General features: G+C 46.9%; 3 protein-coding genes across 3 annotated transcripts in view; all 3 read right to left on the bottom strand.

The window, feature by feature from the left end:
* Window positions 1-2,324, bottom strand: part of LOC119381525 (neither inactivation nor afterpotential protein G) — a 54,421-nt gene extending 52,097 nt beyond the window's left edge. Inside the window, exon 1 of the mRNA XM_049412445.1 lies at window positions 1,915-2,324. Within this exon, the coding sequence (XP_049268402.1) occupies window positions 1,915-1,933 (19 nt within the window). The 5' untranslated portion in view covers window positions 1,934-2,324. The remainder of the gene's footprint in view (window positions 1-1,914) is intronic.
* Window positions 2,325-16,139: 13,815 nt separating this feature from the next.
* Window positions 16,140-51,841, bottom strand: LOC119371954 (uncharacterized). The gene is made up of 2 exons (XM_037642404.2): window positions 51,546-51,841; window positions 16,140-16,859 (listed from the first exon to the last, which is right to left on the bottom strand). The coding sequence occupies exon 2, from the start codon at window positions 16,848-16,850 to the stop codon at window positions 16,581-16,583; it is 270 nt and encodes an 89-aa protein (XP_037498332.1). The 5' UTR covers window positions 16,851-16,859; window positions 51,546-51,841; the 3' UTR covers window positions 16,140-16,580.
* Window positions 51,842-69,520: 17,679 nt separating this feature from the next.
* The window catches only part of LOC119371946 (uncharacterized), a 231,328-nt gene continuing 228,759 nt past the window's right edge, over window positions 69,521-72,089 (bottom strand). The window contains exon 9 of the mRNA XM_037642396.2: window positions 69,521-72,089. This exon is cut by the window's right edge and continues 701 nt beyond it. The gene's annotated coding sequence lies outside the window, so the exon portion shown is untranslated.

Below are 72,089 nucleotides of genomic sequence, written 5' to 3'. Positions count from 1 at the left end.
TTAAACTGTTCCACTCTCTAATCAGAGTGAAATCAATCGATTTAGGAAAACATGAGTAGTAAAAAGTGTTGGTTCTGCAGTTAAATGTGGAAAGTTTTTTGTTGTTATCACAGCGAGTGGATACAGTGAAACCTCGGTGATACGATCACAGCTCATACGAATTTCCAATTTCAGGGTGATACGAATTTTTCGTTGGTCCCGGCCAAGGCCCATTGGCCTGCAATATAATGGAATACGGTTGTTGCGAACCGATTTTCACTCAGCGACATTTGATACGAACGTAAGCTACCGCCCAGGTATGAAGAGTAGCTGTCAGCGCTGTCGCGGAAGACGCGCTAAGCACGTGCGAGCGCGGGAACGCAAGCGTGGGCATGCGCCGCACCACCAAATCGTCAGAATCACGGTGTAAAAAAAAAAAACTTTTTTTGCGGTCAGAATAAACCTTCAGAGACGCGTCACTGCCTCCGAGATTGTGTGCGCGAATCTTTGAGGCTCTTATGTGCCTCCGTGTGTCTTCGTGTTTGAATTACAGAGGACATTAGCGCCATGCTTTTTTTTTTCTAACGCGTCGACGCGGGCTGCTGTCATTGTACTGTGTTAACACGTGCTTGCCTCGTGCATCAGACATCCTATGAAAGGCGGACGAGGACCGAAAGAAGGCGAGGATGGTCTTGGCGAAGGAGTCAGGCCTCACAACGTCAACATGCGCGACCGTTGAGGTCGCATTTGTGCGGGCACAGCCGTAAATCTCCCAACATCCCCAACGCTTCCGCAATAACAAAATAATAACACAGGACCGTGGTTCTGTATTTTGTGGCCTTTATCCATCGCGTCAAAGCTCTACTTTCGTTACTTTCGCTGCAGTATTCCGGTGTCATGGAAACAAGCATACTAAAATTTGGAAGGGGCTACTGCTGTCACGGGTCACAATGCACCTGGTTCATTAATTAAATACGCGCGCACGGGCCGTATATTTACGAGTGCTGGTATCATTGCCGACATCTAAAAACTTGACTGACAGTAATTCAGGGATCTTCCTGACATTGCTGCGGCCCTGAAAAACAATAAATGAAAATGTACGCCAGCTTTCTTTTCTCGCATGCTACTTTTCCATGCTTTCTGGTGATACGAATTTCGGATGATACAAATATTTTCCTTGGTCCCGTGAGATTCGTATCACCGAGTTTTCACTGTATGTAGTCTGGTTCTAGAAGGTATTTATAGAGATTGGTACCTGTGTTACAGTTGTAGTATATGTGGTCCAATAGTTCAGGCCTTATTTTCTGCCTACGCACACGTAGCAGATCTCATCATAAAGTGGCGTTAATTCCTCAAACGCTTTTCATTTCTTTTTTCTTTTTTTGCTGGCGTGGGACCACTGTGATTACATTTGTATATATTCGTTAGTGGTTCAAAAGAAACCTGATTGGAAGTTCAGTGCTGGTCCCGTCTTGATCATCATCCTTTGCCCACTTCTTCCTAGCTTCCCGCCCGCACTTGTCAGGCTGAATTTGAATTCTCAATTAAATATTTTTTTTTTGAAAAAACAGCATCACGTACCAACAGATCCCACAAACATGACAACAAAACAATAACACGTGTCATCGGGCAGATCATCTTAATTGGAAGGTTCACACCAGGAGTTCTTAGCCAAGTATATCGGAACGCCGAGCTCAAGTTGCTCGTTATCCGATATCCGATACCACACCAAATTAAATTGGGATTGCTACACACAATATGACTCAAGACCTTGCGACAAAAGGTTTACGAATTTCAACTACGCTTCAGAGCTTCACGTGCTTAGAGATTACAATGAAGATCGCATTCACAAAATGAAAGTAAAGAAGTCGGCTCTGAAACAAACCTCAGTGAACAAGTATACGGCAATTTTCCACGATCCAGTGAATCACTCACCTTTTTTACCGAACCTCATACTTTGCAGTAAATTGAAAGCCCTTTTTCCCGCAGTCCTGAGATTTGCGCTGGACACTCGGTAGCCCCTGGCCAAGCGAGCGAGGGAAGAAGTATTACACCACTGCAGACTCCTCCATCTATACACCGCTCATTGGTTTCCTGGCCGCGAAGCACGTGTGTGGTAGAGAAGACCCATGCGGAGACGGCCGGCAGCACTTGCTGACTCACGAGTGCAGCCAAACGCGATTAAGAGATCTGCGAGCAGGGCTTCCTTCGGTCAATGTACGTGCACTTTCGCTGCAACAAAGCCGCGACCACGTCCGAAGCAAAACCAGTTTCCGTCCCCGCGGTAGCGCCGTACGATGCATAACTGACGTAACGCCGTCGTCTCCTCTCACGGTGTTTACAACTTTTTTCATAGCCTCCCGTCGAGTGCAATGACGCGATTAATAAAAGGCTACAGGACGGATATTTCCCTCTCCAAGGTCGTTCGGACTCCATGGCACTCTAGAAGCAAGGGGGTGTCGTCAACTGACGGCGACGTAGCGCGGAGCGGCTTCCTACGCAACGGGCTTCTGCCTAGATAAGATGAAGAAACTGCGTGTCACTGGCGCACTTTACGCCATCCGAACGTTTCATTCTTTGTTCAAGTCTTGAGACTAACTTTTTTCAAAGTAACAATAAGGAAACTGGTATTCAGACCCTGCAATGTGCACGTCTACGTGGTTTGACTTTTCGTCGGTGATCGTTTCTTGTCGGATTATCACTGTCATCAAGTCGTAGCTCGTTACAAGACACGACTCTACTACATCCGAAGCTTCTTGGACATAGTCGTTAATTTTATAGTTTTTATAATAAGGCTGCGTGCGGCGACGAGAAACACACAGCACATTGTCGAGTTTACGCCTTACGCCAGCACAAACGATTTTCCTGGAAAGTACAAAAAGAACTTATGCTAAAAGTCTAAATGCAGCTTTAAATATTAAAATAAAACTGATACAGGTATAAATAACGGTGGAAATATAAATACGGTACAAATGCAATGTGGACCAGTCGGTCCACGTCGTACGACCGTTCTATGCGCAACTCTTCTGATTCAAGTTTCCGTCGTCTTTCTGGGGCACCGGTTGGCTATAATAAAAAGATAGATTTTGAGCCCGTTGTTCTTTTTTTTCCATGTTGGCGCAAGCATAACAAGTTACGTGCCTGCAAGAGCTCATTGCTTGAGAGAAGCTTTACAGGAGGAAACCTGCGTTCTTGCCTTTCTTACGGACGTATACCGGTTCCTTTCATTGAGGACAGCTGTAAGAAATGAAGCTATGAGTGCAAGTATAATATAGCCTCCTACATGGAGAGAATTATAGCCGTACCGCAACGAAGCACAATTTAAGGTTGAATGATTTGTGCGAATAAGTTAACAACAGAATGCTAAAAGTTACTGTAGAATGACACGAAACTGATATAACGATGCAAAAGTCATAAATGTGAGGGTATGATCAAACTTGTTAATTTCCTCGTTCGCCCTCACTGCCGCCTTGTTGGGTCATTATAGATTGATGGAAGGGAACATCATTTGCGTATCAAAAAAAAAATCCCCCGCATCTCCCCGAAGGGGATCGTGAGGAAATGCGAATGCATTTGGGTGCACCCGATGAATGTGCGATTAATTAATGAAGAGAGACGAGAATGTGCATGTAGAGGTGTAATGCTCGAGTTGCATTGTGTTACACTTCGTCCTAGTGGTATCGTTGCCGCGAGAGATTCGACTTCACCGACTTCTATCGCTATCAAGACACCAAAGCGCGCGCTCCCTGCATGATATATATAGGTCCGAGCGCGGAGAGGAGGAGCGCCCGAGCTCTCTCTCCGCCGAGCGAGCTGCGCGATGCGAGCGCCCTCACCGGGTACACTCCTCCTCCCCCTTACCATCCGCTGCTCCGTGATGCGAGCGCCATCACACGCCCGCGCGCTCCTCCTCTCCCTTACCCTCCGCCGCTCACCACCTCCTCCGGTTGCTAGGCGCGGCGCAGCCGTTGCTAGGGGCGAGGAGGAACGCACGCGGAAAGATCTGTGCGCACGCCGGCCAGAGACGCAGGACAACCCCCGACTAAGAAATGCATTCGCATTTAAAAAGCAAGCGATAACCGCAGAGGCTTGCTCTTTTGTCATACAGCTCCCACACAAAATGCAAGTCTCAGGATAAATAGCACACGAATACTGCTGTACAGTTTTTTTCTGTGTAGTGAATGCTTGCTCAACGAATTTTTATAGTTACGTTTAATGCCAAAAGCAGAGGTTATTCGTTTTCTGCAGTCGTTCCCATCTACGTACCTCGTCACGCTTACGGCTTTCCTCTAGCCTCTGTCTGTTTGTTTGGTGTTTCTAAGAGGCATAGTCGACAGTAGCCGCAACAACGCGAAACTATTGGGACTAGATTTGTACTTGAAGAGACCACCTTTCCCATTCTCCTTCTCGCGTAAGATCACCAGACCTTTCCATGGAAAAAAATCATTGAAACTCTCTCAAGTGGTGCTCACTACGACATTCGAACTAAGGGAGGAGGTGTACCTTGTTCACGTTTGCTTGGGTTACACACGCTGCACCTTGATGCGTGTTAAAGTATGGGGATTCGCGTGCCAAAACTTCATACAATTACGACTCACGCCGTAGCGAGGGCTGCGGTTTATTTGTGACCAGCTGGGATTCCCTAACACGTGCCTTAAACATAAGGACACAGGTGCATTGCATTGCGCCTCCGCCAAAATGGGCTCGCTGAGGCTGGGATTGAAACCTGTTTCCTCGCGCTTAACATCGCAGTATCTCAGCCGCTAAGCTATGTACCACGGCTGGTTTGACATACTTTCGTAGTGCCAAATAGTGTTCTTGTTATCTATTAGAAGTTCAGTATTCCGATGTTCAGAAGCGTCATACGGATCCCGTTATTTTATCCGGCGTCATACGGTGACAAAAGTAACGTACCAGCGTGCACAGTCTTTTGAACGCCTATACATCTTCTCGCTGAGATGGTTAGTGCTTTTCACGTAGCACTATGTTAAATCACGTGAATTCAAGATCATTCGTGGTGACAAAAGTACATAACTCGTGAACACATATGCCTCAAAAGCTGCTAGGAAATGATACAGGCATTACTGCTGTTCCTTAAAGGGGTCATGAAGCACCCCTTGGGCTTGTTGAAAAAACACATCCTGCGGAAAGCTGACACGGCTATGAACTGCTCTGGAAAATATTACAGTCGTGCGCGCCGCGTAAAGGCCACAAGCGGAGCGCGAAGTTGCCGTTTCCTCAGGCACCCTCTTTTCAAACAGAGGCCGGTTCTCACTCTCGTCGGTGGGCGGGGCGTCTGCACGTTGACGTCGCGGATCTGCCAGTTTACGTCGTAAGAGATATAGCATGCTTATTGGCCGATAGCCGAATGAGATGCGCTTCTTGCCACGGGGTGCCGCCACTTGCCCGCGTCGCACTCCTCAGTCTGCTAAATTTACACGGTAGCCGCACTCGCGCATGTGAATCACAGCGGGAGAGCGATCGCGTTTCATGACGCGAGCTGACGTAACTTCTTACCCCCGTGTCATCCCTCCCTATGTAGCTTCCAGTGCGCTCGTCGGCACGAGAAAAGAGAGAAAGCGCTGAGAGCGTGCGCCAAACCCCCGTAACTCCGCTCATTCTTGACGGATTCGAGAAATTTTTGCGGCAATCGATTCGGGAGGCAGTAAACTCCGATACTGAGGTCATTAGATCATTACTTGGAAAAGTGGTTCATGACCCCTTTAAGTCAAAGACAACTACGGGTGATGTCACTTCTGGATGGACCAATGAATTTTATCCCTTCTTTCTTTCTTTTTTACTTTTGCTTTCTTTTTGCAACGTAGGGTGCCAAAGTGAACGAGGATGTGATAAACTTCCTTAAATTTCATCTCAATTTCTCTGTTTATCGCTTACTCTCGCTCGATCTGAGAGAAATAAGAAAAATAGTAAGAATGAACCAGTTAACTATTTCGGATTTTGCTTCTGCATCTTCCATTTTGGAAGAGTCTTATCGTGCACATAAATCGAAGTAGTCGGTGAAGAAACGTTAGAAACCATGTTACGTACGGAAAGGCGCTCGCACAACTCGTCCAGTCGCACAAAACGCAGCAGTGCCTTCAAAGTACTGTAGCGCGATGCGCGATGAACATCAAAGTGAGCGTACACAGCATGTTCCATTTTTTCCATCTAGAAATGTGACGTGTTGTCAGTCCGCCCTGCATCGAAAGAGGACAGACATCCCTGTAAAATAACAGGAAACACTGGCACGGGAATGTGTCGGCGACCTTTTTGAAATTACCACGACACGAAAACACGAAAATAACCTCGGGCGTGAGCGTGTGGGCATCGAGAAAAAAAAAAAACGCAAAGTGGCCGTTTCTTTCTTTCTTTCTTTCTTTCTTCTTTCTTTCACCAAAGTAAATCGTATTTGTGTATAAAGTGCGCTCTACGTTGGACTAGTCGGTTGCAGATGTTCATAAGGTAGATAACAGCGCTAAAACAGTCCCTCACAACCGAGGAAAAACACATCGCAGCGCTTTTGGTGTGTCTTTTCTTGGCTCTGTTTCGTCGTTCTAGCGCTCATTTCCCCCTTATGATTATGAATACTCGTGCATATAATATCTTGTTTTTCTGGATTCACACACATTCGCGTTCTTGTGTTACGTACTGTTACCGCGTGTTCCCCAGTCTCATGCGTATGTACGTGTGTGTGAGGACACGAAATTTACAAGAGACATGACTGAATTGCGCTATTCAGTCATGTCTGCAGTTAATACGCAGCAACTAGCCCAACTCACGTCTCGCATTAGAAGAGACGATGCTCTCACATCCGCATAGACGTCGTGAACATGTGTATTTTGCGTATTCACGTTTTTGTTCGTGAATATGCAAACTTCGCAACTGTTGTCAGCGGCGTGGCTGTGCCATTTTACCGGGGGTGAGAAACGAGATTAATGTGTCAGCCAATCAGCTCTGCGGCTGTGATTGGGATAGCTTATGTTTGTTGTCAGTGTGGTCACTGTGTAATTTGCCTTTGTTTGACAAAACTGCCCCGCTGTGCACACAAGTGCAGGCGGCGTTAACTAACGCGCCATGCAGGATCTCCTTGAACACTCATAATCAGAAAGGACCATAGGCGCGCGCAGGGGGGTTGGGGGTGGGGGAAGCGGGGCGGCCGGCCCCCCTAGCCACCTAAGAGGAGGGGGGGGGGGCGAAGTCCATACATTGACCTAATAGGGGGGGGGGGCGCTGCGATGAACCTTCGCCCCCCGAAGAGGAACCCTGCGCACGCCTATGGAAAGGACCATCGCGAATTCGACATAACTGACGCGTGCAGTAGTAGACTAGGTTAACGCTTCATGAAACGTCTAATTTCGGTAAATAAAACACTATTTACTTGTCAAGAGTCGAGATATGCTGTTTTTGATCGACTCCATCGTTCCCGCCAGAAATTCAGCAAGCTTCTAAACCTGTCTAAGAGAGGGCACTAGAAGTCCTACAGTTGCTGAGACTTGGCAAGTTGCACACGAAGGAGGGAGCTGCGAAAAATGACTGTGGCATCCACATGGACTTGTTGTTCATATACCTTCTGAGCTGGTTTTTGCGACATCTATACAGAAACGCAAGGCACGCGGCGTTATGTAGACGCATGGGCCACTCCGTCCCTTTATGCCACTGCCTTGCGAAATGTTAAAAAAAATGGCTTAGTCCTTGCGCGGAGCCGGCTTGACGGGCATGTTTTAAGCTTGTCCTTGTTTTACTTCTTTTGCTCATGATTGCGAAGGCTGAGAGTTCGCATTCCCCCAGGACTTCGCCGAGGTGACGTTACCCTTCTGTGTAGCTTATGGTTGGGTGTCGCATTTCCCTACGCGTACGCGTTCCGCATAGGAATGGCCGACACCGCAGCTTGTGACCACTGCGGAAGTGATGAAACGATTCAGCATATTCTGTGCGACTGTCCACATAACTGTTCGCAGAGAGCGTCGCTTTGCAACGGGCTTGATAAATTGGAACACTGAACTCCTTCGGAAGAAAGAATCCTGCGCCACCGACAGGACTTAACGTCACAGAAGAAGGCTGTGCAGGCGCTAATGCGCTTTCTGCGTTTAACCGGTCTATCAGAACGGCTTTGATAGCATGTGTGTGCATTTTTTGTTTTGTTTTTATTTTATCTCACTCTCTCTCTCTGTCCTCTCTTCGACCCCTATCCCCCCCCCCCCCTGTGCAGGGTAGCAAACCGGTCACTCGCACCAGGTTAACATCCCTGCCTCTTCCTTTTAATCTATTTCTCTCTCTCTCTCTTGCTCATGATCTCCAGCATTGCCCCGAGCCACTGCGTAGTTAACTGACTGATGCATGTCACTGAGGCTTACTTTCTCGCTCCTTTGGGCCGCACTTTTGATGCTTCGCTTTGAATAAATAAAAAGCCAAAGTACACAAGCACAACCTTAGCACAGGCGCGATTTGTTCCTTCTCGCATCTGTAAAGAGCGGACAGCACAAATTCGCCTCTGTAACCTTCCTTTGTATCCACGAAAAATTAGTCACGACGCTGTCAAGGTCACATATAATTTTTTTAACCTCAAAAAGATTGCGTGGTGCTGAAATCTTAAAGTATGCAACCATGCTCTAACACGATCCTCTTGCGAGGATCGTGTTAGAGCATGGTTGCATACTGGCTTAATGCGTTTTCTTTTGTTTGTTTGTTTGTTTGTTTTCTTTTTCTTTTCTTTATTTCTTTTTTTAAGTGCGCGTTTCAGTACTCAAAAAATTTATTGCTGTGCCTGTTATTACACCGCTGCTGTCGTCTTGTGGGTTCCTCCAGCTGCGGTGGTCTAAAGATATGCAGGTTTGAAAACAACATCTTTGCATTATTTAGGGCACGCTGTGAAACCGGGAAATAATTCGCAAATAACGGCTTTTTGGACACCGTACTGTGACATCGCTCTGGCCGAAAAGCCATCAGAATCGCGCAACTCTGACCGTTAAGCCGACGTTATCCCGTTTTAGCGTTCCTACTACATTTGAAGCCACTGAATTTCCGAGTTTGTTAGCAGAATGTAATCGTTGCAATATATGCAACACACGTGCAGTGCCAACAACAATGTTGGCAATAAGAATATTCCTGTGAGGTCAGCAATGTGCCTTTTTTCGTTTCTTTGTCTTGTTTTTTACGAAATTCTAGTTAAAACTGAAACCCAATCCCCGAAATTCACGGGACGTTTTGTCGTTAGCATGGTCCTCGACAGCTTAGTATGTGCACGAGTCGATAGCTTTTCAAGCTCATTACTGACAAAGTGCTTACACACCCCATGAAAAGAAAATGAGAGAGCCCAACCTTGGGGCCAACTTCCCCAGTGCAATGACTTGTACCGAGCCGCGTCGTCTTATAACACCATAAATTTTAGCAGAACCACTATCATTGCGGGTGTTTGCTAGCACAGTGAATAAACAGCCTTTGGTTCAGATCTGTCCGGATGTCGAATAGCCCGTCTTTCTTTCTGTTTTTTTTATTGCAATGAACCCTTGAGATTTTTGCCAATATTTCTCGCACAATTCATTTCAACATCACAGCCATACGATACGTACGTTTTGTATCGACAGATTTTGTGGCAGTCGTCAGTGGTATAGAGACCTTTAGATACTGCATTTCGGATTGCCGTAAATAGCTGGATTTGCAAGTAATCTGTGCATAATGGCGTGTAAAGACTTTCCTGGGAGAAACGAAAATTAAAATATTTTCCTAGGTGGGGCAATGTATTCTAGCTACAGGAAGAAGTAGCCCCCATAAGTTAGTGCGCACTGTGCAGCCGGTTTATGAAGCGAAGTCCTACGCCCACTGCGTGCTTCCCTCCGAGATAAAGTTTCGGTTGACACTCGGTGGCCTTCGACTTTGTAAACGGCGTAGATGCTGGCACGAAACAATTACAAGCCCATTTAGAGAGCCTAGCCTTACTCGACGCAGCAAAGGCAGTACCTATTACCATATCCGCCAATTCGCCATCAAAGTACCTTACGCCTATAAACAGCCTTATTTATATGGCTCGCCACTACTGTTTTTTTTTTAAATTGCTTTCTATTTGCTCCTACCGTGGCCACAAATTAAAATATGTTTTACTGAGAACGAATTACTATCCTAGAACGCCAAGAAGCTTAGAATAACAGAGAGCTGAGCTAGTTGGTAAGTATTCATTCTAAAAAGACAGGGCGTGCAAACACGGACACAAGAAAGAAGTCAGGACACTTCTTTAGTGTGTCCGTGTTTGCACGCCCTGTCTCTTTAGAACGCCAAGAAGGGAGCCGTCAGATGGATACGCTCCCTCTCACTCTCTTCTAACACTTGTCCCTTTTTTGTTTGTTTCTTTGCATGTTTTCACTGATATGCAGAAACACCAATTTCGTCGTCCCGTTATTATGCCGATGTAATACGCCGATGCATGGTGACAAAGTTGCAGAAAAAGAAAGATAGGGTGATGCATCCAACAATTGACCTGACAATTTTAATCTCTTCAGTGTTCTCATCTCAGTGTGATCTCCATGTCACAGGTCCCACAACGTCAGCGTTTGACAACCCTTGTCAAACAATAAAAGAAAGTGGCAGTTTCGACGCAATGAATGCGATAGCAGCAAATTAGAATGTTATACGAATTAAGGTTAGCAGCTCGCTCCTTTAGCATAAGACCTGGTGTAACTAAAAAAAACAACACTCTGGCATAAGGAAATGCGCCTACTGCAGCGAGCGAAACGACCTTCGTGCTGACTATGGCTTCAACGCGAACTTTGCGATGAGAACACAACACGTACAAAGATATGAGCCGTCTGCTGATCCCTGAAAAAAAAATAAAATGGCTGATCTCTCTGTCATAGGAATCGGTATAACAGGAAAGTGAAACGTGTCTTCGCAGTAGTGCTTATTGTTTAGTGATATATGAGAGCTTGTACAATGTCAACTGGCATTTGGCAGCTATAGCACCGTTTTACGTGGATGCACAAACGTTGACGCCTAGTGGCACAACTCCATCGCGAGGACTAACGCCCATGATCATGATTTAACCGTTGTGGTAGGTGAAGTTGTTAACATATACCTGGAAACAGCATATCATGAATCCCGCGAGAAGACGGCATCAAGCAGCACATAATAAACACTGGTACTCGATATGCACTTCTTCAAAGCGTCGCTAATTGAGGACAGACACGGCACGATGTGCGCTCCCGAGTAATAGGGTGAGGTACGCCTGTGGTCATGCGTGCACTCCCAAACTGCGCTTCAGCAACACGGGAGGCAGATATTCGTAGCTTGAGCCGCGAACACGCTAAGGCGTTCCACGTCCCGCTGGCCTCTGTCTCGCTCTATGAAGGCACAACATGCGCACGTCGACATCGTTGCCTTTCTGCGGCGCTTATTGCAGCAGTTTCATTAGTCAGTGCTATCACACTACAAGCAGTAGGCGGCGGAGAAACATCGTTGGTGCTGCATATTGAAGCTGCGCTACATCGACAACGAGCCGTCATACGCTAACACGAAGTGAAAGTCAAAGAACATAACTGCGTCTAGGGCGACTCTGCGATGCTAGCGCGACCAGCGCTCCTCGATGGCATCGAGACGCTCTAACTGCGTCGTCGCCAAATCGCTCTCTATCGGCGCCCGTTAGTGTCATGACGCAATACTTCAGTTCACCGCACACAAACGGCGGCAGCGCCCCGCCCCGCCTGGTCGCGCCAACAGAGAGCACCATGCGAGGCAGCATATGTGAGGAAGACGCGTCTGTAGAGCCTCGTGCATGAATGTCCCTGGCATGGTTGGTGCAGCGCCGGACGCCTACCGTCACGGACCGAGACGTCATGGGTGCGACATCCCGCGGCAGAACTTTTTTTTCCAACAAGACGGCGAGACGGGCTAGTTAGTGAACATTCATGTTTAAAGCAAAAGCTGTTTAAGCGCACATACAACGAGAACAGAAGAACTAAGAATTTGACAGGACAGCGCTGTCCTGTCAAATTCTTAGTTCTTTTGTCCTCGTTTTATGTGCGCTTAAAATATTTTGCTTTAAACATGTACTTTTTTCTTCCTCATCTGTTAGTGTGTCTTTTACTAACGTCATATCCGTGACGGAAATACGTCAGTGAAGTCTTGGTGGACCCCGGCATAAATCACTTTCGTGTTAATACGGCTCGCGGGTGACCAAGCCCGGCCGGTCAAAGTACGAAGTTCCTGGCGGAGCCACGCGCCCCCCTCATGCGGGACCCCTCCATGCGCCTTTCGCGCAACGGAGACGGCCGGCGCGTTTCCTCCACGCTTGATCCGCGATCGTAGGCAAGTCCTCGCACGCTTTCACTCGCACATAGACATACAACGCGCGGGGCGATGTTATCGATTTGGAATTTTTACGGGAACTCACTGCGACGGCAACAATGCGCCTGGAGTGTCCACATAATTGCAAAAATCGTCGATTTTTGTCGATGCATGCAAACAGACATACTGTTCAAGAAACCTATTTGCTAAAGAATGTTTGGCGCGCATGATGGTGCGTACGTGTTGCAGATAGGACACTGAAATCACTATCGTTTGCTTCATCGCGCAATTTTGCGGACTATAGAGTCGCTAACCAGCGCATCTGTAGCATTAGTGCAGGCAAACTGCACGTGCGCCTCGCGAGCACTTGTAAACGTTTGCGGTCGGTGGCGAATACGCCCTGAAACATGCGCTAGCTTGTGAAACTACCGGATAAACAACTTTCATACTGTCCGCGCAATAGTCTTCGTGCTATGGTATTGGCTGCAGGGTCGGTGCACTGATTGAGTGGGCCAATCCTCGCGATAGCGTAATACTGAACCGGCACATAAGCGGTGAGGCTGAACAAGCAAGCGCAAAAAAACCAGAAATGCTGGGAAAGGAGGTATGGAGAGGTTTGGTTTATTAAAGAAATTGTGCTGTTGACGACACATATTTCTTACACTCATTTTATTGAGGTACCCTTTCTTTTTTTTTACTGTGTAGTTGTGCAGAGTACAGAGTCAGCAGCTAGTGCATCTTTGGGCAGTTCAGAGTGAGATGCACGTGAACATGAGAACAGGGCGGCAGATCAGGCTAGTTGGAGCTCCATGATCAGAATCTTAATAGCGCAAAAGCAACACAAAGGACCAGAAGGTGCGTTTGTCTGCGTCCCTTCTTGTCCTTTGTGTTGCTTCCACGCTATTACGATTCTGATCATGAGAACATGAGCATTCAATGCTGGGCGAGGTACCTCTGCACTATGCGCATAACGCCAAGAAATAGACGACGTAAAGCACTTCGTTTAGTCCTTCTGGAGCTTTAATGTAAAAATGAAGACTCTATAATCTACACTTTGCGAGCGAGATGATATTCAAACGCGTGTATACAGCGGATAATCTGCGCCGAGGGTCCGCTAGTTCGTAAGAAAGCTTCACGCCTTTTATTCTGACATATACTAGGCGTGCCAGTTATAAACATGCGGTTGCAGACTACCGACCAGTTAAAGAGGCCCACAGTCCAAGCGATTGCCGGCCCAGGACAAGAGCGCAGACGGCACTGCTTCACACAGTCGCACAATAATCACAGAAAATCACGACATGCCTCGAAGCTCGGATAATGTCAGAAAATCCAAGAGCATTCACTGCACTGTAGCGCGCCCGTTAAAATCATGTAGCAAACCTTTGGTTTGAGCTAGTTGGTCATACATACTTAAGGAAACATCGAGGCGCGAAGCAGGCGAGGACATGTCGACAGTGTTCTTTGTCCTCGTCTGCTTCGCGCCTACAGATGTTTGCATAAGTCCATTAAGATTGCCTGGCGGCAACAGAGACAGGATAGGAAAGAGAAGGAGGAAACCGTGTCTTCCCTATCACCGTGGGGTGCCTCCCAGTACAACAAAAAAAAACTGAAAAGAGAGTGACAACGTGCGCAGGCCACATGGACGACGAGGTTTCGGTTAGGCGAGGTAGTGCGTCGCCGGATCAGAAAGATGCTGCTAGCTTGAGGAGTCCTTCGTGATCACACAATGCCTCGGGGAGAGTACATTGCGTGGGGTCATCCTGGGATACCGGCAGAAAAATGCCTAAAAATAAAATAGTTAACGCTCTAGACACTGTTTCAAAAAATAAACGTTTATCTCTCGCTCTCCCTAACGTGCCGCATGCTCACAATAGGGTATGGTGACAGCGCGGCTTTCTGTACGTTGATTTGTGTTCAGAAGCAGAGTACATTTAGTAGAATGTGGTGAAGTCAAATAAGTTAATATTCACGAAGGCGGGACAAGATTAAACAAAAACACGGAATAAGAAATGTCGGTTTGCGCACATTCGCGTTCGGTATCTTTCTGTTGTAGTCGCAATGTCACTTCTAACCAAATATATTCTTCCCCTGAAAATATTGCCCCAGAAACCGCTCCCTATTTTGACCTTATACAGCGCCGCATGCATTCTATATGCAAAGAAAGATGACTTCGTGGTGAGCAGCACATGGTTTAATTCGTTTTGCAGAGATCAGAACCAAGACGGCCAACGCAACACTTGACATGCCACACTCATACGGTAGTAATCTGTGTACGTTCAACAAAGCGTATACACTAAAACAAGCTGCTTAACTAATCGCAAATCCAAGTTACACGGCTCTACCGATAGGGTTCTTCATCAGTCATTGTGGCTCGTCACTCAAATTATCATCAAATAGTTATCAGACATGTAGAGTTGAAGGTACAATGGTATTTCAGTAGCGCCAATATTCCTGCCTTAAATCTCGCGATGGGTGGACTGCGTTGGGCTTTCCTTTTATAACGTGATCCGTCAACAGAAAAAAGTGCTATCGAGTTGTTCAGGTTAAGGTCTGTCACGAGCGACGTGGCACGTAGTCAAGCATAGAAAACAAGCTCTTCTACCCTGTCCTCCGTCTATATTATCAAAGGCAACAAAGACTTTTAAGTACGCGAAGCCAGAGCTCTGCCGCAAAGGCTCCATGAAAGTAAGGCTTTTTTTAAAGCTTTTTTTTCTGCAGTTTTAGTGAAACGGATAATTGCACCCTAATACGTATTGTCTTCGAAAGAAATGAATATGCTACTGCAGTGTGTCTTTATGGGCCCAAATTATCGTTTTCTTCGCGACTTTGACGAAACTGCTGTGGACTGAAGTTAATAGCACAGCTATTTAGTGGCGTTCACGGCTGGAGCAGAGCAGTGTGTACACTTTCAACCGTACAAAGAGAAAGAAGGAGAGAATTAACAGGGTGACGACGTGGACGAGCGCGAATGTGTTACAGTACTTATGGCTATGGAGAGTTAGTTACTAAATTTTCTTGAAAAAAATGTCTTAAAAAATTGTCTTAAAGAGTGAATTTAAAGGATCCATTGAAGTGAGTCTCAATGTCATGCGGCGGCTTATTTGTCGCTAACCTCTTAATAACAATACACAGTGGTCAATGAGCCTTTGTATTTTTAATGGTGTAACAACGATAGGCACACATGGTTGACGCACGGACACATACACAACATAGTCGCCACTGGTAGTCCCAAACCACCACGAACTCAACACAAACTCAACCAGAACACCTGCACTGCAATCTACACCAGCATTACCAGTAGTCATAAGTTCAATAGTAACTTCAGACAAGAAAATATCTGCCATATATGCACGTTCCCGACACAAATAAACAGCGCATTCACGACCACTCTCATTTGCAATCAAATGCATTAGAACGATACTAGTATACTGTCTGACACTCGTCCTTCAGCAAAAGAAAAAAAAAGAGTAAAAAGTTTCAGTTATGAGATGTACGTAGATATTATTTATACTCGCCAAGAAACTTATTTAAAAACCAAAGGATGAGTTATTGCTCAGAATGAGTTGGCCTCATAATTAGAAGTCCTAGCAGCGTTGCTGTATACCGAAAATCGCTCAGGCCAATATGTACCGTAAAAGCTTTTCTTCCATAACCCCTAGTTTCCTTGCTTGTGTATTAGCTTCAAAACGAAACAAACCGTCCGCCGCCAACAAAAATAACATACATTAATGAAAATGACGATGGCACTCTCCAAACTTAGAGTGGTTACACTTGTTAAATGGCGATAAAAAAACACTCTTTGTTTGCTTCATATTCCCCCCATCCTCTTCTTCGGTGAAACAGCTTATAAAAAAGCCTTTGTGCAACCCAATAAATATACGATGTACTAAACATTTCGTCGCACTTTATTTGACTAGGACACGAGCTGCCCTCAAATTTCCGGCTCCGGACAATTTAATCCCGAAACAGTCATCGCCGAGACGCCGCCACTATATAGTCTCTAATTAACTGGGTGAAGAGATATTTTGAAGCAGTGCCTTTTCGCTTTCACAATTTCGCGACCCCCTTGTTTGCACTCCAGGCAGTTGTCACGGTTGAGCGCCCTTGAATCTCGCCGGTGAGAAAGCGCCGCATTGGAAGACTGCATTATAAATAGCCGCACGAAGTGAACGTGCCCTTTCCGTTTTCCTTTTTCTGGATGCGCGGCCGGCGCTGTGGAGCGAGACTCCCCGTCAGAATCTGGAGGTTGATGAAGACACACACACACACACACGACGTGCCGCTGGCGTTCTGTACGTGGCCAATGGTAGGAGCGTCAAGCGAACAGCTCAGGTGGGCACGGTGCCTCCAGAGCATATGAACTGGACGCCGCTGTTGATGTCCCTGCCGTTGACCAGGTTGTCGGAGCAGAAGTACGGCAGCAGCACGCCGCGGTGCAGCAGCGCGGCCACGTCCTTGGCGGCCGGTACGCAGGGCACCAGCACATACACTAGGATGTACCAGAAGGCAGCGAATGAGGCAACCCAAAAGGCGACGAAGATGAGCAGCAGCAACCAGATCAGCATCCAGCACACCTTGGCACCACCGGAGCTGGCCATCACGTATGTCTGCAGCGAGGAAAGTCCAAGAACATGTGTCAGGAGGTTTGGCACGGAGCTGTCGCACGAAACTATGCAATGTCTAAGTAGGCAAGTGCGGTACCAACGTGTGATTTAGCCCTTTCAAGACAGATCGAGAAATTTCTGTAGCACGTAACAGTGTGCGACGAATCCACGGGGTGATTGTTATTTAAGCAATTGTCTCAAGCACGGACCAACATGGAAGTGTCTATAGCATTATTGGTTGGACACCATCGTGATAAGATGGTGTGCTGCCATCTGGCATAAGTGACATCATGTGTCGTAGAGTTGTACCTCTGTCACCGAGTTGAACGTGCGTTGAAGGATGCATAAATGAAGCAGCTCAGCTTACGATATAGCATTCGTGTGCACCTGGTCACCGTAATTGGCTGGAGAGGTGAACAGCTTGCTCCGGGCGGTCATTGCTAAACATTTTATGCTACTGGCATTTATCTTCGCCTAATTTATTTGAGCCATATTATTATTTCTGTTTTTGTTTTCGATAACTTTTCCATTGTCCGGCAACGAGTCGCTGGTTTTCATCATATCCGAAACATTGCGTCACTTGGCTTTGTTTTTCCCCTCGGTGGAGCACGGAAAAAAAGTTCTTCTACAAAACATGAAAAAAAAAGCGGTAGTTCAAGTTTTCGTCGCACTTATCTAGTGGCTAAAAAGATACGTGTTTTTATCACGCATAAAGCGAAATGTTATACACGTACAGCAATGTAGTGCTTTCTTGCATATATTCACACCTCGCAGAGTCGTAGACGAAAGTTTTGTGTGATTCAGTGGCGTGAGAGCTTTTACTACACTCGTTCCATGGGAACGAGAGAAAAATGATGATGGTTGATGTCGTACAGGAAACAAAAGGATGTCTTGTTATGCGGCAGCCAACTCATTTCGGCAGGGCTTATGCAGGTTAACGACTAAACTCGCGTTTTATCTGCAGATTTTTCCGAAGCGGGTTCACAGAATCTGCAGAATTGGTGGGCACGCCAGTTAACATTTCAGCCAAATCGAGCAGCGCAGCGTATGTAAACACACGGACGCTAACCCAGGAGGGCAATTCAAGCGGCGCAGACTGAACGACCTATTTCCGCATTGGCAGTCAAGCACCTACCGCGCTTATATATGCAACAGTCGTCGTTACTATGTTAGGTTGCGACACAGCCGTTTTCGAGTGCTCCCAGGTAAGTCTTTAATGTAGCCGGACGTTATGTAGAGGCGCACATGTTCGCATCACCTGACGCATGCTGTGTAAAACGCACTGGAACGCTAGGTAGAAACGTATACGCTGCAGGCGGTCATCAAATGCACGCCCAACCTCTGACATGAGACTACTACAGCTTTCAAAAATGCATTTACGAGCGAACTTATAACGCCTGCATCAATTGTTGAGGAGGCGCAGATCGCACATAAAAATATATATGCTGAATTCTCATGACGCGATAATTACCAGAAAGTACTCAGTTTCGCTAATTTCATTCAAACATAGCTACATCAAAATGCAATATACCTGCATTTTCATGCACCGGTATAGTATACACATTGCAAACAGCGCTGAAACGTTTGTTTCTTCACTATGTCGTGTAGTGTCCACAAGCAGTTGGATTCATAACCAGAAGTAACCCCATCCATAAAGGATCTCATTGGACAAGGATGACTGCACTTAAGCATAGAAAAGGTCAGCGCGGTTTCCTTAAAAAAAAAAAAAAAAAAACACCGGACAGTTTTTGCAACCTCCCTCTAAAGAAGCGAAGTCCTGGCAGGCCACTTCTCGAGAGGCGCGGTGCTTTACTGGAAGCACCGTGCTCTAAGAGGAAATATTTATAAACTCTGCGAAGCCACGGCTAACCGCCATCAGCTCTCTCGCCACTTGTATCGCAATGTTAGCCGTGAACAAAAAGAAAAATGGATAAAAATAAACCGCAGTGACAAGAATGCGGCGAACGTCAGCGTTTTGTATTTACTTGGTGGCCACTTAGGTCTGAGCCGCGCGGTTTTTCTCGCTTGCCGGGCCCGCCCGGCGCAGTGCCAGCTCTGGGGTTTGCGGCTCAAGGCGCGTTTTAGCAACGGCGGCAAGGGTACCTTGGCGACCCGGAAGCGTTAACAGGGTCGCACTATTTTAGCGCTTCCAGCTTCACGTTGTGGGGAAATCATTGTTCTCCCCCGCGGGGGCCGTGAGAATACAGTTCAGAATGAAACAGCCTTATGTAGGTCGATACTGCTGCAATTTAATTTATACATTGTCGCGTTATTATGAGAGTTACCAGTCGATGCCACAACTCCGGGCCACGAAGCTAATGCTGGTGTCACACGTCCTACTTTTGAAGGCGATTGTGCCCCAGTGGTATCAAATTTCTCGACCACGATCGGATTCAATCCGCAGTTGGCACAAATGAGCCAGTCCGGATCAAGAAATTCAACCCCCCCGTTCAGGCTCGATAGTGACCGAATGGGCCCTGTGTGGCTTCCTTTGTAACTCTTGATACGGTGTATATAATAAGAGCCATATAAAGAACGCATGTAATACGCACGCAAAAAGGCGAGAAATACAAATTATTTCTCGGCACTTATAATCTGCCTGTATTCTTCAAGTCAGGCTTGTATGTGTTTTAACTTATCCTTTATGTTCAGTGACTTTGTCAGCGCATATTGCATGGCCAAAAAAAAAAACTGCTGCGCTTGTTCTTAGTCATTTAAAGAACCCATTGCGAATAATTGGAAGGTTTCTCGAAAAGAACTCTGAGCACTTAAGATCTTCGCTCCTGCAGCTGAAGCCGTATGCAGTCGCATGTCCTACAGACCCCCGATAATTTATCCCGTAATGCTACAGGAGCTTCTCCAACTCGTTCTCGAGCTTCGATAAAATATTCCTTCGGGAAATGCCTGCAAGTGTCTTGACGCGCTGGTATGTACGATGAAAATTTCTGAGGAAAGCACCAGCGCTGTCGAAAACGCACAGGCATCTGGGCGAGCTTCCTTGCATGCGGGACATTATCAAAGGCGTTCTATCCCGCCTGATAAAGCATGCGCCTGCGGCGCTGCACTTAAAGCCTCGGGCTTCGGTACTTTAAAAGATGGGCCCATATTCGCACTAGAAATTTGCGCCAGAATTGTTCGTGAGAGAAAAAATGTGGCCGATCTTGATGCCAGGCATATCATTAGAAAAGGCGACCGCGGGCAATGGCATAGAACACTTACGAAAGAAAAGTTTTTCAAATTCAGAGCAAGATGATATGTTAGTAAAGTGCTCACGAATTTGCTGTAACCTTCTTAAATCCCAGTGTTCGCCGTATTTGCAATGTGGGCCCGTATTGACAAGAACCACTTACGTTTGAATCGTTCATAACAAACACATTTAGCCAATCCTAGTGCCGAACATATCATTAGCAAAGAGGGCCAGACAATGCAAAGAGCATTTAAGAACGGAAAGCTTTGTAAATACGGTCCCTGTTTCAGAACTGAGACAACGCTTTTAAGGCTACTTTTTTGTTGAAAGAGAGAATAGACAAGAGCTTGTCTCCCTCGGCTTTTCAACGGTGTCTTTATTTAAAACAGGATTCCTGCGCTATAGCTGCTTCGATGACCAGATGCCAGCCAATCGTAATATAGGCACTTAAGCAAAGGTGGTCTGCTAACAGCAGAAAGCACTTATTAATGAAAACCTTTGTGAGTTAGGTCCCAGAGTCCGCATAAACAAACAAAATTAGCGTAGATTGCACAAGGTCGCGCAAGGCTGGGTCACTGCAGAGCTCGTGGGCACCTAGCTGGTCCTGGCTTGGCTAGGCTTTTACCCTCTCACCTGTTTCTTTCCCACCGCTTGCTATACTATACTGTACATGACTATGCTTGCTCTATTTTTTAGTCTCTTTTTTTGTGTGAGTCTGTGTCTTTCTATCTCTTTCTCTCTATTTCTATTTCTTTCTCTGTCGTTCTACCTTTTTCTGCCTTTCTTCCCTTTCTTTCTCTTTTTTTCTGTGTATTTATTCTCTCTCTCCCCCCTCTCTCCCTCTGTAGTCGTTCTCTCGCCTTCTATCTTTTTCACTCTTTCTTCCCTTTCTTTCTATCTCTTTCTCTCTCTCTTTCTCTCCTCTCTCTCTCTCTCTGTACTCTTTGTCCACTCCTCCTTCCCTCCTCACCCTTACATCCCTTTCCCACCCCCTTTCTACACTATGCTATCCAAGGCTATGCTACCAAGGCTGCTAGCGTGCCTGGATAGCCGAATGGTTACGACGTTCGCATTCGGATCGTGGGGACGCGGGTTCGAATCTCGCCTCGCCAAGAACTTTTGTTCGCCAAGAATTTCTCTCTTTCTCTATCATTCTTTCTCTTTCTGTCTCTCTCTCTCTCTGTACTCGTTCGCTCGCACATCAGAGTTATTGCATCCCACGCCGGACAAATCGGCGCACATTCTGGAAGTGAAGCGGAAGAGGAAGTAGAGGAAGGTGATGCAGAAGAGGACGTAGAGAGCGCGTGCCGGTTCATGATGATGATAATTTTCTCTCTACGGCACACGGCAAACCTCGACCCATAGCAGCTCTGCTGTAAAAACCTTTTTCGCCAGTATGGTTCCCAGCAGCAAACTTCAGCCAATCGCAATGACGGACATTTCAATCGAATATAACCAGCCGTGGTAGCTTAGCGGCTATGGTGTTCGACTGCTAAGCTCGAGGATGAGGGTTCGATTGCCCACCAGGGCGGCCGCATGTCCATGGGGGCGAAATGCAGAAACACTCGTGTGCTTAAATTAAGGTGCACGTGAAAGAACCCCTGGCGGTCGAAATTAACCCGCAGCGCCCCACTACGGCATGCCTCTTAATCATATCGCACTTTTGACACGTAAAGCACCATGAATTACTTATTAATTAATTTATATAAGACAGGCTGCTTTTCAACGGCAAACAGCGCTCATAAACAAGAAGCTCTGTGTTTCGGCCAGAGTTTAATGTTTCACAAAGGCTGCACACCTAAACATCGCACGCTGCAGCACACGACCTTTCTGTTCCCAACAAGTTGGTCGCAATCTAGTCTTCTCAAAGACTAACTACTATTGTTTTTCCGCCAAAAGGAGGCATGTACTGCCTGCTTCTGTAGCGTTGCTGAGCTGTCACTTTATATAAGTCAACACGCTCCGCAAAATGCTCAGCAAGCAGACTTTACTCGAGCAAGCATCGGCAAAATATGCGTTCAGTTTCGTTCCAAGACGCCGTGATTCATATGCTGAGTGTATGTACATACACCCGTGAGCAAAAGTATACGGACCATTGCCGTCCGCATACCTTTGCCGTCTGCGCCGTCTAGTGGCAAGGCGTCTGCTGTCGAGAGCATTTCTCTGACAAATTCCGTCAGAGTAATGATCTCGACAGCTATCCCCCGAAGCAATGCTCACGACAGCGGACGGCTCGCGACCAGACGGCACAGAAAGTGATTTCGGCTCGCGCTTCCATGGTCCGTATACAGCAACGGCTCACGGATGTACATATAGTTCGCCCCCCTAATGCATGGTTCTCCGTAGGCGACACTTTTCATCACACGAACGCCATACGGCTTCACCGTGGCAGTAGAATACGCAATAGCCATGGCGACTGTACCGACATGTTTGACCGTATACGGTGTATCACAACACTGAAACCAACTCAAATCTGGTTATTTCCCTTGTATAAGGAGGCAACTGCCGGCAAACGCTGCTAGGTTGCAGCTCCGATGCGGGTGATGCAATAAAGGCAGAATAAAAAAAATGGCATCTCCTTGTAGAAATGTAATGTATTCATCATAATAACAGATTTTAAATGTCACCAAGTTGCACAGTTTAAGAATCGGCGCCTCTAAATCGAGCATGCCTTGAGGAGCGAAAATGTGCTGAAACTCTGCTGTCGAATACGGATAGGCAAAGACAACGAAAAGGGATTTAGTGCAGCAACGGCCCGGTGTAACTGTTTACGCTCTACGATTATCTGTAAAGAGGAATACTGCATAAGCGTTTCTTCGTCGTTATCTAATGAGATTATCGATGGCTGTCAAAAGCCTGACTATTTCAAGGTCGGCGAAAAACGCCCCTCTGAACTTCGAATCACCACCGTACGCATGGCACTGAACGACGTGTCCGCGATACTGATGAAGCCTTTGTGCCGCGCTTAGGCATAGCAGCGTTTGAGGTTCAGTATTACTGGGCGTCAACATGAAGTTATAACGCCACAGGGATCATAGGAAACGCGCAACTTTACAGATAACGGATGACAGTTACTGTAACATCAGACAAAACCAGCAATGTTGTTACTAGCTAGCGCGTCTAAGATTCTGCCAGTCAGCATCACCGTTGCAACTGAAAGAAACAGTACGAAAAGATAGTGTTCTTGTCACCTATTCAAACGTGGAAAGGAGCATAGTGTCTTTCCATTATAGCAACAGAGAGGGAGCGAGAGAACGAGAGAGAGAGAGGGAGAATAACAGACAGACAGACAGACAGACAGACAGACAGACAGACAGACAGGCAGGCAGAGAACTTTATTTAGGTCCTGAGGAACGCTACTGCTCAAGGCGGTAGAGCACAGAGAGAAAAAAAATCACCAGTGATTACGATACTACCTAATGCGAATTCTCATCGCAGCTTCGTGTTGGGGCAAATGGGGCAAGGCCAACTGTGTTTGAAATTTTGCCTTTCCGCAAGGTATCGACTACGCCATAAACGATTACGATACTGCCTAACACGAATTCTGAGCGCAGCTTCGTGTTGGGGCAAGGCCAACTATGTTTGAAGTTTTGCTTTTCGGCAAGGTATCGACTACACCATAAATCATAATTGTTGTATTATGTGCACTTTGTTGATGCTGCATGTGGCTAATGACGATGGAGAATTATGGCTTAGCACTTTGCAGTGGGTGGGAAGCATTAAACCACGCACTCGTTCCGCAATTAGCATTGTGTGATGACCGGTTGTTATTTTACTCTTCTACCACGCTATTTTACATATGTTAGCGCGATTATTTGCCCGACACGACGCCTGCATAGGGTCTTTCCCGTGGCGCATACTTCGTTTTCGTTTGACACTCGCAGTCGCTGTTCACGGTAGTGGGGCTTGGCCAATTCCTGTGGCACGTACTCGTTCGCGCGGTTACGCCCCCGACGGTGACGGCGACGCCGCTCAACGTAAGAACGGGCGCCTAAGAGCTGCGCTCTAGAAAGTTATAGGGCAGGGAAGTTTCGTGCAACGATCACAAATGAAAAGTGAGAATAATGTTGAGGTATTTTTTTACGTTCTTCCTTCTTTTTCAGTAAAGAAAGCAATAATAGTCTACGGTTAAACGGGCATGGTTCACTTGAAGCACAATAATTTGATCTCATGAACTTTCTGTCACTCACATAACATGCCAGTTCTTTATCGTTTTCTTCTCACTAAAGTCTAAAGGGTCGTTTGGGGTATGGGGTAAGGGGCGCGAGCACTATGCCATAGTGAAGGCTGTTGTAGTTAAAGTTGCAGAATGTGCCAATTCAGTTTGTCACCTTCCTTCCCCCGCTGCTACCCGAGAACGTTACGCCTAGCCCACCCGAGAGAAAAAAAGAAAGAAGCGTCACACTCTCCCCCATCCTCCCGCCCCCTCCGTCTTGGCCATATCATCCCTAATTTCACGAAACGTAGCCAGCGTTACTACGTGAAGCGCGAATAGGTTTCAGCGCAATGACTTTGTTCAGGGATAAAAATAAAGAAAGGTCGGAAGGAAAAAGAAATGGTCTCCTCGACGTCGACCAAAGGTCCTTGATCCCACCCGAGAGCTCGCTGTTTGCCTTGGCCTGCTTCCACGAGAAATACGGCATTTTCGAGGCACAAATGTTTATGGCTGCTACGCTTTCGTGTGGGCGATATCTTTAGACCGTGGAGAGACGCTTCTCGACGCGGCGTCGTATCTGTCCGTGTATAAAAGCGCACGTAGCGCGAGCTTTCCCTCTTTCTTCTGTGGCATTTTCACGCCGTCGCCCTTAATGTGACCGCGGCCTGACGACGCGCTGAGTTGCTGACACGTAGCAGCGGCAACTCGGCAGAAGAGCGCAGTGCTCGGCAGGCCCTGCGATGCGCGAGAGCAACACGTACAGAAACGACGGTTTGCTCACCGCGGCTGAACGTGCGTGCGCGAGGCGAGTTTCGTGAGAGAGCGTACATCTATTCGGTTTTTGTGGAAAAGCATCTCGTCTCCGTATTCACAAAACCAGTGCAGTGCAGCAGGGCCTGTATACCCAAAAAATTCTTACGCTATAAACGTTGGTAAGAGCGAGCGCCGACATATCCTGGTGCTGGACATATCATGCACGAAAGCTGCTGGTAAATGGCACTTTCGAACGAAACGCTTTGTAAATTAGGCCCCAGGGGCATTTATTTTGTCGGAGCTGTTTTTTTAGTTAGAGCGGCATCGAACAGTACTACTTTGCAATAGCAAATGCTTGCCAAACGAGACGTTCGTCATATCAACTAAGCTGCCACCAAGGGCGTAGCCAGCATTTTATTTCAAGGGGGGGGGGGTTCGACCTTTCTTTATGCAGGTTTTCGTATGTTTTTGTGGTATCTACATGCGAACGGTAATTTTCCATTCTTTCTTTTTTTTTTGGGGGGGGGGGATTTGTCTACGGTAGCTACCTTAGTTAATATGGCCAGCGCCGACCAATAGCCGGCCAATGCGCAAGAAGCTATAACGAAGCACTAAATGACCTGAGTCATCTCAGGTCATTTAGGTCAAATCACGTGACCTGAGTTCATCTTGATGAACTCAGGTCACGTGATTCGTGCGCAGACAACACCATTTATGTATAACATAGCGTTTTCGTCATTTTCAGGCGTATTAAGTTATCGCAACTCAAGATAGTGATCGCTGTAATAACGAAGCTATCGTGCGATGTTGGCTTGCCGAGGACAAAACTCACAAAAGAAAAAAGCTGGCAGATCCCACGCATTGTGGGAATCGATGTAATGCGAAGCAGCGAGCGAAAAGCTGCATACATCGTCTTGTATGTCATTGAGGAAAATGCGTGTCATGATTTTCATGTTAACTCGAGTTTTTATGTTCGTCATACAGTCACGTCGCGCAATACCAATTTCGGGGTAGATCAAGCTAGCGAAACTGCCGCCAGCGCCCCATGAGCGTGGCACGCAAGTCATGCTGTACATGACATACATGTCATGACTTTCATGTTAACTCGTGTTATTTATGTTCCTCACACGGTCACGTCGCAAGATACCAATTTTGGTGTATATCAAGCTAGCGAAACGGCCGCCAGCACCCCATGAGCGTGGCACGTAAGTCATGCTGTACATGACATGCGTGTCATGATTTTCATGTGAACTCGTGTTATTTATGTTCGTTACACAGTCACGTCACAAGATACCAATTTTGGTGTATATTGCCACGCCCGCTTCTTCTTTTATTTTGATGTGTTCGAGTTTGACCAGCAAGGATGGTTATCAACGCTCGACGGTGGCCGTGAAGCAGTGTTCGAGAAGCTTCACGATTTTAGTAGATCGTTTTGTTAAGATTGCGTGCCGCACGCGAATGTTCCAGCTTTGTCGAGAGATAACGCCGCCACCATCGATATTGCTGGAAAGTTCCATAGCGCCTGTATAAAAGCCGACGCGCTTGACCGCTTGTCAGTTGATCGACGGACGACGCCCTGTTCGCCGCTATCATAGTACAGCGTGTATTGCTGTAGTTCTAGTTCTCAGTTTCTCGGCCACAAGTTCGGCCAAATAAACAGTTTCATCTCGGACGTGCTGACTGTTGTCTTCGTCGACGTCACGACCACGTGACATCTGGTGGAGGTGCTGCTTCTTCCATGATCCGGACGCCCCCGCGAAGTGCTGACCCAAGCCCAAGCCGCGACGAGGACGACGGCAAGGAGAACCCGGATCGTCGAACAAGCCGCAGGCAGAAGGGACTGCCCAGTGCACGGGCTCCTTCCCGAAAAAGACAGACAGCCGCAGATCCCAACATCGACCGCAGCGACGATGACCGACCCCGTGCAGCCTGCGCCGATCCTTCTTCGGCATCCCAAGGAGCCGCCAACCTTCCGCGGATCGTCGTTTGAAGACCCGGAAACCTGGCTTGAAACATACGACCGTGTCGCCGCCTTTAACAACTGGACCAATGAAGACAAGCTGCGTCACGTGTACTTCTACCTCGAAGACGCGGCCAGAACCTGGTTCGAGAATCGGGAGTCCTCACTGCAGACCTGGGATCTTTTCCGCAGCGTATTCCTGCACACGTTCACAAGCGTCGTCCGCAGGGAAAGAGCCGCTTCTTTGCTGGAGACCCGGGTGCAGCTGCCAAACGAAAACGTCACCATCTTCACGGAAGAGATGACTCGACTTTTCCGTCAGGCCGACGCTGCGATGGCGGAAGACAAAAAAGTTCGCCTGCTCATGCGGGGTGTCAAACAAGAACTTTTCGCGGGACTTGTCCGCAACCCGCCCACGACGGTCGCCGAATTCCTCACCGAGGCTACGACTATTGAAAAGACACTGGACATGCGGACGAAACAGTACAACCGCTCGCCGCTGTCTGCAACCTATTCCGAAGTGCACTCACTAACCACCGACGACTTGCGCGAAACCATCCGAGCGATCGTGCGGGAGGAGTTGCGCAAGCTGTTACCTTCGCCGCAGCCTCAAGTGGATTCGATCGCAGACATTGTCCGCGAGGAAATCAAAGAGTCACTGGGTGTTCCTCAGCCGGCACCGCCGCAGCTTCAAGCAATGAGTTATGCTGCTGCAGGCACCACCGCCGCCAGGCACCACCGCCGCCACCACCGACGCCGTACCGCCCGCCAACCGGCCAGCGACACACGCCGAGGAAGACCGACGTTTGGCGCGCCCCCGACCATCGTCCACTCTGCTACCACTGCGGAGAAGCCGGCCACACCTACCGCCGCTGCCAGTACCGACGGATGGGACTGCGCGGGTTCGCCATCGACGCGCCGCGTCCACAGCAGGGTGAACGACCACGTGACATCGCCGACTATCTGTCAGGAGCGCAGTGGACCCCCCCCGAGGACCTTCCCGATCACAGTCGCCAGGCCGCTACGCCTCTCCCCAACACCGCCAGTATACTGGCCCATTCCGGGGCCGGTCGCCTAGCCCGTATCCGGAAAACTAAGGGCAGCAACCGATGGAGGTGCGGTTGCTGTACGACGAAACATCGAAGATCCTCCGCCGCCGACGACGACGCCACGACGAAACATCGAAGATCCTCCGCCGCCGACGACGATGCCACGACGAAACCTTGAAGACCCGACGCGAACCAGACAGAGCCCTGACGACGAAGCCTCGCGGACCCAAGTAGACCTGACGACGCAACGTGGAAGCAGCGGAACAAACCGACGTAGCCGTGACCCGACGCCACGACCTAACTGCAACGCAAGACGACGAACTAGCGACCTCGACGTTCTTATCGACGGCCACAGTATCACAGCCCTCGTCGACACCGGAGCCGACTATTCTGTCATCAGTGGACCGTTCGCCACGAAGCTGAAGAAAGTTAGGACAGCCTGGGAAGGCTCCGAAATCCGGACAGCTGGAGGTCACCTCGTAACGCCGGAGGGAATCTGCACAGCGAGACTCATCGTTAACAACCGGATTTTTCCCGCGAACTTCGTAATCCTGCCGCGTTGCTCGAGAGATGTCATCCTTGGTATGGACTTCTTAGGCCTTCATGGTGCAATCATCGACCTGAGGTCTAAGTCAATAACACTGTCCACGGAAAAGGCACTACCGCCGCACACTCCGCCAAGAAAGCACGCCTTGAATGTACTGGAAGAAAAGGTCACCATTCCCCCTCGCTCCAGCATCATCATTTCCGTCGGCACTCAGAAATCAGCAGACCTCGAAGGCGTTGTTGAAGGCGACCAGCACCACTTGATTAACCGCAAGATTTGCGTCGCAAGAGGAGTAGCAGAGCTGCGGGCAGGGAAAGCAACAGTTATGCTCACGAATTTCAGCAACGAGTACAAGCACGTGAGCAAAGGCACGACGGTCGCCTACATTGAAGAAATCGTAGAAGCCAGCAATGCTTTCGGCCTCACCGATTCTCCCGAGCCTACTCCGACGAATAAAGCGCCGCAACCAGCTTTCGACATCAATCCCAGCCTTCAGAAGCACAAACAAGAACAGCTCAAAACCCTGCTCTTGCAATACAAGGACTGCTTTTCGTTGTCGTCAAGAATTAGGCAGACTCCCGTGGCAAAACATCGCATCATAACAGAGGAAAGCGCCAGACCACTCCGTCAGAGCCCGTACAGAGTTTCGACGCGAGAACGCGAGGCCGTGAAGAAACAGGTCGACGAAATGCTACGCGACGACATCATCCAGCCGTCGAAGAGTCCGTGGGCATCCCCGGTGGTGCTAGTGAAGAAGAAGGATGGGACTCTACGTTTTTGCGTCGATTATCGTCGCCTGAACAAAGTCACGAAGAAGGACGTGTATCCCCTTCCCCGGATAGACGACACCCTGGATCGATTACACAACGCAAAGTACTTTTCGTCGATGGATCTCAAGACCGGTTACTGGCAAATAGAAGTCGACGAGAGAGACCGAGAAAAGACTGCTTTTATAACACCAGACGGCCTGTTCGAGTTCAAGGTCATGCCCTTTGGTCTTTGCTCGGCACCTGCGACTTTTCAACGGGTTATGGATACAGTACTGGCCGGCTTGAAGTGGCAGACGTGCCTCGTGTACTTGGACGACGTCGTTGTGTTTTCCTCAAACTTCGACGAACACCTTCGGCGCCTTGAAGTTGTGCTTCAAGCAATCAAGACCTCCGGACTCACCTTGAAGCCTGAAAAGTGCCGCTTCGCTTACGAGGAGCTCTTGTTCTTGGGTCACGTGATCAGCAAGGATGGTGTTCGCCCGGACCCGCGGAAAACAGCTGCCATCGCTGACTTCCCGACGCCCACCGACAAGAAGGCCGTACGCCGTTTTCTCGGCTTGTGCGCCTATTACAGACGTTTCGTCAAGGAATTTTCACGGATCGCCGAGCCACTGACGCAACTCACGAAGGCCGACGTCGAGTTCAGGTGGGAAACGTCGCAAGTTCAAGCATTTCAAGAATTGAAACGACGCCTGCAGACGCCTCCCATACTTGCGCATTTCGACGAATACGCCGATACGGAAATCCACACCGGCGCAAGCAGCGTAGGACTCGGCGCCGTCCTTGTGCAAAAGACCGACGGATTCGAAAGGGTCATCAGTTATGCTAGCCGGTCGCTATCAAAGGCAGAAATCAACTACTCCACACCAGAAAAGGAGTGCCTGGCTATCATCTGGGCTACATCGAAGTTTCGCCCCTACCTCTACGGCCGGCCCTTCAAAGTTGTGAGCGACCACCACGCCTTGTGTTGGCTAGCTAACTTGAAGGACCCTTCAGGTCGCCTCGCACGGTGGAGCCTACGACTTCAAGAATTTGACATAACCGTCGTTTACAAGTCCGGAAGAAAACACTCCGACGCTGACTGCCTGTCCCGCGCCCCCGTCGACCCACCGCCGCAGGACGACATGGAGGATGACTGCTTCTTGGGAACCATAAGTGCCGAAGACTTCGCCGAACGACAGCGAGCGGACCCAGAACTCAGGGGCCTTGTGGAATACCTCGAGGGCAGGACCACCGTTGTTCCCAAGGTATTCACGCGAGGACTGACGTCGTTTTTCTTGCGCAACGGCGTTCTCCTTAAGAAGAACTTCTCGCCGCTTCGAGCCGATTCCCTTCTCGTAGTGCCCTCGACATTGCGACCAGAGGTCCTCCAGGCTCTGCATGACGACCCGATGTCTGGACACCTGGGTGTGTCTCGCACGCTCGCAAGAATACAGGAAAAGTACTACTGGCCGCGCCTTGTCGCCGACGTAACTCGCTACGTCAAGACCTGCCGGGACTGTCAGCGACGCAAGACACCGCCGACTAGGCCAGCCGGACTTCTGCAGCCTATCGAGCCACCTCGACGGCCGTTCCAGCAAATTGGGATGGACTTACTGGGGCCGTTCCCGACGTCCAATACAGGAAACAAATGGATCGTCGTAGCTACCGACTACCTCACCCGCTACGCCGAGACAAGGGCCCTACCCAGAGGCAGTGCCGCCGAGGTAGCCAAGTTCTTCGTTGAGAACATCCTCCTGCGTCATGGCGCCCCAGAGGTACTCATCACCGACAGAGGTACGGCGTTTACTGCTGACCTAACTCAGGCAATACTGAGATACAGCCAAACAAGCCACCGCCGGACCACAGCGTACCACCCACAGACCAATGGCCTCACCGAGCGGCTAAACAAGACCATCGCCGACATGCTCGCCATGTATGTCGACGTCGAACACAAGACGTGGGATGCCATCCTTCCGTATGTGACCTTCGCATACAACACGGCCATGCAAGAAACGACGCAAATGACGCCGTACAAGCTGGTCTACGGAAGGAGCCCGGCAACGACGCTCGACGCAATGCTACCAACCGCCACCGACGAAGACGATCTCGACGTTGCCGCCTATTTGCAACGCGCCGAAGAAGCTCGACAGCTCGCCCGCCTGCGCATCAAGAACCAGCAGAGGGTCGACAGCCGTCGCTATAATCTTCGACGACGCCACATGGAATACCAACCCGGTGACCGTGTGTGGGACTGGACGCCGATACGCCGACGTGGGCTCAGTGAAAAACTTCTTCGGCGATACTTCGGCCCATACAAGGTGCTTCGACGTCACGGCGCTCTTGACTACGAGGTCGTCCCGGACGGCATTACGAACTCTCAGCGACGCCGCGCACGACCTGAAGTCGTCCATGTCGTGCGCCTTAAGCCGTTTTTTGCACGTTAGCAAACATGGGAACTCTACTTTTTCCTTTGTTATTGTAATTTATTTGTGTATGCACTTGTTTTTTTCCTTTGCATGTTCTGTTGCAAGCATCGGGACGATGCTGCAACAGAATGCGTGTCATGATTTTCATGTTATCTCGTTTTATTTATGTTCGCTACACGGTCACGTCGCAAGATACCAACTTTGGTGTAAATAAAGCTAGCGAAACGGCCGCCAGCGCACCATGAGCGTGGCACGTAAGTCATGCTGTGCATGACATGCGTGTCATGATTTTCATGTTAACTCGTGTTATTTATGTTCGTCACACAGTCACGTCGCAAGATACCAATTTTGGTGTATATCAAACTAGCGAAACGGCCGCCAGCGCACCATGAGCGTAGCATGTAAATCATGCTGTATATGACATGCGTGTCATGATTTTCATGTTATGACTTGTTATTTATGTTCGTCATACAGTCATGTTACGCCATACCAATTTTGGTGCACATTCGATGAACCAAGCGACCAGGAGAGCACAAAGTCGTAGGCGGCTAGATAGATAGATAGATAGATAGATAGATAGATAGATAGATAGATAGATAGATAGATAGATAGATAGATAGATAGATAGATAGATAGATAGATAGATAGATAGATAGATAGATAGATAGATAGATAGATACGCTCAAAGTCGCAGAAGTTCGCTAAGAAATGCTTCGCATTTAAAATTTCGTGAACGGTGGACGCGACCAGCAAAATAGCGTGAACCGCAATTGGTCAATAGCCGCAGACACTTCACAACGCTGTTTTGATATTATTTGTGGCCATTTCATTTTAGTCTGAGACCACATTTACAAAGCTTTACTTCACTAAGTGCTCCTTGTTACTGGCCAGCCTCAGAATCAGGAAAGGCTAATATTTTTAAGTACGATTACAGCGGGGTACGTACGGATGTGTGCCAAAGTGAGCTATCTATTACCATGCGTATTTTTCCTACGTAATAACTTCACGTTGAAAAGTCGATAAGTACAGGCGGCAACATCTCGGACCATTCTAAAGAGATTGTCTTTTCGGCCAGCGTTGCGCAAGCTGTGCAGACGGCGTTATCCAATAAGGCCAGGTGAAAACCACAAGCACCGCATGTAAGTCCCACAGTTAAGAGTTTATTTATCTGCGTCATTATCGGTGGAATCGCCACGAACACAATACAGACATTGTGAGATTGGTTCTTAGTTGATTAACGCCTATAGTGTAAGTTAGCTGGCCATATTGAACATTTTATTTCTCACGCATACTAAGTCGCGGAGCAGACAGGCACGGCAGACGCAAGCACTTAAGCACAAAACAAAATTTTGGCAGCTACGTGGTGCTTTAGCAAGACGACACAGGTTCTGTTTCACCGCTGCTCGTCTGGGTGGTACTATATAGTCTCTGCCAGCGCGGTCACTGGAATTTCGCTTATCGGATGTCGGCTCGACGTGCCGGCCATAAAGCAGCGGGGGCTTTGTAAAAAGAGCAGCTGTGGGCTCGCTGCTGGGCGCACCTGTGCACAGCGCCTGTCGACGAGTGAAGAGCTGCTTCTCGCCTAGCCAGGTGTTGCTCCGAGCTGCAGTACGTGTCTGTATACGCGTGGGCGGCAAGAAGGCTGAAATAGGACGGCGCCGCGAGATGTTTGCGCAGAGCCGTTCACTTATGCCGACGCGGCAGCCGCCGGCGTCCATAGGACCGCAACTGAGCTCACGGAAAGGAAGCGTTATTTCTTTTTCGAGCACACACCACCTTCAAGAACGTCGTTTTTACGTACCCCTGATGTCCGCAGTGCCTTTTATTAGGAACCACTACTACTACTACTACTACTACTACTACTACTACTACTACTAATAATAATAATAATAATAATAATAATAATAATAATAATAATAATAATAATAATAATAATAATAATAATGTCTAATCTCCTAAAATGAAAGTGGCGACGCCGGCGATTGCGCCCAATAATTGAATGTACTGATGAGGAAAATTATCAATAACAAATGATCACTTCACATATTAATTTCTCCTCGTGTGCGCGTGCGACAAAACACACAATAGCTGAGTTAAAGGTTTAATGCGGAGATGCAGCGACAACTTCTATCCCTCCATAACGGTGTCTTGCTCGAGCAGAGACAGGCGAAACTAGATATTTCACGGGGAATATTTGCGCAAGGACCTGTTGTGGTCCCACGAAAAGCTTGAGAAACATTTCACGCACTTCACCATCAGCGGTGGAGACTGCGATGGGCCGCGCAATAGCGGATCTTCTTGGCTATAACGAGTAAAAGTTGGAACATATGGTGGAGCCTGGAGGATTTCTTCAGGAATTCGAGAATGGCGCCGAGACAAAGAAGCATGCGCTATCAAGGAAAAGAAAAGGGCCCGCCCATAATACCCATATTATGATAATAAAGTCAAGAGAAGGCGATCAGGCACATTATCCGGGTGAATCCCAGTCGCAGTGTGGCGAAAAAGATGCTCCTCTCGACTTAAAAGAAGAAAAAAAAAAGAAAAGAAAGCTGAATGGTCACTGCTTGGCGGAAGAGGGAGTCCTGGGAGCCCGGTCCTGACCTGTTTCAGGACTTGGGGCTTTAAACGTATTGCTGCTGTATTTATGGACCTGCGGGTTGTGCGACAGAATGAGACAGTAACATCGCGTCTCGTCGCGTTAGTGTGTGTCCGGCCGCGGCGGCTGCATTTTCGATGGAGGCGAAAATGCTTGAGACCCGTGTACTTAGATTTAGGTGCACGTTAAAGAACCCCAGGTGGTCGAAATTTCCGGAGGCCTGCACTACGGCGTCCCCCGTAATCAAATCGTGGTTTTGGGACCTTAAACCCCAGATATTATTATTATATTAGTGTTTGGGTTTTCTTCTCTAGATATTTTTACACCTACTCCCCCTCTGTCTCCACTCCCTTTACCCCAGCCGGTGCATACATGAGCTAACCTTCCTGCCTTTCATTTTCTCTTACTTAATTAACTCATTAAGAAACGTCAAGCTATGAAAGCCTCAAATGCAACAGACAAAATAGAGCTGGCGGAGCTTTCGAAGTTGATCAATAGGCGTAAAGTAGCCGACATAAGAAAGTATAATATGGAGAGAATTGAGCATGCTCTAAAGAACGGAAGAAGCCTCAAAGCTACGAAGACAAAACTGTGCATAGGCAAAAATCAGATGTATGCATTAAGGGACAAGGATGGCAAGGTCACAACCAATATGGATAGAATAGTTGAGGTAGCGGAAGAGTTCTACAGAGATCTGTACAGCAGCCGAGACAGGCAGGATGATAATGTAAGAAGCAGTAATATCCCAGAGGAATCTGACATCCCACCAGTATTAACAGGAGAAGTAAAGAAAGCCCTAAAGGGAATGCAAAGAGGCAAAGCCGCTGGTGAGGATCAGATAACATCAGACCTGCTGAAAGACGGTGGAGAGATTATGTTAGAGAAACTGGCCACCCTGTATACGAAGTGTCTCTCGACAGGGAGGATACCAGAATCTTGGAGGAATGCCAACATCATCTTGATCCATAAGAAAGGGGACGTCAAGGACCTGAAAAATTACAGGCCCATCAGCTTACTGTCCGTTGTCTACAAGGTATTCACAAAAGTAATTGCTAACAGAATTAATAGGACATTAGAGTTTAATCAACCAAGGGACCAGGCAGGATTTCGTACAGGCTTCTCAACAATAGACCATATTCATACTATCAATCAGGTGATAGAGAAATGCGCGGAATACAACCAACCCCTATACATAGCCTTCATAGATTACGAGAAGGCATTTGATTCGGTGGAGACATCAGCAGTCATGCAAGCACTGCGGAATCAGGGCATCGACGAAGCCTATATAAACATAATGGAAGACATCTACAGCGCATCCACAGCCACTATAGTCCTTCATAAAGAAAGCGACAGAATCCCAATAAAGAAGGGCGTACGACAGGGAGACACGATCTCTCCAATGCTATTCACCGCGTGTTTACAGGAGGTTTTCAGGACCCTAGATTGGGAAGAATTAGGGATAAGAGTTAATGGAGAGTATCTCAGTAACCTGCGATTCGCTGATGACATTGCATTGATGAGTAACGCGGGAGACGAATTACAGCTCATGATTACTGAACTGGATACGGAAAGTAGAAGAGTAGGTCTGAAAATTAATATGCATAAAACTAAAGTAATGTGGAACAATCTTGGCAGAGAACAGCGCTTTGCGATAGGTGGCGAGACGCTGGAAGTTGTAAAGGAGTACGTCTACTTAGGACAGGTAGTAACCGCGGAGCCGAACCATGAGAGTGAAATAACTAGGAGAATAAGGATGGGATGGGGCTCATTCGGCAAGCACTATCAAATCATGAATGGCAGTCTACCACTATCCCTCAAGAGGAAGGTATATAACAGCTGCATCTTACCGGTACTTACCTACGGAGCAGAAACCTGGAGACTTACAAAGAGGGTTCAACTTAAATTGAGGACGACGCAGCGAGCGATGGAAAGGAAAATGATAGGTGTAACCTTAAGAGACAGGAAGAGAGCAGAGTGGGTGAGGGAACAAACGGGGGTTAAGGATATCATAGTTGAAATTAAGAAGAAGAAATGGATATAGGCCGGCCACGTAGCACGTCGGCAGGATAACCGGTGGTCATTAAGGGTAACTGACTGGATTCCAAGAGATGGCAAACGCGTGAGGGGGAGACAAAAAATTAGGTGGGTAGATGAGATTAAGAAGTTTGCAGGTATAACGTGGCAGCAGAAAGCACAGGACCGAGTTGATTGGCGGAACATGGGAGAGGCCTTTGCCCTGCAGTGGGCGTAGACAGGCTGATGATGATGATGAATTAACACTGTCACAAGGAACAACGCATGTTTCACGGCTGTTTAGGTCGTCTTTAAGGCTTACAACACTTGTTTTCGATGGTGGACGGTATCGAGCGGAGTAGCAGCCTCTGGCATACTCCGTGCAGTCATAGACGAACGACGACGAAAATTAGAGCTAAGTTCTCAGACATACGAGAGCGCTCAGGATGGTTGCAGTTGATGCGATAGTCGTGCAGGTTTTAAGAGGATGACAAAATGCCCGCTTAAAATAGAGCGCTTTCTTAACTAAATTTTCCTAGTGGATTGCAGGGAAGCACTGTTGCGGTCCCATGGATGCGGGCATAGAGCATCCTCCACTCTAATTCGCACTGCATTCAGTGTGAATTTATGTAATTTGTTTAAGTCTGCGACCTTCATTATCTTGCATTCTAGGCGAAAACAGAAGCGGACACCTGTTGAAGGCGTCATCTCTTGAACCGAAAGAATATAAATGTACCTGCGCAGTTACATTGTTGCTGCACCTAAGGTTTCTGTGTTTTGCAAATTCAATCACTGTAGTGCTCTTTTTTTCGTTGATATTCTTTAGCGCGAATAAAAACGACGCTATAGAGTGCATGCACTTTATCGCAAAACAAGCAAGAATTAAAGGGCGCCTTTGATCACGAGCTTGCACGGCAACATTACCCGCAGTCCACTGAGTATGTAAATACGTTTTGAAATAGCTACCGAGGCAGGAAACACGTGTCGTGAATTAGATAATAAAACTATTATCGCAACCTCGATTCTACAAAGCCACGTACCACCAGACCATGTCCGGTGTCCGTTCTCTCTGGAGGCGAACAAAAAAAGCAAAAGCAAACAACATTGGCGAATATCGGCTCTATGTCATGTTATTGCAGCAACGGGCATGGGTAGTTGCGGCCAATGGTCGAGTAACTCGACGACTAGCAACAAATACGATATTCGCATTCGTACAGAATGTTTTACAGTGTCTGCCGCTGGCGCTTGGAAGCCCTGTGCCGGTGGCAAATCATGTGATCGACGCGAGCACGCAGGGCGCGAAGAAAGGGAACGCGATACCCGGAAACTTGGTTTTCTAGTGACTTTACTTCGAAAGGTCAGGTGACCGGTGCGCGCTGGGCGTTTTTACGCGACAACAGACGCCCTCGCGCCAACGAAGTGTTCAGAACTGGATTGCATCGTCGCACGAAATTGGCCTTGGATGGCTTTGTTGGTCAACTTAAATTTGTTGTCGCGAATCAGGCGACACTAAGACAAATTTATGTCTTCACGCGTAAGATTGGTTATGTTCAATTAATCGTGTTGAATCTTTAGATCATAATGCCGATTTTTCTGGCGGCTGCGCACAGACTGCGTTATCTCTTTCTCTCCCTCTCTCTTCAGATACGCACACACTCACACACACACTTTATCGTTATAAATCATGAAATATTGCCCTCGAACAGTTGTCGATGTCGTAAAAGAGGGTAAAAACCACTCGCAGCGATCTTCAACTTTGATCGTGTTTGCTTTTCAGCTAATTTTTTGCCCTCTCGGAGTTAATGATAGGGTACGACTGTAAGGTTTCCAATTGCATTGGGACTATATATTGATTGGGAGGATAAGTACTTAATTCTGTAAAGTTAATTTGAGTGCTTGGGAGCGGAGAAAGCAATGAAAGTACAGCCTCACATTTAGGCACAATGAGACTATTTTTCTCGTTTCTCGCAGGCGTATTCGAGCAGCTCAGAGGAGCTCAGGGCAGCCAAGAATGACGGAGAATACGGCGATTTCCTGTAGGTTCAGTGGAAGGCCAAAAGCACGACAAGGCACCGGCAAGAAAACGGAGGAGGAGACAACTCACAACGCCAAATCTTATCTGTTTCTTTTTTTTCTTAGTCCGTGTCCATAGCGTGCCGTATACTGTAGCGGTCATGGCGATGTTTATGCTATTAATTAATTCGCTTCTGCACCACTCAACTGCCGTGAAATTGTGCAGATAATTGCTCCAAAGGAACGCGATTCACACTACACGTCCCAAGTTTTGAAGTCCTTCTCACAAACCACAAATACCAGGGACTTTCCACGGCTGCACGCGCGCGCACGACAGCGAGAAAAGGAAAATGAATAAAAAAAAAATACGGAGAAAAAAGAAGTCGTCATCCCCGGTATTTACTCGTTAGTAACCGGTTCTGTGGCACGTGCACTCGCGTGCGAGGTATTCCTATTTCAAGACGTTACCATTTCCGGCTGCGTACTGAATAGTATACGAAATCCACAAGGCCGCGATCTCTCATTTCCTACGCTGGTGTTGCGAGAAGTATATAGTACAGCCATAGGACTGAGTTACTATATTGATAGTCCTCAGTTTATGTTGCGACAAACGAGGGACGGGTTTTCATTGGTAAGTGTCTATAAGAGGAGCTGGCACGACTGCCGCATGCCATCAAGGCTGTTAACGACTTCACTGTCCAGCACACGCAGTGCTTACGAGCATAGGGCATTGAGCAGAATGTTTCATATCTGTGTCCCAGCTGCTGAGCTTCTGTGAGCAGATGTGCGCAAAACAGCATGGCCGTGCTCAGATGGAGGATTAGGGGGTTTTGTCCCCGAGATATAAACGTCAGTACAACAGCTTCTGCGTATGTCATCACGTTTGTATAACACGTGTTTCAGGTAACGCTTTAAAAATTACTGAACATGCGGTTTCCGAGAAAGAAAAAAAAAACAATTGTTCAAAAGTAAACTATCATGTGCGCTGGACGTCTATAAAGATTCAAATCAGGCTAATTAGTAGCTAATTAACTACAATCCACAAATTCAGGTTTTAAGGTACATTACGGCACACGTTGCAAGTGACGCATTGTAGCTGGTGTGTACGCCAGGCATACAGGAAGGAAGGGAAAAGCAAAGCCAGAAAGCAAGGAGGTTGACCAGCAAAGCGCCTGATTGGCTCCCCTACGCTTGGCAAAAACGGAAAAGGGTGATAGAAGAATGAGACACAGCGAAGAGAGAAGGAAAGAAGGCAAGAGCAGTGAATCCCCTGAGGCGTGCATAGCTTGAAGTCTGGGGTTGGCGCGGATTTCAAGATATGCGCCATCAAACTTGTGGTAAAAAAGGCATTGTTGTTTCCGCTACTCGTCTGTGTGGTTCATTGCAAAGAACCGCATTTTGTTACAAGTAACGGAAACAACGGTGCACTTTTACCGCAAGTTTTTTGACGGAGCAACTGCCTGTACATTTGCAACGAAATAATTAACGTGATTTATGGCGATCCAGCCTTAATTACATGGTGTCTTCAGTCGTCACGTTTGTTAGAACGAGAGAAAGAAACGCCGACTATCGACTGAGAGGACGCACTCTGGCGGAAAGAAAGGCAGATGCAAAACTTATCTGCGCATGCTCAGGTGTGGCAGCGCCACCTGTTAATTGGACGCACATGGAGGTCTAGGTGAGAGATGACTGTTTAGGAATTTCATTTTTTATTTATGCAATGCAATCCAAGACTGGCTCACGCATGCGCTTTCACTGTACTATTGATATGCCGAGCCTCGACCATTAGACGCGTCTTTGTTCTTCTGCATGTATAAAACTGCCAACTCATTGAATTTTATGTATAACTGTTAGTGTTTTACGTCCGAAAAACGCGGTATGATTATGAAAGACGCCCTAGTGGAAAGTTCCGAAAATTTCCACTAGCTGGGGTTCTTTAACATGCACATAAATCTATGCATACGGACTTCTAGCATTTTGCCTCCATCGAAATACGGCCGCCGCGGCCGGGATCCGGGATTCCGGGATCCGGGATTCGATCCCACGTCAGCAGTCGAGCACCATAGCCCCTAGAGAATCGCGGCGGGCTCGAATTTCGGCGTGCATTTACAATCTAAACAATGCAACGAAAGACTAGAGGGTGGTCCTCCGCTTAACGGCCTTCTATGATCCATTATTTTTTTTTTATTAATGGAGGCACTTGTCTTGTTTGGTTCTCTTATCACGTGTCCATGTCTACAGGCCTTACTTTCTTTCACGATTATCACGCTGTCTTTAATCTATAGCTGCTGAGTCTCCGATAACTGCTATGCTTTCCACGTATAGATGCTGCGCTAACGTTTGCAGCAGTGCTTGCTATAGAAAGCAGTCCATGGCATCTCAGCTGATTTGCTATTACAAAACATAACGGAAACTGCAAGGGCGGGCCGTCCCAGATGTTTATCAGCGGCTTCAAGGCACCACCAGAACTGTGACGTTCCCATTCGCGTGTACTCAACCGCTCCTACGTTGTGACTCAGAACAGGCGGAATTTCGTAGATTCCGGCATCAGTACCGAGTCGAACAGCAGTCAAATGACATGCCATCCGGTACGATGGTAGAAGACGGCTGACATCTCTGGGGTCAACAGCCATGGTTGACCCTAAAGTCTTAAACAATCATATTCTGAGGAAAGGCCTCGAGCTGACGCCAAGGCGTGGTATAGCTGACATGTACACAGGTCATGGCCAGACTTAGTTGTTTGTAGCGTTGACAGTGGTTTTCTGGAAGCTCTACACTACCATTGCCTCGTTCAGTGAGTGCTCCTACGCAGCGAAACTCGCGAAGCGCGGCACGTCGACCCTGGATGTGTGCCCAGTAGAGATAGAACGCATTTCGCTCAGTGTCAGGCCATAGACATACACAAGTCGCTTTTGCTGCTACGAGTCCTTTAGAATGCCTAGGTATCTAACAAGAAAATTCGACGACGCACACCACCGAGGAAAGTAGGCGAAAGGAAAGAGCGTCAACTCGCCTACTTTCCTCGGTGGTGTGCGTCGTCGAATTTTCTTGTAACATGCACCAACTAGCCCAACAACATGTTTTACTAGGTATCTAAAACCAAACCTTCTTCGCCATCAGAACCAGACGTCATTTCTAGTTCCCAGCCCCCCGCGGCTATGTCACAGCCCCAGCTATGCACTTCTGCAACGCATGCATGGAGGCATTAGCCCACAAAATACGAAACACACAGCAGACCGCCGCTTCCACTTTGACCGCAGGGCCACACCAATTTAGCTGCTGAAACAACAATCCGGAGTATTCTCGCATTCTCCTTCTGGAACCGCGATTCAAAACATTGATGTCCAGGCAACTCCCCACAATTTAGTAATAACCACGCGTAACACATGCGGAATTTCAAGAATGAATCAGACCGAAGACCGCTCGACAATAGGTCTTGGGCACAGGCTGTTTTTCTCACTGGAAATAACAAACTAGTCATCACCACCTGATGTCAAAGCCGCTGTCCACTTATTCCGCTTTCGCACATAGACAGACCAGCACCGCTCGATGTATCGTCGAGCTGGTATCAAAATTTGTTAATAACGAATAATTTTTGGTCTGCTGCGTCATGCTTGATAAGAAACCCGTGTTTAAATAATGTCGCTTTCAATTTATCAAGTAGCTGGTGACTACTTCGACAAGCTGAAAGCTGCATTTATATTCGCCACCCGCCAAAATTTTGAGCCCTTATGAACTCACAAAGGACTCCGTAATGAGGGAAATTTTCGTGCTTCGAAATTTCCACTAGGTATTGGGTAAAGAAATGTGGTTCGACACAGGACACAAGCGAGTCGGAAGCGCCTGATATATGAGACAGGGCGAGGAGGCAATGGACCGTTCTCGGCGTATACACTGTCTAACCAAATAAACGAGAGATCATTCCGTATAGGCTTGGCCGAGTGCCAAGCGAACCGGGGCTGGTAGACACACGAACGTTACTTAGTCTTCAAGACTTCCGATGTCACTTTGCTGACAAAACAGCGCCACCATAACTTTACTCTCCATGCTGCTTGTGCAATTCTTTAGATTTACTTGTGGAAAGTTTACTAAGCTTTGTTGTAGATATTGTTGCGCTAAGCAAGTCACAGGGGTGAAGCAGAATATTTAGGGGGAAAGAATCTAAAAATTAGTCTTGGGCTGGTTGATCTGATTACTTCTACAATGGCCACTTAGTTTCGATCATAAAAAAAAAAAATTACGGCACTCGCAAGAAACAAGACAGAACGCTCGACTTCACTTGGCGAATTTCATAAATAAATGACACAAAAAAGGCCCATCGCACGCGCAAAGATGAGCGGGGGAGTGTGCAAACGAGTGGATAAGTTGCACGTGGCTTGTCGTTCGTTTTTGTTTTTTTTTAATTCTTTGCTCATTGTATTAAGCATTAGTTTGTACATTTTTTAGAGCCCTAATTCGCGCGTATGGTGGTGCCTTTGCATGTGTTGGTAATTAATGTTCATCAGTTGACGCCTAGCGCCCTCATTTCTCACCCTCATTTCTTCAGCCAATATTAATTTTCGCGCTAGTAAATGTTTTAAGCGAAATAAATATGTAAAATAGGTTGAGTGAGGAAGCACTAAATAAAACACCTTCTGGACAAGCAAAATGACTTCTCTTGAAGTCATGCCTTTATCGTTATGTGTTTTACTTGGCCCAAATTTCCTCGTGCTCTTTCTCCTACCTCCGTCCGCCAATCTGTATATAAAGAACAGCACCAAGCATTTTCTTCTGATTAACCTTCCTGCTTCCTGCCCCAATTTATGTCGCAAGTGGTTGCAACTTGAAGCGAAGTATCGTAAGGAGAATAGAGGCATGGCATTCCGTCACTGGTGTACCGCAAATTAGCTGCATGTAAGAACCGAGCTTCAGTCATCGGATCTGAAACGAAAGATCGTTTTGAATTCACTTTCGTCGCCACATGATAGCTACATACATAAACCTTGGAACAGCTTTGAAGCATCCTGCAAGCATGTGGCTTACAAAAATGTCGATTCATGAGCGACGAAAGTGGTGTGAGTGGTTACGTGGGCTAGCTTATTCGCGCGTAATTTGAATACTGTTGTAGACCACACGCAAAGGCAGGTACGCCTGTCCCGTGTACCTTCTTCGTCAATGCCTAGGCCGGCCTTAGTGCATAAATCTTACAGCAATTTGGAGTCAAGGGCAAACTGCTACAATGTTGGTTTTTTATACGGTTCCAAGTACCTGAAGGAGAAGCGGGGGCAAATATACTTAAGCCATTTGCAGGTGATTTGAATAAACAAATTGTGTAACACCAGCTATAGGACCGAATATAGTACAATTTCGTGCTCCACTCTTTTTATTCTTATCATGCATCGAGACTAGCGTTAACGGCGGCGCCGCAGCGTCCGAGCACGTGCGAGCCAATGCTGAAAGGCGAAAAGAATGAAAAATGTAAATGGAATGGATTGTTGGAAATGCAGCCCCACTTCTCTGAATCCTGCTGGAATCGCAGCGAAGAAAACATCGAGCGGCAGAACAGGTGTGGCCCAAGACCAAGGCGTACATGAAACAATGCAGAGAGCGGAACGTTGGCGGTCAAGCGACTTTGCACGTTGTCGGAAGTACGGGCGCGCCGAAAGCACTCCCAGGGCTGAAAATGAAAAGAACAGACGGCGTAGGCTATTGAGGAAGTCGAAAGGGAGAGTTCCGGCATGGCAAACGAGGTCTAGAAGATGTTGGCTATCTCTGGCCATTCTTGTAAATCGAAGTCCGAGAGAGTAAGGCAGCTTAAACCTTCTACAGCCAGGAACAAGAGCTACTTTAGCGCCCCGCCACGGTGGTCTAGTGGTTATGGCGCTCGACTGCTGACCCGAAGGTCGCGGGATCGAATCCCGGCCGCGGCGGCTGCATTTTCGATGGAGGCGAAAATGTTTGAGGCCCGTGTACTTAGATTTAGGTGCACGTTAAAGAACCCCAGGTGGTCGAAATTTCCGGAGCCCTCCACTACGGCGTCTCTCATAATCATATCGTGGTTTTGGGACGTTAAACCCCAGATATTATTATTAAGAGCTACTTTAGCGGCGTATAGTGCGAGAAGAGTGACTGCTTCGCGACATCTTGCGGCGAAGTATCTCTACGAAGCGCGCGCGCGCTACATGCTGTACAGCTGATACTACGCAACAAGAAGAACGGCTGCTCATTTCACTTCACCATGAACTTGATGAAATAGATAACGCCACGCGGCTAGCACACATGTCTTTTCTTCAAGTGGCATCCCATATTTTGAGGCTCTAACGAGATCATCTGTTGAGATTATCTGCCTTTTGACGCTGTTATTTACGCTCAGCCTGACAGCGCGAGGCTTCTGAAGGGCATTTGCGAACATCAGATTCATTTTTGTGTCCGGGATAATTAACGTAGCTGTTTTCTTTGTTTTGTTTTTTTTTTCAGGATCTAACAAAAAAAAAACAGTACAACTAAATAAAGACGAATAGAAAGAAAAAAACACCGAAGCAACCTCTCACTTTTATGCACCGTAGCAGTGCGGGCCGAAAAAACTCCCGCAAACCAACTCAACGTGGACCCTCCCCAACTCAAGGGTTGCATTGATTTGTCGTCGCGTTTATCGTGGGATAGCTGCTAAGCTCCTTCCATAGGCGAAGTGGCTATGGTGCTCGACTGCTGACCCGAAGGTCGCGGGATCGAATCCCGGCCGTGGTGGCCGCATTTTCGATGGAGCTCAAAATGCTTGAAGCCAATAATAATATCTGGGGTTTAACGTCCCAAAACCAAGATATGATTGTGAGAGACGCCGTAGTGGAGGACTCCGGAAATTTCGACCACCTGGGGTTCTTTAACGTGCACCTAAATCTAAGTACACGGGCCTCAGACATTTTCGCCTCCACCGAAAATGCAGCCGCCGCGGCCGGGATTCGATCCCGCGACCTTCGGGTCAGCAGCCGAGCGCCATGACCACTAGACCACCGTGGCGGGGCTGCTTGAAGCCAGTGTACTTGGATTTAGGTGCACGTTAAAGACTCCCAGCTGGTCGAAATTTCCGGAGCCCTCCACTATACCGTCCCTCATAATCATATCGTGGTTTTGGGAAGTTAAACCCGAACAATTATTATATTCCATAGGCGAGCCACGATGTGCAGCCTGGGCCGGGGCGGTTTGCCAAAGCGTCGAGCAGTCTGCAGGAACCAAGTTATCACGTACTACAGAGCAGGCTGTCGATTTGCCATATCAAGGCAAACAAAAGATAATAGCCTGGATGTCATATTTATGGGCAAAGACAGAGACTACACGGACGAAATCACTTTGATGCATATAGTGTTTGTGACCAGCGCTTCAGCAAAGCGCTAGACCACGCTGGCTTTTCCCTTTGTTTCTTTTTTGTTCGTTTCACGGTGTTTGCTTCCTTAAAAACTAGCACACCAATATCAACTGACGCACGTACGCCAACTTGTGCTCGAAGAATTCCGTATTAAAACAGCAGCTGTACGTTTAAAAATTATAACCTGGCTAATTATGTTTTTAATTAGGTAAATGTAAAACAAAAAAAGGTGCACACTTATTCGGATGGCTGTTAATAACAGACTGTGCACTGGGCGGATGCAGTCTAAACATTCCCTTCGCTTGATTATATTAATTTTTTTGTCTCATTCACTGCTAGCGCCCTGTTCGCCGATGTAACCAAGCGACAACGTGGGCAGAGAGTCGCTTGGATCCACTAGCGAAGCTCCACAAAGGATGCCATTGGAATAGATTGTTACATTGTCCCAGCGAACGAGGTTTCTCTTGGTTTAATTGGCAAGTGAGCAGCCTCTCTATAATTCCAGCGGTCTTCACGCACTTCGTGTAGTGCAATACATAGTGAGTTATTTCACGACTCTGGGTATATACCCGTATCAATAATGCATGCGAGCGCCGGAGTTGGTAACCTCGCAAGAAGCTACTCTGGACTTTTCGTGCGTTCTTTCGACTTGTTACGCGAGACTCCGTGCGTTCCTCACAGTGTTACACTGACCACCGCCCGCTGGATTCGTTCAATTAAACTGCGTGAACTTGATTACTGTCACCTGCATTTCCTAGGGCGACTAATTCTAGCCGCACCCATCATCGAACGGCTCATACCAACATACACGTTTACGAAACGGTGCCGGCTATAGCAACTTCTTGGTTTCAAACCATTCGCGTAGCCGGTCAGGTTATAACATCACCTATTCCCTATAGATCTTGTTCAATAAACGTTGTGTCCTCTCTAGGAAAGCTACAGAATTCAGCTTTCTAATGTATTAACTGCATTCACTTTTATACCGCGCTTCCTTTATGGGACCAAGGCAAGCCATCTCGTCGAAGCGATGGCTCCATTGACATTCCTTGTTCAACTATTCCTCACCATTTCATGTGACAGGACCTTCAATCGTTGCGACGATGCTGCTTTACGTATAAGACTCACTCTTGGGTGGAACACCCTGTTTCTCACACGTTCTCCCACGAATATCCAATAAAACATGTATTCGTGATTTATTATTCTTTCAAAAGTGCGGCTAAGAACGTGAAGTGTCTATTCCTTTTTAACGCGATAGCGTTAAGGAGTCCATGTCGCAGAAAAGTCGGTGAAAAGTTATCCGTAAGCCCAAAATCCCGATGGGAGCGAAGAATAAACATCTGTGTAAGAGCCGCAGTCGAACCCAGGAATTCTGTGTGGCAGTGAAGTATTCTACCACAGAGCCATATCAGTGCCTGAAATTGCTCCGTAAAAAGACCGAAGCACTTTCAAGCTTCGGCAAAACAGGCATCATGTCGGCCGAGAAGCCATGTTTACAGATGTGATATTGCGTGGCAGAAGCGTAGAACCGCGCCAGGACATCACACTTGTGAACTGCGTAACGAGGGGGTGATTTAAAGCTGTCCACCTATTAAAGAAGGCTCAGTCATAATTCGTCAGCATCATTAGAAACAGTATCAATAACGCGTGCAGCTACGAAGGTGTACGTACTGCCTTACAGACGTGCAGTGGGTACGTCGAAGCTGTAACTGCAGTGGGCTCCCTGGGAGAGTTTACAACGGCCAATGTAACACGCACAGACGTTCCTTCCCTCACAGCACGATCGAGGTGTCAAGCGAGAAGAGAAGCATGACAAGCAAATTTAGAATGCGATGCGAACGGGGCCCAATAGCGCTATCGCGTTCCACTCTAAGGGCGAAGCTTGAGAGTCCTCCAAATTTCTTTAACAGTAGGACCTCTTTATCGTTACGTTAGTCCAATAATGTTTGCGGTACCACAGAACTCCGAACTAATTACTTAAAAACACAGGCGTCACTAAATATGCGAGAAAGGTAATTACGGAGCGTACACTCTCTTTTCGCACCCTTTTATTGATGACGACTGTGATGATTGGCCACTGACGTATTTATCGCCAGGGAAAACCAATGCATTCAATCCTCGTCGTCGACAGTCCCCCAGGAGACATACTTATCGATGCCGAAGTTATTATTTAAGGAAGAGTAGCAGTCCTGATGTGTGGTTCGCGCATGTGTCATGTTGGTGCAAGCAAAATAATCACATACTTGAATGTTTACCTGCTTCTCTGATTCATCAGTTCTTGCAATTCTTCACAGTACCGATGCAGTGCGAGCACCAAGACGCCAATGACCAAGCATCGTATGATTTCCAGATACCCCACCTCCTCAGCTTTTTTCTTTTGTTATGCCATTAACGCTGCTTAGCTCGAGGTTGTACGATCAATCCAGAAGGTGGTGGCTTCATTTTGGTGGGGGCAAGTGTAAAAACGTTTGCGCTTTTATATTGACGTGCACGTTAAGGAGTACGGGGCTGTGAAATATAATCCGCAGTCAACCACCACGGTGTGCCTGGTAATCATACGGTGTGGTCTTGGCACGTGAAGTACCAGAGTTTATATATTTCTAAGGCAGCGGTAACTTGTGCAGCCTATCCTGTGTGGCCTGCCCTGTGTGGCCTATCAGGTATGTTCCACAGAATTGGGTAAATTCCACTACTCACCACTGGTCCGCAAAAAATGAAGAAGACAACAGTTAGCCCAACAAACGGGTATGTGCAACAGCAATTTGTGCGGCTCATCAGAAAATATCATCCTCATAAACGAGTATGTGCGACAGAAATTGAGTAAGTCCCATTACACACCTCTGGTCCACTAAAAAGGAAGAAGGCGTAAGCACAACATGAGGGAATGGGAAAGGCAACGGCGGCTGCGAGAAGACCCCGAAACGATGGAAGGCCTACGCCAACGACGACATGCCGGTAGATAATAATAATAATAATAATAATAATAATAATAATAATAATAATAATAATAATAATAATAATAATAATAATAACAATACTGTTTATTTTTCATCAATACGTTGATGAAAAACAGCTGTAGGTAAAAGCGAAGAGACAGCTTGGCAAGGGCCCACAGCTACCTTTGCACTGTGAGCTACCTTTGTACTGTTTCTATGAGAGCTGCGAATGCTTGGTTTAAAAGCGAGTTTCTGTCTCTGGAGTTTGGACATCCATGTCGTGTCTGTGACTGTCTGTGGTTTAACTCGAATCTCTCTGCGCTGAGAATCAACGTAGAAACAACCTAGCATCACCTATATAAAGCCTAGCAACGACCGAGAAGCAACCTAGAAAGCACCCTCATCACCTAGCTAAGGCCTAGAAACAACCGAGAAGCAATTAGATTAGTCTTCAGAATCGTCCAGTTTCGCTATGTCAAGCCTTGCGCAGCTTAGTGCAAGCTTCGACAATTTTTTTTCTTCTTGGGAAGACATTTGGTTATGAAAACACGTGTTAAATTAGGCGGCTTGAGCAGGTTATCGTCATGGCCATTGAGGTACAGCTTAGGCAAACAACACCCCGTGGATAAAACAACAACTTTTATTTTTAGGAAAATAAGCGAACGGTCTGCCAACGAAGCAATAATGTATAAGAGCTCCACTGTCAGCCAGTATGCCGTCGGTAGATGCCTTTTGTTCAGACATTTAGTGACAGCGCGTGACGCGTTAGTGTGACACGGCAAAGTAGGGCCTTGAATGAGCGCGACTCAATATATGCACGCTCAGCAGGAACGACATGCAACATAGAGCAAAAATCTGTGACTGGCCTTACTCGTGTACGTGATAACGCATACTTTTCGTACGGGTGGCCGAGCAGTATCGCGAAAAGGAAATCAACGACAAAATCCAAACAAAAAACAAATCGCTCAAGGTCCACATGAAACGCGTCATTACGTTAATGGGCTCTATCCAACAGACCTCGAACTCTGCTGTCAATGCAGCCAACGCAGCGTGAACAGTGCATTGATATGCCACTCAGAGTCATTCAGCCGTCAAAGCTTTCGTTCATTCTTATAGTTGTCGTTCCGGCCGCCTCGCGTTGTTTTGTGCTGGCAAAGGGGACTGCCAGGGCAAAGCATCCCGTCAACGCGAGGCGTCGCTCGCTCAGTAAAGCGAACACCAGCAGACGACCCGATGGTGGAGGGAAGGACGCTGCATTGGAAGAGCTCTGGCTGCTTCCCCCCAGCACCCGCGAACATGAAAAACAAATGCGACGAAGGCGTCATGCTCGGCGCTTCCCCTTTTCGTGGTTCTAAAAACGAGCGTCTGCCGCGAGCATGGATCTCCCGCTCGTCTGAGCGCCGCAGCCTCCTTGGCGTCTGGGCTGCCGATATTCGCGCTCACCCGAGCACGTAACTGCTTCTGTTGCGTTCCACCCGAGGCCTCCTGTGAGTTCTCTGCGACGAAAAGACAAGGGAACAGACACCGGAGCACGTCTTTTGTCTGCGGTTAGAGTGTCAGCTGTCCCGAAGAAGCAGCGATTCTCACCGAAGGGCAATACGTTTAGCCCATGTGGAATGAACGCACCGTGTGGATGCCCCGTTCCGTCGGCGAAAAGAAGAACACGTGGTAACATTGTGGTCCGCACGGGAATTTTTCTTTATTTAGCCTCAGAATTAGAGCAATAATTCTTTTTCTATTTTCCTAAATCATAATTGAATATCGTTCTATAGATATAAGTGCTGGCATGTCTGAAGCTGCGCGAGGGTAAGGAAAGGTATCTATTTCCTACTGCATTCTCTATACCGTATACTTTAATCTACTTCATATTTGTAAATAAGACCCGCCACAGTGGTCCAGTGGTTACGGTGCTCGACTGCCGAACCGAAGGTCGCGGGATCGAATCCGTGCCGCGGCGGCCGCATTTCGAGGGAGGCGAAATGCTAGACGCCTGCGTGCTTAGGTGTAAGTGCACGTTAAAGAACACCAGATGGTGAAAATATCCGCAGCCCTCCATCACGGCGTCCCTCATAACCATATCGTGGTTTTGGCACGTAAAACCCCAACAGTTATATCTAACTTTATAAATAAGAGAACAATGTTTTCCACGTGGGAAATTAAACAAATTAAACAAGAAGTAACCAAGGAATTTTGACACGTGTATGTAATGTTAATCTTGCAGCGATTGAAAGCCGTCGCATCTTGGCGCAGTGAGCGCCTTAGTTTTACCGGAGTCTATGACGAGTATAAATAAAAAAAACTGAAGAATAAACCATGCCGCATTGCTTTTATATAGGCCGAAACGTATCACAATAACATGGTTCAAGCGATGGGGGCAAAACTGCCGTATTATTTTAATTTTTGCGGCAAAATTCTGATCAAGGCGCGAACTCCGGCAAGCCACTGCTGCCACAGTATTGTCCACTGAAGGCGACGATATCTCCATTCGTTACTGGAGCCGTGGGCAGACGCCGCCTCCTATATGCCGGCTTGACCCCAAAGGGGCACCATCTGCACCTGTTGCTCTTGTCGACAAGTTAAAAAACAGGCCTCCCAATTTAGTGCTCATTATTCGACTCAGTGTCATGCACGGTACGCTTGATTACGCTTCAGCCGCTACTGAAGGCAGTGCGAGTGCTGAGGTCTGCAGAAGGGACGGCGGATTTCAAACGGCCGCGCTTTGGGCCAGGTACTGTACACAAGAGAGGCGAAAAAGACGACAAGAAAAAGCAAAAGCCAACTATTTGACCGCGAAACGAGCATCACCTGCTGCTCTACGACACTACTGATAGTCATCAACGAAAGCTGTGCACTGCTGCATAACCGGTGCATGGAATGCGAGTTTGCCGGTGGGCGACAGGCCACGCACCTGTGCAAGCATCGCTCGCAGAGACGCGTAGCCCGGCCCCGCTCGCACACTCACCTGCGGCGCAAATCAAGGGGTGGCTTGTGGCAGGAAAAACGTAAAACGCCGGCGTGCGCGGGGACGCTCCTTTGACGCTCGTGCGACAAGTGTCGGCGTGGACGCAGCAGCTGTGGCTGAGGCGCTCTCACTGGCTGCCACGCCCGCGTGGCAAGACCCCGGCGAAAACGGTCGGCCGCTCCAGCAGTAGTGCCTGCCGCCAAGCCAGCTCGCCCGGAGGGGCCCTCCCCCTTTTGCAGGATGTGCGAAGCTGGCACGGAAACAACTGCCAGCGCACAAAACAACAGCAAAGCATCACAGCGGCGGCGGAGCGAGATACGAGGAGAGTGAGAGGAGGAAGGCCGTGCGCATAGAGGATAGACAAAAAGGAAAGGAGTCGAGAGAAAACTTGCGTTACCAGTTGGAGGAAGTTATAGTACGCAAGATGGCAGCACTGAGCCGGCCGTAGCAGTGGCTGCCGCCCTTTCGTTGACCCCCGGTTTCAACGTTCAACTCTTGATAGCGGGAGCACATATGAATTGCCGACTCTTACACAGAGGAGGAGAGGGCCGGGGAGTTAGTAAACAGTCGCGATATTCTCTGGGCGTACGTATCGCTAAACATCCGCTCAAATGTGACGAACGATGCCCAGGGAGGATGTGCGCCCTGTGAATTTTGGTTGTACAAGTTTTTACGCAGAGCAACCGGTGTTTGAAGTTCGTCCACTTTTAGCGACAGATATGGCGATTCACACTGCGTTTATACAACCAGTGCGCGCGAGCGTTTTCGCGACTGTAATGTCTGTAAACCACTCACCACCTTCACAGCGCCACTTCAGTGCCGTCAAGATAAATGGACCACATTTTCCCGTGCTAACGTTTTATCACTTCGATCGCCGCGACTACAAGATCACTGCAATCGTAATATTAGTTTTTTTTAATCACAATTACGCAAGTATGTGGTCTATTGTATATGTTATATTAGTAAGCTGCATAAATATTATATTCAGAAGCAGGAGAGTTTCCCAATGACTACGTTTCCGTCAATGCATGTGGCTAGCCATACCTATCTTATTTTTTCATTGTTTTCTTTTCTCTCTTTTAGCAAGAATGACGGAGGCCCCTTTTGCACCGCAGCAGCAATTTGCAATGAACACTTCATTTTTTTTTTTTGCCTGAAGCACCATTCGCTGACATACCAAGCATGAAACGCGTGACTGATCATTTTGTAATTCCTATGATTTAGGGCTGCGTTAATTAGTGCTGTTTCTCATTAGCGAATGAGGAAAATCTCGAGATGACAGTTACTTCTATGCAGCAATTAGTTTTTCTCGCCTTGCTGTATTACCTATACGTTGTCTATGCGGTAAACACATTTTTTTTATTATATTGATGAAGCAGCGCCGGACACGATTATGTCATAGCGTGACGGCAACAAAGACATAATATACACCTTCGAACGTTGCGCCTCAATTTTTCTTTATCCAGTGCGTTTTCAAAGCTTAAAGCGCTTTGAAATGAACCGGCATGTAAAAACTCCTAAGTTTGCTCTTGAAGAAGCAATACAGAATATTTGAGTTTGAACGTCTACATGTGAACTGACTTTTCCCATTTGAACTTGTGATACAACACTTGTGTACATATGAACCTATTAGACGTGTATTATCTGCCATGTGATGTTTGACTGTGCGTATTTTCACATCGTGTGTTCTACTGTATTGCATTTTGTGCCCTTATTATTTTTCTTACTACATATTTTGTCTGCTAAGCAAAGAGTAGCCGGTGCCACCATAATGGCACCAACCTCTCCTACTTCATCATTTCAATAAAAACAAACTGCATCAGCAAAAATAACAAAGCTGGGTTTCATAAATTTGGAGAGCAGAGGCGGTTAATTACTTATGTTCATGTGGTTAGAGTGACTTCATGTCTTACAGCACGAAAACACGATCAATATATTCTTGCACAATAACATTGCTTGGATAAATACGTAAGGAAACTTGTCCTGTCATGTCATTAGCCCATGCTGCTTAAAACATAAATGAAAAATTCGTAAACAGGGGGTGTGTGCTGGAGCCGACGCTTCGACAAGCGGACTTAGCTTCTTCAAGGCTGCAACTCTTGTTCAAGGCTACAGCTTCAGTTGCAGCCTTGAAGAAGACAAGTCCGCTTGTCGAAACGTCGGCTCCAGCACGCACACCCTGTTTACGAATCTTTCATCGCAAGCTTCCATCCTCGCCTTCCTGCCTTTTTTTGGATTAAAACATAAATTAATTTTAGCCGTCATCATAGAGACTGCAGAACTGGCAAAAAAATTTTTTTTTCGTTTATTCTCAGTTCACGGAAACCTTGAAAACCGTTTAAGTTCTCATTTCGGCGGGCTGTGATTAAAAGTGTCTGATAAGTGTTGTCACATGGGCAAGAAATATTTTTCCCAAACTCGAGAGTAAGCAATAAAAATATTAAAAACATCAACTAAAGCATGTTTTTAATTAAGAAGCACGTGTTTAGTACAGAGTGTTAAGGTGGCTGCTGCACTTATTTGACATATAAGCCGATAGATGTCAAGCAAAATCTTCAGTAATTTACTTACTATGTTTAGTTTCCATGTTTTTTTTTTTCAACAAATAAGGTCTAAGGCTGTCATGTAAAAACATTAAAAGTTTTGATTCAGGTAAATTACGAAAACTCTCGTGCACTTATATTAGTACGTACGTTACAAACGACCCGAAATGGTGGAAATTAATCTGGAGTTCCTTACTACGACGTGCCTCATGAAGATGTCGTGGTTCTGGCACGCAAACCCCATAATTTATTTTCTTAACATTAAAAGCGGAAAACAACTGAAGCACTAGTATCTCGGGATTCACCAGTACGGCGGTTACCACAGCACAGATTAGCCTCTCATTACGACACTGGACTGTTTGGTTAATATTTTTCGACTCATGCGTCTGGTCGCCACCGAACCAGCACGACACACACACATACACACCAGAACAGCAACACACATGCACGCACAAACAAGGCAGTCCTGTTGAGGTGTGTGGGGCACACAGACACCGAAGCGAAAAATAGTGCATGGTGATTGCCAGTTATGATAACTGGGCCGGCTGTTGCCCCATTGTCACAATACTCGGCAAAAGCGCTACCGTTTCAGGCGTTGAAAAATGTCGCACTGGCGCAGCACTGTGGAAATTCAGATTCTTTTATGAAATCGTAATGACACATCGCGTGTAACGATACGCTTCACGAAAAAAACAAAACAAGAAAAAACGACACCCTTGCAGAATACTTTTGCACATCATGTGCTCCTCTTCCTAATACAGTACAGCCAAAACCGACCATTCTGAACTCGGATAAATTCAATTATTCTTTGTATCGAACTACTCCAAGACGTTGGATTTCCCTATTAATGAGTTGGCTTTTTCTCGCGGAAGGGGTCTTTCCCGACTGTATTTGGGAGAGCAAGTGGTGTGATTTGGAGGGCGTAGTGTGGAGCAAGTAGAAAATACCGCTTGCCATCGCGTGTTTTCTCCCATGATTCATCGTCGTCGCGCCCCGGGCGGCTCGTCGTGCGTAGTCGCCGTTCGCTTCTCCGCGATTATCCCCTCCCTTTATTAACGCCATGACTGCTGTGAAACGGAAGAACCTGCTGTTGTACGCGAATCCGGCGATAAGCAACACAGTCGAACGTGGAGAAGTCCGACGTCCCCTATGCGTACAGCGTCCCAACAAGCACACTGATTACAATATTGGCTGACATTGGGGCCAAGCCGGACTAGAGGTTTCCGGGCGCCCGACGGGGGGTTGAATATATATTACGGTTGATATATATATAAACCGTAATTATAACATCCGGTTTGCTACCTTACACTAAGGTTAGGGGGAGGGGGAAAGAACGATGCAAAGAAGAGCGGAGAGACAAGCAGGCGAGCGAAAAAGAAAAGGAAGGTGCGGAGCAGGAGTACTATAGCCTATACAATAGGCCACACTACCCCGCATAAAGTTCAATAAGGCCTTAGTTGATTTCCGGTGCGACGACAGTTCGGAACGGCATTCTAGTACAGTCTGTCCCGACAGGGTTCTGTCGTCAAGGCGGGACAATACAGCAGCTAGGGGCTGTCTGTGCGCGCTGTAGCGAGGACAGCGACAAAGAACGCGCTCTATAGTTTTCTTCGCAGTTTACATCACAACACTATATTCTCGCGTATAAGCTACCCCCGCGTATAACCCTGATCCCCAACTACAAACCGTAGAAGAAAAAAAAAAGAAAAGAAAAACGCGTATCGCTGTGATGTCGACTTCCTTGCATTATCTTTAAGCGTTGCCGTAAAGCCAACTTGCGCACCAAAATTAGCATCGAAAATTTGGCAAATTCTCAGTAAGTTTTATATGTAATTATACGATATATCGAACGAATGCCCTTTCTTGCGGGTTCGATATATGCGAGTTTTTTGCGAGTTCGGTATATGTGGGCTTAATAATAATAATATCTGGGGCTTAACGTCCCAAAACCAAGATATGATTATGAGAGACGCCGTAGTGGAGGGCTCCGGAAATTTCGACCACCTGGGGTTCTTTAACGTGCACCCAAATCTAAGTACACGGGCCTCAAACATTTTCGCTCCATCGAAAATGCAGCCGCCGCGGCCGGGATTCGATCCCGCGACCTTCGGGTCAGCAGTCGAGCGCCATAACCACTAGACCACCGTGACGGGGCGGTATATGTGGGCTTGACTATTCCTAAACGGGGTCTTTAAGGAAATACAGTGACGCGATGTCACTGGTCTATTTATTGGATTAGTCGCCCCAATTAAGCAATTTTGTATATAAGAAGCAACCTTTACAAAGTAAAACTTGCCATCGAGTTTTTTTTTTTTTTTTTTTTGGGGGGGGGGGGGGCATCAGCGTCGCTCAGGCCTCTCCTCATGCCTATGGACTAATTTTCCACTTTTCGAACTAGTATTGCTTGCACACTATCGCCTATATGGGTGATAGTGGGATAGTCCTCAGGAGCACTAATTAACACGGTAGAAAACCTGCGAATGCTTCAGGAAAACGTTTGTGCGAGTCGCCCCTGGTCCACAATGTACGCGGGGGGCAGTCAGCGGAAAATTTATTTCGTTTGAATAATTTGATCCGTAGCTTTATCTGATCTTGCCATTTCATTGCCATTTCAGGTGCTGCAGTTACTGCTGATAGCTGCCTTTATTTCGCATTCTACTAAGTACGTCTGTCGTTTGAGGCCCGTATACTTACATTTTGGTGCACGTTAAAGAACCCCAGGTGGTCGAAATTTCCGGAGCCCTCCACTACGGCGTCTCTCATAATCATATCGAGGTCTTGGGACGTTAAACCCCAGATATTATTATTAAGTACGTCTGTCAGAGGTGCAAGCGGCGCGCAGACACTTTGCTTACATAACGTCAAGCAAGCCAAGTGAATGCATTATCGTGCCCCGCTCACTGAGTGTTGTGCGCACGCCCACTAATGTTCCTGCTCGGCAAATGTGTGTGTGTGTAACGTGCTGTGATGCAGTGCCTAAGCGGAGCCTACAATAGACGTCAAGCTAAAGCTGCCTAATTACAGAATCCACCGGAACCCAACATGCCGGATGCTTAATTACCGCATGCTGCTGCAGTACAGTGAAGCTCGTGGCAAGAAAAGGGCCATATAGCACCAGCCTGAATACGTTTGCGGGCCCGTCATGCGAATCCAAGTGTTGGTTGGAGGATGCGATGCTTACAGTAAGCAGACAAACACAGAAACTGCATATACAACAACGAACGTGCACATGCACACACTTGACACATGCTCGTGGAGTCTCATTAAGGCCCCTAGTTCATGCAAAAGTTAGTAGCACCTTCGCTGCGCCACTGCGGAAGCAGTGTTTCCTCACGGGCCTAGATTCTTCCGTAGATTTAGTTGAGGAGCAAATGCAAGACAGCCTTCAGAGTTCTCCTACATTAGCACAGCTCACAACGAGCGAAGGAAACAAAATGATAACAAATAAGCAGGAGGCAGGGCTGGCGTTTAGCTACTGGTGTAAGTACTGCGTCAAAGCCTGTCTTCTGCATCTTTGTTATCTTGTTTCCCGAGTCAGCCATTCTGAGTTGCGCTAACTTATGAAAATGTCACGCAATACAAACTCCCCCGGACTGTCAGATTTTTTAACCTTCAGAGACAGTCTGGGCTATCAATGTCGATTGCATTCGCATAAAACATGACACCAGTCCTTAGGAAATTTCACACTGAACACACTGGCGAGCTTAGGACGGAACGCTCAACATGAAGCTGTTGATGTTCGCCTGGCGAGGTACTCCTGCTGAATTCGATAACAAATAAAATGCCCACACACGGCACAACATGCAATATTAGAGCATCTCATTAAGACGTTATTTGTAGTTGTAACTGGCTGTAACTGACAAATATCGGGCCCCTCGGTTCCCCTTCTCGCTTGTTGGGACTAATGCTACTCAGCAGTTAAAAACGCTTAATGCAGAGATCTGGCCCCAAGAGGGAGCCGAGTAGCAGAAAGGTACGCACCATGCGGCTCGATGTTGTGCGATCAAGTGACCGCTCTATATCAACTTAGCGCGAGGCTAAGTTAAAGTAGTTGAAGTAGGTATGGAATATCACGCAGTGCAGGGCATAAATGAAAAGAGTCGGATAGCATGACGTGACATGAATAACACGACATACATGACATGACATGAACGACCTGATTTGTCACGACACACATGTCGTGACACACATGCGTGAGATGTGTGCATGATATAAGTGGCATACGTAGATCGTATGAATGACATGCATGACCTGGTTGTATGGCATGCATGTATGGTATGAATTAGGACAGCGGTGTAACATGCAGCTCTTTTACGTGTAGGACGTGGAGTGCATGCATGCGTAATTTCGCGTGCACATGATGAGTGGTGTTCGATTCGACATTCAGCACAAAACATGGAGGGTCGGCTTCTCTAGAGAAATTTGAAGTTCACACTACTGTATCGGTGAGTGACAGCAGAGTGGCAAGCAAAAACAGAACGCGCAACTCTGGCTCCCTTGGGGAGCGATATACGTTAACTCTAGGTTTCGGGTGCTGTGTGATTTAGACGACTGCAGGGCCACTGCTCAGTCGGCGGACATGAGGTCATTAGTCTTGAACGTGCACCTATTTCTGTATTATTGTCATTATTACTGAGGAGCGATCTTAATTATGGCAATAATATGCTTTTTGCTAGATAAAGCATGCGCCCTCGCAGAGGAGGTGCACGATTGTTTCGCTGCACTGGGAGAGTTAACATAACTGCTCGGTTATGTTAACTCTCCCAGTGCAGCGAAGCAATCGTGCACCTCCTCTGCGAGGTCGCATGCTTTAACTAGCAAAAAGCATCGCTCTCTGCCGCTCTACGTTGGCTGGAGAAACGACGGCTTACATAAGGCGAAATTCTTGTGCACTGGCATACACGGACTCCCTAAGATGGAAAGAAATCAGGGAGCGGTACGCATCTTTGTGTATGTGCAATAAAATTTCGCGGTAAGAATGCCCCGTTGTTTTGTTACTTTTTTGACAAAACGCAGTTTTAGGCACTGAAGCACAATTTATAAGACGGGATCGTATTGATGAAAGGCAGCAAAAATAACCTCCAGGACTGAGACCGGTTGGCTACCATGCACTGGGGAAAGGAAAATTATAGGAAAAGATGCTGAGGGCAAGAGAAAAAGCACTGTTGACGCCGCCGTTCCGTGCTCGATGTCACAGATGGTCAATCAGTCCGGTAGCCTTCGGGAATTGCAGCAGTACCATCCTAAGCAACTAGAACGCCCATAATGATGGAAAGACAGCGCTAGAACGATTACAAATGTGTTCTTTTACTGTGTCTGTATCCTCTAGGTTATGGCCCTTCTGTTGATATCATCTTGATGTGGCTCCCTTCACACTACTGTGACAAATTTTTGTGTGACGATACAAGCTGCATATAAGGGGATTTTTTTTTTCCTCAATAAAACGTCAGTTGTTAGTACAGCGTATGCCCTGCCTTCTTTTTCTTTTGTTTTCGTTCTAGCACTGCTTTTCCATCATTATGAACCCAAACTAACTTGCCCACCTGCTGCTATTCTAGAACGCCCATGCATTTCGTTGCACACTTTTGGTATGATTATCTCAAAACTGGTGTCACCCTGACATTTCATTCAATGTTCATACCAGTTGCAATTCGTAAAGTGCAATATATGAGCAACGTAATCAATTAAAATGTTAATTAGTATTTTATTTACCCGAATACTCATTTATATTTATCACTCGAAGTAATGTCGCTCTCTTGGAGTAATCGACCTTAACGACTACAATTTTGCTATCTTTCAGGAGATTATTAGAAATGCTGTATTGTCTTAAACACACACACACACATACACACACATGGAGCGTTGATATTTGCTGCCATTTTGCTGGCTACCTCTCCTTAACTTCCTTAAGTTAACTTCCTGTTGTGGGGATGATGAAAATGACGACGATATAGAGAAAGCGGTGACCTCTGCTATGTGTTTGGATGTGCGTGCGTGCGTGCGTGCGTGCGTGTGTGTGTGTGTGTGTGTGTGTGTGTGTGCGCGCGCGTGCGCGTGCGTGCGTGTGTGTGTGTTTGTGTGCGTGCGTGCGTGCGTGCGTGCGTGTGTGTGTGTGTGTGTGTGTGTGTGTGTGTGTGTGTGTGTGTGTGTGTGTGTGTGTGTGTGTGTGTGTGTGTGTGTGTGTGTGTGTGTGTGCGCGTGCGCGCGCGCGCGCGCGCTGGGGGCAGAGGTGTTTAAAGGCTTCATTACTCGGACAGCCCGCCACTAACACCTTGGATTATCAGAAACGGCGCGGTTTTGACCTTTCATCTTGGAGCTCCTATAGAAAAGCGTCAGTTGTACTGGTTCCAGGTACTGAGCTTATGCCGACCAAAAAAGCCGACTGAAAACTCATTAGCACTCGAACGCACCAAAGCAATTCATGAGCATCGGATGTACAGCTGCTGCTCTTTACGATCATTTGCACTGCTTGTTACTAAAAAAATAGAATATCTGAACTTCACAGGTCTGTGCGACTGTCCCGCACAATTGTAGAGTCCTTCCCAATGCTGTTGTTGCTTCAACTTTCTATCACACGCCCTCAACGCCACGACATCAAGTCGACCGCGCGTCTCCTAATCATCTTTTCCTAGTTGGCCGCAGACTCGTTTCTTTGTGCCCAGGAAAGAGCTTTACAAATACATAAGAGAAAACGAAATAAAAAGGAGGAAAACGGAAAGAAAAATCTACAGCGTGGTTAATTAAGCGCGGCAGAGGAGCATCGTTGGAGCCCTTGCACGGACTGCCCCGGGCTGCCTGTGTAATATATCCAGCTCGCATTCAGTGATGAAAAAAAAAAGAAAAAAATACTTGGCCAGGAAACTGCAGCTGCGACGAAAATTCATTCAGTGCGGCTTTAATGAACGGCGGCCAACGAATCGGTGAACTCGTTCGTAATGGAGCGGAAAGAGAATCTAAAAGATAGCGAGGCAGGAGAACATTCCGGGGAAATCTCGTCGTCCGCTTAGACACCGTAAAAGAACGCGAAATGCCGCCGAACATGAAGAAACGAGCAGAGATACACCAGTGCCTGCAGCTGAATCGCGTAGCTTGAATCGCGCAGGCGGTCGCTCTGATGGTCTCAATGCAAGGCTGAACCTTCCAGGTCTTGTTTAAACAGAGCGTGGCTGACGGGTGAAGGCCAAGGTGGAAGCAGATTTCTTCCTGTAAGCGACCCTTATTCTTTTTGTCTTTTTCGATCCACCGTGACTTGCGGTCGTTATGCGGTGTCCGGTTGCGAGAAACCAGAGAAGGCTTGACCTCGTGTGTGGCTCCGGTCAGGCTTGCTGCCCGCGCAGCGCCCAATGCACTTTCTCACGGCCGTCCTCCTAAGATTCTTTATGAAGCCCCATATGGCACTTTCGCGGGGCTCTCTTCTCCTAAGACGCGTTTTACTTCCGTCGTCGGCTTTCGTATTTTTATTTCTTTTCATTCGGGCGCAAATTCTTCAGCTGTGGCAGCTGCTCTTATCCGCACTTACAGCTCTGCCAGCAACAGACTCTTATTTCTGTTCCCGCGTCACTCAGAAAAAAAAAAAGGGGGGGGGGGGGGGCGAAGAGTGGAAACCTCGGCAGCACCTAGCTCTGCCGCTAAGTAATCGCGCTCTGACGGCTGCTGTCCCAAGGGTCCAAACAGATTGCTGATACCCGCCACACCGTACCCAGCGATCTTTTTTTTTTTTGTTTTGTTTTATTCGCCACGATTCGGACGATTCGGGCTTATTTCTGTTGCTATTTCCGACGCTTTCTCTCTGGCTGCGAATGTGAATTTTTTTCCAAATGACGTCACTGCGTGAGTTAAGTATACAAAGCTGAGCGAAGGAAAGAGTTGTGATTCTTCTTTATCCTAAACGCTTAATACTGCGGCAGTCGTAGAGTTTCCTAAAAAATGTTGACTCCGGGCAGCTCCGGCGTTAGTGTCTGCAGGATCTGCAAACATGGTGCTTCGGCCAGCGTAGGAATGATTAGTAGCACAAGTATTTGCGTAAGCCTTTGTCCTCCGAATATGTAGGCTTGCGGAAAAGAAGAAGGACTTATGGAGTTACGCAAGGTGGTGAGCGCCATGCAAGGCAGGGATTTACTAAACAATCAGGGGTCAATGGGACTCTGAATTTTAAGATAGTTCTGCGTTTGTTTCTTAATGAATGCTAAAAGTTTACAAGAATTTTTGTTCTTGCTAACTTTTTCCATAAATTTAACGCAAGATGGTGATTAGCATCCGGAATTCCCGAATATACCTCATCAGCCCCTTTAAAACCACACCGAATGGTGGTTCAGAAATATATATATATATATTTTTTTGAAAAATTGCGGTGTTTTGGGTATATCAGGCCTGCACAAAAACATGTTTAATTTTGCAGCAAGAAAATTTTAAAACGCATGCAGTAAGGGCTTGACAGATATCGTATATCGTATATCTGACAGATATCGTTCAGTATCGGTTTTCTAGATGAACTTGACCAGAGTAGCGCCGACGGGCTGCATGTCTCTAAGCGGTTATGAGCTGCAGATGAGAGGCTTCAAATGTTGTGTTATGATCACTCGTTTTGTTGCTTGAGTTAATAAGTTTCAGTTAAATGTGCTTAGGTATTCACTAATTAGAACCAACAGACAAGAAAGCCAAGCAAAGTATAGGTGATGTTACTTGTAGTGATTGGGATATAGATAAGAAGAAAGTAAAGTGGACGAGAAGATGACTTGCCGCCGGCAGGGACTGAACCTGCGACCTTCGAATAATGCGTCCGATGCTCTACCACCTATAGCTACGGCGGCGGTCATCCTCCCGTCCACTTTATGGGGTATATATGTGCATATGTGTATATATGTGCAGGTATAACGTGGCAGCAGAAAGCACAGGACCGGGTTGATTGGCGGAACATGGGAGAGGCCTTTGCCCTGCAGTGGGTGTAGACAGGCTGATGATGATGTGCATTTACACCAAGGAGTGTTAGTCAGTGCCGCTAGTAGCCATGAGGGCGAGTGTGGAACACTCTTTGTTATGCTTTCTGGCGTCACGGAGCACGTGATCTTTTTATGAGCTGGTCGCTGACCAACAATCTCTCACATACTACCTAAAGGCATCCCAGGAGGTCGAAATTTCAGGAGCCCTCCACTAAGGCGTCCCTCATAATCATATCGTGGTTTTGGGACTTAAAACCGGAACAATTATATGAAAGGCTCAGCAAAGCAGACCTTCTTGATGCCAAGAAAAGGAGAGAAAAAAGGTCACCATTACTGCTTGCGGGACACTCAGAACTTGCGCCTCTTCGAGATGACGTCAGAGATTCGGCGCCACACATGGCGTCCTGTGGAGAGCCGCAAAGTCTCTCAAGCAAAGTGCTGTGAGTGAGGTGATATCGGATAGCCACCTGGGCCACGGATCTTCTTTCAATGAGCTATTTAACCCACACCCTACCGAATTCTGGCCGAAAAGGATACAAAAATACCAATTTTCTTATTTGCCTATTTGATTGTACGTGTCTTGAAACAACTGAAAACATTATTCAAAGGCGCTTTATTCGCGAGATACACCCAAAATATATTTTTTGAAAGTATGCAGAGGATTGGCTTCACTGAACTGCACCACGAACTGCACCCCTCCAGCCTTTGGTTCAGAAAATGTCTGCTTGAAAGTTAAAAAAAGAGTGCCCATGGGCAAGCGATTCCGTGAAAACAAACCTCGGACGCGCCGGTATTCCTAACACCTATAGACACGTCCACCGCTGATACGTCGAGACGCGGTCGTCATCCGAATCCTATGATTTAGAGAAACGACGCTGCTATGGGTAGTCTCTGCCACAGTCGCAGGAGAACTGAAATTCTTCTTCATTTTAGAAAACTTCGGTAAACAAACGCATTTTTCTTCTTCTTATAAATGGAGCTGTGCCGGCACGCGCGCACACAGAGGAGGACGCCATTTTCTAATTCGGGTTACCAAAACCAAGTCCTTTCGATACCAAAATGTCTGCTTTGAGCGCGTCTTTAAATTTTTTACTGTGCCATCTGTCAAACCCTAAGACAGCAAAATGGAGTCAGGGTAGCGGCGCCTCCAAATGCTCGTTTCAGGGTGGACGAGCCCAGCTCATCTTCGTTGGGGAAAGGGTCCAGGGCTACGGAAGAAAAATTAGATAAACTACCAGCCATGCAGCTCTGTAAAGTTCTTTTTTTCTGTTGCAGTTGTTCAGGAACATTAATCTAAACATCGCAGTCTCAAGAAGTCTATATGTGCCGTTAACCAGGACACTGGCCTATTGTGACGTACAGTTTATTATGCTCTCCGGAGCCACTTCACTTCCAAGAAACCAAAAACTGTAGACCACGCTGCAGTCGCCAAGGGGAGTAGCCTTATTCTGTGAATGGGCTGCAATCATTCGCAAACGTTTCTTTTTTGCTTGTTTCTGCAGTGAATGCGCTGTCTTTCATGTGAATGGAGGGGAGTTTGCAAAAGAATCGTCACAGCTGCGAGTACTGCAATAAAGACAACAAGGAAGTCACTTCGGATGCGCAACGCTGTCTAACGTGGACAGTTTTGCTTATCTTGACATCAACCAAGGTGCTGCCAGAATTTCTTTTCAGCAATAAAATAAAAACCGCAAGTCATTGTACGTGCTGCCCGAATACGTACAGCCTTCCTAGTTCAGTTATGAGGACACCGACGATAAACATTTATGCAAGGTGCCGCACCTTTCCACATAGGGTTGCCTGTAATAATAATTGTTGGGATTGACGTCCCAAAACCACGCTATGATTACGAGGGACGCCGTAGTGGAGGGCTCCGGAAATTTCGACCTCCTGGGTCCTTTAACGTGCACCTAAATCTAAATACATGGGATTCAGCATTTTCGCCTCCATCGAAAATGCGGCCACCGCGGCCGGGATTCAATCCCGCAAACTTCGGGTCAGCAGTCGAGCACCATAACCACAAGAACACCAGGGCCGGTAGCGTTACCTGTCATGACTGGCTTGATTGTCAAACTTCTCTTGGCAACAATTCTAGCGTGAGCGCTTGATGTGAATACCGGGACCCAGAATTTAGGCATTGCTTTCGGTACTAGTGCTCGGGTCGTGTGGCAAAACGCATTGTGGCAAGAGATAACGATAGGCGATAAGTAAAAGTTACACAGTTGGCCAAATAATCTGTGGACAAGACAAACAGAAACAGTTTATTTCAACAATGCAGGGGTAAGAAGTGACTTCATGTAATATATATATATATATATATATGCGTAGATATATATATATGCAATGCGGCAAGCATTATCGCAACATGGACACCTCGGAAAGCACTCCCCAGCTGTAAAAATAGCGGCGTGCACCGTACATTGCAGTCGTTATCTCAGGCAATCTAGCCGACAGCCGTCTCGCTGGCGATGCGCATCGCCAGGCGAACGCCGCCTTTTGATAGCATGGGAACGCTTGTCCGTTACAACATGGAGATAAAACCAGAAGGACAATCACCACAATCTGCTGCTCGTCCACATATTCCATAGGATATGTGCACAATGCGGTTGGCTACAAAGCTCGAAGGTGAACAGCGCGGAAAGAAGCGAACTTTTACAGGTTCCCTACAAAGCCGAGAGAGCCAATAAATATGTCTACACGTATTAGGAAAAATCAAGATTGGCCTCATATTATGAGTGATGGATAAGCAATCCGCGTTTCAGACACGCAATTTAACAAAACATTGAAATATTAGAATACAGACGCACGTTATGCTGGCCAGGTGGCAGTAGCCGGTATAAAACATCCTCGATAAATAGCTTTATATTTTTTTAAATATGCTACTCCTGAAACGGAGTTCTGCATAAATGAAAACCAGAACAACCTAACTAAATGATGAGCCATTTATAATCAAGAACTTGCTCCAGTATATAGAGAGCGCTAACAAAGGGTATGCGTTAAAATTACCTACATTTAAATAAGTACCTCCAGGTATCGATATTTTCACGTATCAATGGTAGCAAAAATTACGCATTTGGCATGACACGGTTAAATGCGCAATAAATTTTTCAGATAAACTACCCCTGATATTTTCTTCACAAGATTTCGAAATCACAAAACTAACCTCCTGAAGACAGAAACATATTGCTCTCTCTTCAGACATCACAGAGGAGTCAACAAAACGAACAAAATATGAAGTGATATGAAGGAAAACTTGGCAACCAATGTAAGAAATAGTACGACAATACAACAAAGTCCCTCGTCTATGCAGCCTGCAGTTGACAAAAATTGAGAAAATAAAAGTGGTGTTGATTAATCCTGCGAAAAAATGCACGTAGGTTTCGTTATACACCGTCTGTTTATAATCTTTTCCTTTATCATCGTATATGGGCAGGTGACAGTGGGAAGTTTTGAGAACCACACACAGAGATAATTGCATTTGTATACGAAAACTTATGGTTGCATGCTGATAAATTGACAAGCTTCAATATTCGCTCGGCCCATATATGCATATATATATATATATATATATATATATATATATATATATATATATATATATATATATATATATATATATATAATATATATATATATATATATATATATATACACACACACTAAAGTTCTAGGCTTTTGCTGCTTCCGTCATTTATTTATTTCTAAATTAAGTGCAGCATTAAAATAGCATCGCGCGCATTCACCCGAATGAAGCGTATAATTATTAGGAGTAATACAACAACTAAGAATATTGCTAGAACGAAAAAATGGCTAAAGCACGACGCTTCGCTGCAAAGTATAAGGTGTTTCCTGATTTCTTCACTGTCCAATTATACACTGAAATGTACTTAAGCTAAGAACAAGTCAAAAGTAACACGTAAATTTCTTAGTCGGTATATTTACTGGGCACACTGCGGAAGCTTCATTTATTTTCGTCCCCTTTGAGACTTTTTTCGGCAGCTCTGCCTGAATACTTTTTGGGAAAAGTAAATGCAATTTTATAAAAGCTGTCGCGTAACTACAATTGTGTGCCCGGTGAAAGTTCCTCGGTGCAGCATTTTATGCCTTCATTTGGTCCAGGTGGTGCTGTACAATGGCATGGTCGTTTTTGTGCACTAGAGAAAGTATTGAAAATCCACAGTGACGTTTGGCGACAAGATTCGCTCTCTACTGCAAAGCCGGGGCTTGATGTATGCAGATGTAAAATAGGCGCGGGATGGTGTGAGTGTAGCGCGAAGAGGAATGTAGACAGCAGATGGAATACAACCTTGCTACTGCGGCCACAAACGTATGCGAGATGAGAGTATGAAGAAAGTGTTCACAATTAAAAGTGTACAAATGGGGCACTTTCCTACCCTAAAATGAGAATAAATGAGAAGCACATCAAAAAATACACTCGGCTAAGCACCGTATGGGCAATCTGTTGTTGCCGCGCCAAAGTGACACCGTACAGGCTCGACTGAATAAAAGGTTTGATTGGGCCCTGCGTACGTCAGCAGAATGAAGCTAAGTCTACCGTTAGCAAAGATATATCGTGACACAAATACTTGGCTGTGGAAGTGGTATAATGGCTGATGGACCGGCGCATAGGGCAGGCGATGCTATCTGTGCGCCCAGAGAGAGTCCGTCCAAATCTACTCTTTCTACCACGTTTCACAGTGGAGCCCGAGGGCCTAACTTGGAACACGAGTGCAAAAACAATCGACGTCACGCCACAGGGTGTCGAGGCACTTCAGCATGCAAGGTTCGGAGCAACAATAACCGGCCGAGCGCATGTCGTGGCACCCAGCTGAAGGAAAGAGACTTTGACTCCTTTTTTTTTTTCGCTCGACGAGGAATTATGGCTGCCCTACGGAGACTGGCCAGATACCTGCCTCGGCCTCTCGGTCGTGCGCGCCCGACGAACCCGACGTGGTGCTCGAGACACCACCCATTCCAGAACAGCTGCCACAACTTCTTTAGGGTAGCAACCGACGCAAATATGGCGTCGCCACAAGGGGGAGGGGCGAGGATAAATCGGTCGGTATCCGGCTCCTCCATCACGGCGTCTCTCCTTGCCGCATCCCCCGAGAAGTGATGAACCAGTCACCCCGAAAGAGTACCGCTCCGCTGCCTGACGCTGCCACTCTCGTCAGCGTCGCCATTTTCAACGCCTAGACGTTCCCGAATGCCTCGGATAACTGGACATCGTTTACAAACGTGAACGACACAAACGAACACGGAAAAGAGAAAAAAAAAACAACGTATTGTGTTCGCGACTCGCGGAGGCGACATATAGTGAACCGTAAACATGCCACTAAAGTTGTGTAAAAGCTACATCTCTGCAAGTATCCGTGTGTCGTTTACTTCTTTACAGCCGCGAGTGCTGACATCGACAATAATTATCACGCACAACAACACACCACAGAGCTACTATTTTACTGCAACACGTTTTTTTTTTGCTTTTTTTCAGTTGCGCTCATGAAACAACGCGAGCGTCATTAACGTGCAGCGGCTGATAATTAAGACGATCGCTAGATAGACATAGGCGCAATATTCGCCGATACAAAACGTACACAAAAGCAGGCATCCTGTGGTGTTTACGAAAAAGAAGCAGGTACTTTAATCCCCCGGAGAAGCCAGGCGAAACGAATCAAGTTTGCTGCAAGCTATAAGGTAATCTTTATCCCTAGCTTCAAGTCTGGTAACCTGTAACCCTATTAGGTAACCTTTAACCCACATCAGTTACACTGGTGATGAAGCCTTGAATTTTACGCATGAACACGCTTTAATAAAATGAAATGGTACCGCATACAATTCTGTCGTCACATTTAATACCGCGGGAACCTGAGATATTCTCTGATTCCGTTCGCACACAGTTCGTCGAATAATGATGCATATGGGAAACCTCGTGGTTAACCCAAAACTTTACACTTTTTCATCGAAATCATGAAAGAGGCATATTTATGTGGTTTCTGCAGCGAAAATTATTTAATGTACATTGTCCTTGATTAAATCCACGGGCATCTACGCGAACTTTTGTTCTTTGGAAACACGAGCGGTCAGTATAGTCTGTAATAGAGGCTTTCCAAGGCTCATCGTAGTTCAGCTTTGTCTCATGAACAATTCACTGAGGGCATGGAAAATGGCTGATATAAAATCTCTCTCTCTTATTATCAAGTTCAAGTGTTTACAAAGCGGTAGGCAGCGTTTTCCAGGCAGCCGGCTGAGCCGCTGAGAGAAGCCATCAGCTGAAAATAGGGTAGGCCTAGCCCAGAGGATGGGCCTACCCAATACAGGCTGAAAAAAAAAACAGAAATGAAAAACATTCGCACTAAGTGGTACTGGTGAATGGAAGTGCACTTACGCTCATAATGGGAAAACGGCATAGAAAGTAATTTAGAAAAAATAGCATCAGCATTCATTTTTTAAAACTTAGTGAAAGCTGCGTTGTTTTGACTCGGTAATAGCCCTCGCCGACGCCATCATTGCTTTAAAATGTCAGCAAAATTAATAGCTGTGCGAGTGAAAATCACGCAGAATGATTTTTGGAGGCACTCTGTTCATGACTGAGGTGAGCTTGAAAACACGGTGCCGTCTACAGCGGTGGGAGACGATGGGAAAGTGGGTGAAGGAATATTCTTTTTGTGTGAAGCCGAGGATCACTGGAGAGATCTGGCTCGCGGGCTACCTGTTGCTCAGAACCCGTTCACGCGCTTTAAGATCCTGTTACTTACCCTGAAGAAATGATGGAAAGGAGATTTGTTCGCGTGCTGTGTGTCCTAGGTTTTCTTGGTATATCGATTAGCAAGCCACGCCCTCTTTGTCGAAACACATTCTGACAATCTCTTCGGTGGTTTGCCACAAATTAACGAAAGACCACTAAAAATATGAATCAGACACAGCACATTCCCGAAACATTGCTAATGAAATACCGTGTTCATAGATACCTAGCAAATATTACAAGAAATGTTTTTTTTTCTCGTGTTAAAGAAAGCTGTTTGAGTGGTAAAAAGTGTCGAACAAACAACGAAAGGCTTTTTTTTCCTCATACGAAACGCTGATATCTTATATCTTCATAGACATTAACGTACGATGCTATCATGTCGTTAGTCAACTCTGCTTTTAAAATGCCTTGCCGACACAAGGTACAAAGCCTCTCGACATATTGTAATTATTTTTTGCGAAGCCAACAGAGTATCGACTTGCTCAAAGGCTTACAATGAGACTTTGACAGCGGTGAAAAAAGATGGGCGAAACAGAATTGACGGGAGGCACATTTTTTCTGCCGAGTATAGTTATGAATAGATGATCACACCATAGCTATGCGTCTTATCATCATACGCACGAATATAAAATAAAAAACCCGGTGCACGTAGGCTTCCCCAAGGACGCGCGCGCTCGTTTAGCTAACTCTATAGCGCGACATTTGTTCCGACAGTGACCGCGATAACCTAAGAGCGGGACGCTCGTACTTGGCACATACAACAGCTCGGGGTACGCAAGACCTTGGTATAGCATGGTCGTGCTCCGCTGTGCGCGAATTTTTTTTTCTATGCCACTTCTCCTACGCAAAGCCACAAACCAAGAGCCGGCAGCGCTGAGGCAAAACAGCCGAATTTTCATCGACGAGTGGCAGATTCCACCTTGGAGAAACGACTCTGTCGCGTCTTTCTGTCCCGAATCTTACTTCCCTTATACAGGTGAAATGACAACAAGGGTTTGAGAACGCACGACAGGAAAGTCGGGTAAGAGTACTGGAGAGTATTGGCCACGCAGTGTATGAACGCTTTGTTTAACACACCGACACGACCTTTAGGACGAGTATTGCCAGAGTTGTGGAGTAAAAAGTTTCACAAATAACGTTCTATTGGCACCGCACTTCAGTCTGCGAATGGCGCGGTGGAATGTACCGAAATGATTGGCGTTCAGGCATTTAATCTATACAGCTACAAGGGCGCCTTGTTAAGTATTGTGCCCTTTGGGTGCTGAACGGATTTGCAGCTTGCACGCTGGAGCTCTTAGTCAGTGCAATCGCTAGGCGATTTTGGGGGCTCTCATCTCTCAAGACGAAACGCATCAAACGGCCGTTCTACACTGATAAAATTATTAAGCCGAAGCGTATACCTCGTCATGCAACGAACGCTCCATGCAGGTAAAACTTGATAAACACCAACCCAGTGTCGGCGAATCTATTATCGGCATAAAAGCTGGAAACTTTCATTGGTGCAGATTCGCGAAACGACAACCGGGAATACAGGCATCAAACAGGTAAGATCTGGCGAGTAAAATCTCTATGCTCCAATATAATGGACAGGTACGCAGCTTATGAGTTTCCAGGTCGCTCTGCTTGCACATAGCAAACACTCCATGTCGCTGCCGTTCCACAACGGCTTAGTCCTGGAGGAAGGCAAATGAGCACACCTCAGTCTTGGCCTCTGGAAATGAAAATTACTAGTACAAATTATTTTCGCTAAATAGCGACAAGGCCTTTCATGGATGACCAAGAAACGATTATAGCACAGTTTTCCTCGATGCCATGCTATTTTTTGTTTCAGAAACGGCCACAGATTTCAATGGCACAGACCATTGTCGTGATCCAGCGAATTCGCCGTTATCCAGCGTACTTCTTAACGGATAATGCAGGTGAAATTTGCGCTCTATTCAAGCCATGAGGTCATAAAAAGTCTGGTTTATTTGGCGAATGGTATTAACAGCGGCTTTTCCTCCATTAAAAAAAAGTTTACTTCATATAGCATCCGGGCTCTGCTTCTCCTTGAATAACTGCTATCGATACTGGACTCCTGTGACCATGGCCCTAATACCTGCGAACCTTGAAGGCAACTTTCTGGTTCGTATTTAATTTACAATTACTTAAAAAATACTGCGTATTATGTTCGCCAGTGTTCTGCTTCGTTCCTTTTATTTTTAAGTGGAAATGCGTTACGCCGAAAACATGCTTCCTTCCCGGTGCCTAAAGCAACTGGAGCAACCGTACGAAAATATTTTTATATACGAATTCCCGCTGAGGAGGTCGCAATCCT

This window comes from Rhipicephalus sanguineus, chromosome 1 (genome assembly GCF_013339695.2).
Source record: "Rhipicephalus sanguineus isolate Rsan-2018 chromosome 1, BIME_Rsan_1.4, whole genome shotgun sequence".
Lineage (NCBI taxonomy): Eukaryota > Metazoa > Arthropoda > Arachnida > Ixodida > Ixodidae > Rhipicephalus > Rhipicephalus sanguineus.
This window is presented reverse-complemented; position numbering and strand designations above follow the sequence as displayed.

Excerpts from the sequence above, each read along its gene's own strand:
- LOC119371954 (XM_037642404.2), bottom strand. The coding sequence starts at position 16,850 with ATGGCCAGCTCCGGTGGTGCCAAGGTGTGCTGGATGCTGATCTGGTTG.